At 41.7% G+C, this 72,089-nt stretch overlaps 1 protein-coding gene across 3 annotated transcripts; it reads left to right on the top strand.

Annotated features, from left to right (window-relative positions):
- The first annotated feature begins 13,076 nt into the window (after positions 1-13,076).
- Positions 13,077-70,353, top strand: pcdh10b (protocadherin 10b). 3 transcript variants are annotated; one of them, XM_062045345.1, is made up of 6 exons: positions 13,077-15,865; positions 22,740-22,798; positions 23,500-23,606; positions 52,745-52,876; positions 52,957-53,064; positions 69,145-70,353. In XM_062045345.1, the coding sequence occupies exons 1-5, from the start codon at positions 13,352-13,354 to the stop codon at positions 53,046-53,048; spliced, it is 2,904 nt and encodes a 967-aa protein (XP_061901329.1). In that variant the 5' UTR covers positions 13,077-13,351; the 3' UTR covers positions 53,049-53,064; positions 69,145-70,353. The 3 variants fall into 3 exon arrangements, with proteins under 3 accessions (XP_061901329.1, XP_061901330.1, XP_061901328.1); XM_062045346.1 differs by lacking the exon at positions 52,957-53,064 and having other exon boundaries at positions 52,745-52,902; XM_062045344.1 differs by having other exon boundaries at positions 52,745-53,064.
- Positions 70,354-72,089: the final 1,736 nt, after the last annotated feature.

Below are 72,089 nucleotides of genomic sequence, written 5' to 3'. Positions count from 1 at the left end.
TAATCCAAAGCGACATACATAAAAAATACATATAAAACAATCACTTTAAACATTATCATTTAAGGGAAGAATGTAATACAAAATATCAATGCAAAGTGTCAAGACAGAATAAATAGGTCCCTAAAATATATAGATATCTAAGGTATTCATACATTGTTTATGTAGGATATACGCATGTATATATAACCAAATCATATTGTTTCTTGAACTTGAAAATAGCTGACTGTTTTTTTCTCCCTTCTCTGGGATTATATTCCCAATTTTGATCTCGGACGTCTGGTCACTTATAGCATATAAGAATATTATATTACTGTTAAGCAAACTATGAATAATAAAACACGCCAAAACATGTGTCCTTTATCATAGCTACATGTATGACAAAAAAGCCCGTGAAAATCAGTGGTATTCAGTGAGGTAAGATGAATTAAATGCGCTGACAGTTCATTGCTCCTGCCAAATGAATTGCACTGAGTGGAGCGGATCACCACTCCAAGATGGCGGCCCCGCGTCTCGTCAGCGCCAGTAGGCAGTAGCGCTCGATGCTGCGTCTACTTATAAGATTTCTATGGTTATAACGTTACCAGTGAGTTTACAGCCTCACTGATTGAACTACACAGCAAATAAAAGTTACGTTACTTAGCCAATAAACGTTATCTTACATTGAAAACTTACCCTTCTTTGTGCATCTTCAAATGTTGAACGAAGTAGGAAGTTGTTGCGTCTCCGTCTGTAATATTCGAACTGCATGTTTTGCATACTGCAATTCGTTTTTTGTTGACCAACTCGTAGTTTTTATACCCTTATGAAACCAACTTTGGCATATTTTTTTTTTACTGGCGCGTTGTTTGACAATTCTTCTTCGTTGGTTTTCCTGCAATTTAATTGGATGAGTGCTGTGGGACGAAAACAACGTATAACTAATTTGATTGGCTGTTGTACTGAGAGCACACACGCTTGATAGGCAGCACATGCTGATAGATGGACAGACACTTACAAAATGAAAGATACGGAGCACTCCTGAATAACTTTTTAATCTTTGGGTTTTGGGAAAAGTAGCAAGTCATGTCAAGTCAAAAGGCTCAAGTCCAAGTGAAGTCACAAGTCATTGATGTTAAAGTCTAAGTCGAGTTGCAAGTCTCTTTACATTGTTAAGTTGAGTCTAAAGTCATCAAATTCATGACTCGAGTCTGACTCGAGTCCAAGTCATGTGACTCGAGTCCACACCTCTGCTATCAAGTTTGCATGTGTTTTAGTACACGCAAACCTTTAGTAAATCAGGCCATTAGTCACTAATGAGTAGATTATTGGTTTGGATTATTGTTTACTCGTACATAACCGTCTTGGTTATGTAGGAAAACTAGGGGTAAAGGTCCCTCGAAAACCAAATAAGAAAAGTGGGCCAAATTAAAACCGAGGTAACACTGTACTGTAATATATTTACATTGTTTTGTATATATTCTTAAGAAACTGTTTTATACGACTTTCAACACGCTCTTCTGTCAAAGTCCAAAACCTGTAATCCAAAATTCGAGCATTTAAAAAAACCAAAACACTCTGCTGTTCAATAAAATGCAGAAATAGTTGAATATTGAGGTCTTAACTGCAAAGAAAAAGATAACATGTAGCCTAATTTGAACATTTGAAACTTCAGGAGGGGGCAGAACAGTGGACAAGGGGTTAGTGCATGTGCCTCACAATAAGAAGGTCCTTATTTCAATTCCTGGGCTCAGGGTCTTTCTGTGTGGAGCTGCGGTCTGCACCGGAGCCGAACATCAGGACAGGTGTAACAACATTATTACCTGTCACTCTTTATAACTCATTGTGCAGATCTGAATGCTTATTATTTAAATGTTTACCTAAGTTTGAAGCAAAGGTGGTAATACTAATCGCCACGTTGCAAGGCATGTTTTAAAGCAGGGGTCACCAACCTTTTTGAAACCAAGGGCTACTTCTTGGGTACTGATTAATGCGAAGGGCTACCAGTTAGATACACACTTAAATAAATTGCCAAAAGTAGCCAATTTGCTCAATTTACCTTTAACTATGTTATTATTAATAATTAATGATATTTATCTTTGTGGAAACACTGATAATCTTAATGATTTCTCACAATAAATATATATAGAACCAGATAAATATCAATATGCAACACTTTATTTTTATATTTTCTCTAAGTGCACATTTTTCAAATTGAACATTTTCAAATGATCACTTCTAAGACAGTCTTGTGAAATCACAATATCCCATTTTAACTAGCTAGCCACTAACATTTTTTAACAAATCATGAATTACTTTGCACCATGTTTGTACAAATAATAACTCATGTAAAATACAAAAGTAAACTCTCAAATTTTTAAATCATGTCACACTTTGAACTGGACACCAAATCTGTTATCTGTTTCTTTGTCAGTTAGTGGGAAGCCTGCCATTGCATGCTGTTAACTAGTGTGTTGTACTCTGGTGTGTAACTTGACACTGCAACTCTGAGTGAGTCTTGCAGATGTGCATCAGTGAGGCGTGTTCTGTTTTTGTTCTTGATGAAGTTCATGTCAGAAAAGACTGATTCACAAAGATAAGATTTTTCCTCATTGTTTGCGGAACCTTCTTAATCTTTTGGACATATTTTCACAGCAATCTGGCCTTAAGCTTAATTATGATAAATGTAAAATGTTAAGGATCGGAAATCTAAAGGGAACGTCCTTTCGAATGGAATGCAAAGTGCCTGTTTTGTGGACAGATGGACCAGTTAACATACTTGGTGTTGTTGTCCCAGAAAATCTGGAAGATCTAGGCTCAGTAAATTATGATAATCGACTAAGAAAGCTGGACAAAATTATGCAATTATGGAAAGGGAAATCCCTAACCTTGTATGGTAAAATGTCTATTGCCAACTCGTTAATTATTCCTCAATTTATTTATTAGTTTTTGTCATTACCAGCTCCATCACAAAACTTTTTTAAGATTTATGAGCGGAGGGTTTTCGATTTTGTCTGGAACGGCAAACCAGAAAAGATTAAAAGAAAGGTTTTGTACAAAGAGTATGAATATGGGGGCCTGAAACTTCTCAACCTTGAAGCTATGTGTCTGTCTTTAAAAGCATCAATTGTTCCAAAGATGTATTTAAACATTGAGTGGTACACAAATGTCCTGTTGGACAAAAAACATGTACTGTATCAAAAGAAATTGTATCCTTTTTTACAAGTGATCCCCTCCCAGAGAGTCTGCTGGGAAACATGGCGGGGTTCATAAAGGAAACAATCCACTCATAGTGGTGTTTTCAATTTTATGTGCCAGAAAAAAGAGACGATATTTTGCAGCAGTTAATATGGATGAACTCTAATATTGCAATAGATCAAAAGCCTTTCTTTTGGAAAAATATGTTTGAAAGAGGAATCATTTTTGTCAATGATATTATCAATGACAATAGTAAAATTATGAAGTATGATGAATTTAGAGCTATGTATGGTGATGCTTGCTCAAGCTTTTCATTTGATCAACTAACTGGAGTAATTGGGAAAAGATGGAAACAAATAATTAATTATGGAACTACTAAATTATTAGTTTGTAAACCTCTAATAAGAAATTCTAGTTGGCAAAAAGGAACTAAAATAAATAGAAAAATATATAATTTGTATTTAATAAAGAAATCTTTGAAGGCTGCCTCATACAACACAAATGGAAAATGGGAGGGCTTTTTTGACTGCCCGTTGCCATGGGATGCTATATTCAAACTAATCTATAAAACCACTATCGATGTGCAAAATCGTTATTTTCAAATTAAAATGATTTATAACTTCCTACCCACAGGGAAAATGTTAAAATTATGGAATATGACAGAGTCAGATGATTGCCAATTTTGTTGTCAGGAGCCTGAATCCACCCTGCATTTGTTTTGGTATTGTCATATTGTGTCTTTGTTTTGGGTGGAAGTTGAAAAAATGTGTTTAAGGATTGGTTTGTTTATGAAGCTTAATGTGGTTTCTGTTATTTTAGGAGAGTTCATTGACAATCATGATTTAGTCAATGTAATTATAGTACTCGGTAAAATGTTTATTTTTAAGGCCAAAAACAGATATTCACTTAGTATTACTTTCTTTAAAACATTTATTCAGTATTTTCTAACTTTAGAAAGTTACATGGTTGAAAACGATAATGATGCCAAAAAACATTATTAAAAAGATGAGAAGTCCTCAAAGGCTTATTTTGAAAGAATAATTATGTTTATAGATTATATGATATCTGTTGTTGTGTTCCCTAATTTGAGTGACCTGGACATAATCTGGACTGTACATAAATGCTTATTTTGAAAATGTAATTTTGTTTATAAATTATATGCAATCTGTTGTGTTCCCTAATTTTTTTCTGTGTACATGAATGAAGGTGTGTGTTGCTGAGTCCGGCTTGGACATTATCTGGACTGGCACTGGTTTAAAAAACCCTTTAAACAAATCTAATTTCATTGACAACCTGGTCTATTGAAGATAAGGCCCTTTTTTAAAAAATAAAATAAAATAAGATAAATAAATAAAAAACATTTTCTTGGATAAAAAAGAAAGTAAAACAATATAAAAATAATTACATAAAAAATAGTAATTAATGAAAATGTTAGTGGACCAGCAGCCTATACAATCATGTGTGCTTCAGGGACTGTGTCCCTTGCAGATGTGTTGTCTATGTTGTGGGAACCAGAATATTGGTAGCAGAAAGAAATAACCCCTTTTGTGTGAGTGGGTGTGGATGAGTGTGCATAGGGGAGGTTGTTTGGGTTGATGCACTGATTGAAAGTGTATCTTGTGTTTTTCTATGTAGATTTAATTTAAAAAAATAAAATAAAATAAAAAAAATAAAATATATATATATATATATATATATATATTTTTTTTTTTAGAACAGGCCCGCGGGCGACTCATCTGGTGACCCCTGTTTTAAAGCAACACTGGCAGCACGGCGCCTCCCTGTTTAAAGTGTCACTTGTATCGTTGGTTTTGAAGCCCAAATACCTCCATATTGCGCTTCACACACCCTCTTTATTAAACAGTAGAATTGCAGTTTTTTGTAATTCTTCCTCTCCAAGATGTTATTGCTTGTATGCACTTTGTGTGTGCGTTTTGACACACTCAACATCACGTGCCTCGGCTCTGTAGTCACCGCCGCACAGCGGGAATCAGATGAAAGAACGGTACCGGTACTTTTCAAAGGTAGTATAGTACCAATTTCAATTAAGTATCAGTACCGGTATACCATACAACCTTAGTGTAGACATGCAGAAAATCTGTATGCATGAAGAAAAGGAAGTCATAGTATATCTGCTACCCTTGAAAATGAAAGCACCTGGAAGAGGTGAGAGTATATTTAGTTGCCTCTTGCAGACTGTGAAACAGGATCACTTGTAAGCTGTTTGACATAGACTTTAAGCATGTTGACTGGATGATGCAATGTTCCACTTTTAATAAAAGGATTGATATTTATGTTTGATTTGTGTATGTTTAATCATTAAAACATATGGTGGGTAAAAAAAGTATTTGATTCTTTCCAAGCAGCAACCATTGTGACACAGAGTGTTTGTGTGTACATGAAACCCACACATGAGTCATGCACCTATAAGAAAGCATTCCTAATCACAACTAATTATGTGTAAAAAAAAAAATACACATGTCACACATTCAAACTTCTACACCACCATGAACATGACCAAAGGACTGCCAAAGATTGTAGACCTGCTCAAGACTGGAATCAACTACAAGTCTGACAATGAACACCTGAATGATTCACAAGGAAAACTTGATGTGGTCACATAACAACAAAAAGGAGATGAACTACAAGAAACTACAAGTATATTAATTACGACAATTACAATAAATAACAAGACACTATTACAGGTATTAACACTACAAGAAACAACAAGTACACTACAACAAGTATTGCAAGTACTACAACTATAAGAACAACTGCAAGTACACTACTACAAGAACTTATTAACACATAAGCTTATGTACTATAATAAATGGTTAGTTTTTAATGGATATTGTCTATTAGCATAGAAGCTAATGTAGTGTAATAAATGGTTAGCATAGATTGATTGATTGATTGATTGATTTATTGAGACTTTTATTAGTAGGTTGCACAGTGAAGTACATATTCCGTACAATTAACCACCCGAATACGTTTTTCAACTTGTTTAAGACGGGGTCCACTTAAATTGATTCATGATACAGATATATACTAACAGATATATAGTATCATCATAATACAGTCATTACACAAGATAATCATCAGGGTATATACATTTAATTATTTACATTATTTACAATCTGGGGGTGGGTTTTGGAGGGGGGGGGTTAGGTTTGGTTGTTATCATCACTTCAGTCATCAACAATTGAGAACAGAGAAATGGACATTGAAACAGTGTAGGTCTGACTTGGTAGGATATGTACAGCAAGTAGTGGACATAGAGTGAGAGAGAGAGAGCGAGAGAGAGAGAGAGAGAGAGAGAGAGAGAGAGAGAGAGAGAGAGAGAGAGAGAGAAAGAGAGAGAGAGAGAGAGAGAAAGAGAGGGAGAGAGAGAGAGAGAGAGAGGGAGAGAGAGAGAGAGAGAGAGAGAGAGAGAGAGAGAGAGAGAGAGAGAGAGAGAGAGAGAGAGAGAGAGAGAGAGAGAGAGAAGGCATAAGAAAAAGTATCTACATTTGATTATTTACATTTGATTATTAACAATCCGGGGAGGGTGTTAGTTTAGGGTTGAAGTTGCCTGGAGGTGTACTTTTATTGCGGTTTTGAAGGAGGATAGAGATGCCCTTTCTTATACACCTGTTGGGAGCGCATTCCACATTGATGGAAGTCAGGGTAATGTAATAAACGATTTGTTTCAATATTGTTTGTGTGTATAATTACACATCCTTCATTTCCAAGCTGCTCTCAGTAAACGCTAACTGCTCTACTGACCTGATTGAGAAAATGTCGTCACAACGATTTTCCTCGAGTGACCGACTTATGTCAGCCTGCCAGACACTGTCAGTAATAAAAAATATTGATAGGATATACTTGTATATATAATTTAATAACTTGTATAATCAACTGTCAATAATACATGTGTGTGTATCACTAGCTACACAATCCAATATTTCAATAGCTGTAAGTAGCATGAAAAACACAAAATAATGGACACATACACTATATAAACGGTATTGCCAAAAGTATTTGGCCACCCATCCAAATGATCAGAATCAGGTGTCCTAATCACATGGCCCGGCCACAGGTGAATAAAATCAAGCACTTGGGCATGGGGACTGTTTCTACAAACATTTGTGAAAGAATGGGCAGCTTTCAGGAGCTCAGTGATTTCCAGCGTGGAAGTTTGAGGAACAACAGCAACTCAGCCACGAAGTGGTAGCCAACGTAAACTGACAGAGAGGGGTCAGCGGATGCTGAAGCGCATAGCGCAAAGAGGTCGCCGACTTTCTGCACAGCCAGTTGCTACAGAGCTCTAAACTTCATGTGACCTTCCAATTAGCCCACGTACAGTACGCAGAGACCTTCATGGAATGGGTTTCCATGACCGAGCAACTGCATCTAACTCATACATCACCAAGTCCAATGCAAAGCGTTGGATGCAGTGGTGTAAAGCATGTCGCCACTGGACTTTAGAGCAGTGGATACGTGTTCTCTGGAGTGATGAATCACGCTTTTCCATCTGGCAATCTGATGGACGAGTCTGGGTTTGTAGGTTGCCGGTACATTTCGGACTGCATTGTGCCGAGTGTGAAATTTGGTGGTGGAGGAATTATGGTGTGGGGTTGTTTATCAGGAGTTGGGCTTGGCCCCTTAGTTCCAGTGAAATTAACTTTGAATGCTCCAGGATACAAAAACATTTTGGACAATTCCATGCTCCCAACCTTGTGCGAACAGTTTGGAGCGGGCACCTTCCTCTTCCAACATGACTGTGCACCAGTGCACAAAGCAAGGTTCATAAAGACATGGATGACAGAGTCTGGTGTGGATGAGCTTGACTGGCCTGCACAGAGTCCTGACCTGAACCCGATAGAACACCTTTGGGATGAATTAGAACGGAGACTGAGAGCCAGGCCTTCTCGACCAACATCAGTGTGTGACCTCACCAATACGCTTTTGGAAGAATGGTGGAAAATTCCTATAAACACATTTCGAAACCTATTGGACAGCCTTCCCAGAAGAGTTGAAGCTGTAATAGCTGCAAAAGGTAGACCAACATCATATTGAACCCTATGGGTTAGGAATGGGATGGCACTTCAAGTTCGTATGTGAGTCAAGGCAGGTGGCCATTCCAGCATGAAAATATTAAACTAATTCAGAAAACTCAGTCGATTTATTTGTCGACATTCTCAAAAAATTATTTTTCGAACACTTTTTGATTTTAAGAATTCCTACTACTTTCACAATTTTTAACAAATTCTGGCATTAAAACGCAAAAAAAACACTTTTGCACATTCGAAATATTCCAAGTTTAGTCAGAATTTCTCATATTCTCTTTCTCAACCCAGTCAAACCATTCCAACATGAAATAGTTTTATTCATTCAGGAAAGGATTGTTATTTACTGACACATTCCCCAAAATCATTACTTTTCCACAATTTCATATTACCATACAAAAAAATCCCATTAAAAATAACATAATAAGTAAGTCAGTAAGTCGGACCCGTTTCCAGTGAGGGTTGGACTCCGTCAAGGCTGCCCTTTGTCACCGATTCTGTTCATAACTTTTATAGACAGCATTTCTAGGCGCAGTCAATGCGTTGAGGGTATCTGGTTTGGTGGCTGCAGAATTAGGTCTCTGCTATTTGCAGATGATGTGGTCCTGATGTCTTCATCTGGCCAAGATCTTCAGCTCTCACTGGATCGGTTCGCAGCCAAGTGTGAAGCGACTGGGATGAGAATCAGCACCTCCAAGTCAGAGTCCATGGTTCTCGCCCGGAAAAGGGTGGAGTGCCATCTCCGGGTTGGGGAGGAGATCTTGCCCCAAGTGGAGGAGTTCAAGTACCTCTGAGTCTTGTTCACGAGTGAGGGAAGAGTGGATCGTGAGATCGACAGGCGGATCAGTGCGGCGTCTTCAGTAATGCGGACACTGTATCGATCCGTTGTGGTGAAAAAGGAGCTGAGCCGGAAGGCAAAGCTCTCAATTCACCGGTCGATCTATGTTCCCATCCTCACCTATGGTCATGAGCTTTGGGTCGTGACCGAAAGGACAAGATCACGGGTACAAGCGGACGAAATTAGTTTCCTCCGCCGGGTGGCGGGGCTCTCCCTTAGAGATAGGGTGAGAAGCTCTGCCATCCGGGAGGAGCTCAAAGTAAAGCCGCTGCTCCTCCACATCGAGAGGAGCCAGATGAGGTGGTTCGGGCATCTGGTCAGGATGCCACCCGAACGCCTCCTTAAGGAGGTGTTTCGGGCACGTCCGACCGGCAGGAGGCTGGCCCGGGAACGCCTCGGGATCCCCCGGGAGGAGCTGGACGAAGTGGCTGGGGAGAGGGATGTCTGGGCTTCCCTGCTTAGGCTGCTGCCCCCGCGACCCGACCTCGGATAAGCGGAAGAAGATGGATGGATGGATGGATAAATAAATAATAATGAATAAATAAATCATACAAATACATACATTTAAAAGAAAAAAAGGAAATGTTTTTACATGTTTCACATTTCTCAATCATTCCGCCATGAAAACATTCATCTTATTCAAACTATTTTCAACTTGCAGTTTCCACTTTTACCGAAACTCTAAATTCTTCCAACCCAATTTTTTGTTACTACATTCACATTTTTAAGCCATTCCAACATGAAAACGTTCAACTCATTTAAAAAACATTCAGATTTTCTATTTTCCACGTAGAATTTTTTTTTCCAGAATGTCACATTTTCCGACACTAAAACTCCAATTAAATATTTATTTATTTTTTTCACATTTATGAAGCCATTTTAACAATCCCAACACTAAAACATTCAGAGTATGAATTTTCAAAATCCCAAAGATTCATGCTTTTCCCATAAATCCACATTTTCCATCCAGTATATGAGTTCATCCTTCACAGACGACCTTCTCCTTAGTTGTATGTCATGCAGTGTTGTACATGTCCACTAGGGGGAGTACTTGGTCTGACTGCAGACTGACTACAGCTGGCAGGGTCAACCAGTTAATATTTAGTTTTTCATTAGAGGGGAATTTAATTTTCGCATCCATTTTAAAAGTATCTATACTGTAGGTACTTTACATGCAATATAGGGTTGTACTGTAAAGCAAAAAGTAATAATTTATATTTTTTATTATTTAAAAAATATATATGTATATATTAACATATTTTATTGAATATACATAGCATATAAATGAATATTGTCTTTTTAAATTATTTTACTTTTTTTAATATGTTTTATTTATGTTATTTTATCTTATTGCATTGTGTTATTGATGACCACATTTGAATATTTTTTCAACAATGTATTATTAAATTGTGTTTAATAATGATTCATTATTTGTTGTATAATGTTGAGCTTTACTACGAAAACAGTTTGTTCAACTGCTTTTATAATGGAGTATTTGTATGCTATTAATGAATTAATATCATGGGAAATGGTTTATCGCGCTTTAATACCTTCAAGGTATTCAAAGCGCTTTGACACTATTTCCACATTCACCCATTCACACACACATTGACACAATGATGGCGGGAGCTGCCATGCAAGGCCCTAACCACGACCCATCAGGAGCAAGGGTGAAGTGTCTTGGCCAAGGACACAACGGATGAGACTCGGATGGCGGAAGCCGGGGCTCGAATCAGGAACCCTCAGGTTGCTGGCAACCGAGCCACAACGTCCCTATAACTTCCATCGATCCATCCATTTTCTACCGCTTGTCCCTCTCGGGGTCGCTTATTTTGTTTCTTTTTCATTTATTCTAATAATATATCCCTAGCTCATAATTTGAAATAGTCCAGAAATGTCCTGTCTATTTTATGTAGGGCTGCATGATGACTTAAATAAATGATAAGAGCAGTGCAATGTAGATATATTTACAAGTTATTCCTGTTTCAAGGACAATGATGTCAATATTTTGTATAACGCCACCCTATTATTGAGGCTTTAAAATGAGCTTTAAAATGTAAAAAAACACACTTTGGGAAATTAACTAGTTTACCTGACACACGTGAATTGCGATATTTTACATAAATTGATAACAAAATATAGAAACAGTTGAGCTGTAATATTTGACACACTATTAAAGCATTACAAGTGTTCAACATCTTTAAAATGAGCTTTAAAAGGTAAAAAACACACTTTTTAAAATCTTACCTGACGCACGCTGCCATTTTGTTGCTTGCGATAGTTTACATAAATTAGTAAGGAAATAAAGTACAAACAGTTGAATTGTTGCATTTGACACCCTGTTAATGCATTACAAGTGTTAAAAGGCTTTGTTTTAAAAGGTAAAACATATCCATCCATCCATTTTCTACCGCTTGTCCCTTTTGGGGTCACGGGAGTCTATCTCAGCTGCATTCAGGCGGTAGGCGGGGTACACCCTGGACAAGTCGCCACCTCATCGCAGGGCCAACACAGATAGACAGACAACATTCACACACTAGGGCCAATTTAGTGTTGCCAAATCAACCTATCCCCAGGTGCATGTCTTTGGAGGTGGGAGGGAGCCAATTACCCGGAGGGAACCCACGCAGTCACGGGGAGAACATGCAAACTCCACACAGAAAGATCCCGAGCCCTGGGATCGAACCCAGGACCTTCGTATTGTGAGGCATACGCACTAACCCCTTGTCCCACCATTCTGCTCCCTCGTGAAGTTTCAAATGTGAAAAACATATAACAAATAGGTAAAACATATACTTTTGGAAATTAGCTAGTTTAAGCTGCCATTTTGTTGAGAGTGATATTTTCTTTCTTTCTTTCTTTAGTTTATTTCGAACATGAACACACTTACAGTATAATACATCACACATCATTTCATATCATTTCACTTTACAACATGTCCGAAAAGGAGTAGGAAGAAGCAAAGCTTATTTAATCCTACCCCTTTCCCACTTCAGAGCGTTTACAAATATATACGTTCATTTACTGACTTCTTTTTGTAGCACAATTACATCCGTGAATGATTAATACAGCAGTTGATGTAATAGATAATTAAGTCAGTCATCATAAACATACTGATATGAACAATATCTTATTTTCAATAACGTTAAAGGTATTTCTCATAATTCTTCTTCTTTGTACTTTGTAAGCACTTTTAATTTGATCAACCTAGTACATTGTTTAACTTCTTTACTTAATCCATTCTATAATGTAATTCCACATACTGATATGCTAGAGGTTTTAAGTGTTGTACATGCATAAACATTTTTTAAATTAGATTTTCCTCTAAGGTTATATTACTCCTCTTTAGTAGAGAAGAATTGTTGTACATTTTTGGGTAGCAGGTTATAGTTTGCTTTGTACATAATTTTAGCTGTTTGCAATTTTACCAAATCATCGAACTTCAATATTTTTGACTCAACAAATAAAGGGTTTGTATGTTCCTTATATCCAACATTATGTATAAGTCTAATTGATCTTTTTTGTAACACGGTTAATGAATGAAGCGCACATTTGTAGTTATTTCCCCATATGTCTTACATAAATTGCTTAAGAAATATGCAAATAACAGCTGAATTGTAATATTTGACACCTTATCAAAGCATTGAAAGTGTTCAAAATCTTTTTAAAAAATTAGCTTTAAAGCTAAGAAAAAAAATAGGGGTTGTAAATAAACTAGCTTACCTGACACTGCCATTTTGGGGAAGTGATATCCTGGGATGGTCACATGACTGTCACATGACCAGCACTCCTTAGTGTTATACATCACAAAGTTGTACAGGACACATTTTGGCACATTTAACGCGTACTTGTTGGTTAATGTTTTGGTTTTAGTTCATAGTTAGGTTGTTATTCCACATATTGATACAAGTACTCGGGGAGAGGAAGGGGACGAAAGGGGCGGGACAAACTAGCTGACCAATCAGGGGAGCTATACGAATGCGTGTGTGTGTGTGTGTGCGTGTGTGTGTGTGTGTGTGTGTGATCAATGCAGAGAGGATAGAGAGTGCAGTTTAGAGAGCAGAATGCCAAGGAGGACACTTAGAGACATGTCTCATGCGTCGTTGTGGGACACAATTGGACTTTTGTGGACTGGATTATAATTAATATTTTTATTCTTAATGATTTCCCGCCATCTTTCAGGCTGTGATTCTTCCAAAGAAGGCAGGGGATGAAGGAAATTAACATTCATTCAACCTAAGGAGGATTTTAAAGCTGTGTTGTTGTTTTTTTGTTTCTCACCCGTCCTGCGATGATCGCGTTCTGGATAGTCTTGTGCGTCATGGAAGGGGTCCTGGCTCAGATCCGCTACTCCGTGCCGGAGGAGGCGGACCACGGCACCTTGGTGGGGAACATCGCCGAGGACTTGGGACTGGACCTGACCAAGCTGGCGTCTCGTCACTTCCAGGTCGTGCCCAGCTCCCGGACGTCGTACTTGGAAGTCAACCTGGAGAACGGAGTCCTGTTCGTGAACGAGAAGATCGACCGAGAGCAAATCTGCAAGCAGAGCGCCAGCTGCCAGCTCAACATGGAGGTGTTCCTGGAGAACCCGCTGGAGCTTTTCCGAGTGGAAATCGAGGTGGCAGACATTAACGACAACCCGCCAAGCTTCCCGGAAGCGGACATCACGGTGGAGATCTCCGAAAGCGCCACGCCAGGCACGCGCTTCCCGCTGGAGAGCGCCGTGGACCCCGACGTGGGCTCCAACTCTTTACGCGCGTACGACATGACCACCAACAACTACTTCCGCCTGGACGTGCACAGCCAGGCGGACGGGACCAAGTTCGCCGAGCTGGTGCTGGAGAAGCCGCTGGACCGGGAGCAGCAGGCGGCTCACAGGTACGTGCTGACGGCGGTGGACGGCGGCCAGCCTCCGCGCACCGGAACCGCGCTGCTGGTCGTTAAAGTTTTGGACTCAAACGACAACGTGCCCGTCTTCCAGCAGCCCGTTTACGGCGTGGAGCTAGCGGAAAACGCGCCCGCGGGCACGCTTGTCATCCAGCTGAACGCCACCGACCTGGACGAGGGTGCGAACGGAGACGTCGTCTACTCCTTCAGCAACCACATCTCCAACCGCGTCAAGGAACTGTTCAGCATCGACGCGCGCACGGGCCGCGTGGAAGTGCGCGGCGAGGTGGACTTTGAGGAGAGCGGCATCTATCAGATCTTTGTCCAAGCCAAGGACATGGGACCCAACGCCGTGCCCGCCCACTGCAAAGTCCTGGTCACCGTTACGGACTTGAACGACAACCCCCCAGAGATCACCTTCAGCACTGTCACTGAGTCCGTGAGTGAAAAAGCACCGCCTGGTACTGTAATTGCTTTGCTGAGTGTGACGGACCTGGACGCAGAAGAGAACGGACAGATTGGCGTGGAGATCCTAGGCGACGTCCCCTTTAAGTTGAAAGCATCATTTAAAAACTATTTCACCATCGTGACCGAAGGACTGCTGGACAGGGAGCAGGCTGAGTCATATTCGGTGACAGTGGTCGCCAGGGATAAAGGGTCACCCTCGCTGACCACAAGCAAGTCAATCAGAGTCCAAGTGTCAGACGATAACGACAACGCGCCCACGTTCTCGCAAAATATATATGATGTATACGTTACGGAGAACAATGTGCCAGGCGCTTACATTCACGCTGTGACGGCTTTGGACCCAGACGTAGGACAGAATGCTCTCATTAGTTATTCCATACTAGAGTGTGACATCCAGGGCATGTCTGTCAAAACCTATGTGTCCATCAACGAGGAGACCGGGTACCTCTACGCGCTCAGGTCCTTTGACTACGAACAATTGAAGGAGTTTATGTTCATGGTTCAGGCCCAAGACGCTGGCAGCCCAGAGCTGTCTACAAATGCCACGGTCAAAGTCATCATCGTGGACCAGAACGACAACGCGCCCCTCGTGTTGGCCCCAGTGGGGAAGAACGGCACCGCCGAGGAGCCTTTGCCCCGCTCCGCTGAGCCGGGGTACCTGGTTACGCGTGTCGTGGCGATGGATGGTGATGATGGCGAGAACGCCAGGCTCTCCTACAGCATCCGTAGAGGAAACGAGAACGGCATGTTCAGGATGGACTGGAGGACTGGGGAACTTCGCACAGCAAGGCGGGTGTCAGCTAAGCGAGACCCCCACAGGCTGTACGACCTGCTGGTTGAGGTCAGAGACCACGGTCAGCCTCCGTTGTCCTCCAGCACCGGCATACTTGTGGTGTTGGTGGACAGCGTGGCGGAGGGTCGAGGTGGCGGTGTCCGAGGAGGCGGCGCCAAGGCCAAAGAAAGCAGTCTGGACCTGACCCTCATCCTCATCATCGCCTTGGGCTCGGTCTCCTTCATCTTCCTGCTGGTCATGATCGTGCTGGCTGTGCGCTGTCAAAAGGACAAAAAACTCAACTTCTACACCTGCCTGACTAGTGACTGCTGCTTGGGCTGCCGTTCCTGCTGCTCGCGGCACGGCCGGGCACGCAAGAAGAAGCTTAGCAAATCTGACATCATGCTGGTGCAAAGTGCTGTGAATGTCAGCGGGGCGGGCACGGTCCAAGTCCCCGTGGAGGAGTCAGGCAGCTTTGGCTCCAGCCATCCAAACCAGAACTATTGTTACCAGGTATGTCTGACTCCTGAGTCCGCCAAAACAGACCTCATGTTCCTAAAGCCGTGTAGTCCGTCTAGGAGCACGGGCACCGAACACAACCCGTGTGGGGCCTTGGTGACCGGTTACACGGACCAGCAGCCTGACATTATATCCAATGGCAGCATATTATCAAACGAGGTAAGACACTTCTCCTGAGCACTTATATAAGTCCTAAATATAATACTGTACGTCCTGCATACGTCGCTTTGTGTGATGTGAACATTAGTAGTTATTTACCATATACTTGTACTTGTACATACATTGCACAAACACACACGTATTCATTGAGTAGAGTACTGTATGCAGCATTGTAGTATTTATTCACTTCGTTTGGTGAGAGGTTTCATATTATGTATACTCATCACAATGTTGGTACTTACACTAGGTCATGGTGTCCAAAGTGTGGTTAATGGGCCATTTGTGGCCCACAGCATGTTTTAGTCTGGCCTGCATCATATTCTAAAACTACAATTCAACATAAAGCATAAATAAAACAGCAGAGATTGAAAGAAGAGCATGATATAATGAGAAAAAGTAAATACTACTAACAGTAATACTACTAATAATATACACTAATAAATACTTTGTCGCCTACTTTTTTAAACAAAGCAAACTTTTTTCTTCTAATATAATTTACCTTTGAACATACAGGGTTTCCCCTACACGTAATAGAATGTGGCGCAGCCAGGACATTTTTATTGAAAATAAGGTTTATTGATTTTTTTTACTTGAAAACAATTTTAAAGTAATATATTATATTGTAGCCCCCAGAAGGAATCACACAAAGTCCGACGGTAGTTTTAACTTTTATCACCAATCTTATGTTAACAAACGGCAAAATTCCAACAAGTTTTACCTCCCGTGCAAACACTTTTGTCTCTGTGCTTCCCCGGACACACAACAACACTTCCTCACATAAAAAATTAACATTAGTTGGTCTTTACAGTACGATTTGATATATATAACCGATTATGTGTGCACTATTGACAAATGATGTACCGAAAACTCGACCACCGAAAATATACTTTGATCACCGAAAACCTACCGAAACCGGATGTAAACAAAAGGCACGCCGTTGTCTGGAGCGTTGTCAACATGTCTGCGATGTGGACGTAATTTTTATATATATTGCAGATATGCCCACAGACAGCCATCTACAAAATGTGCAAATATTAAGAGTAAGTTCAACTCGAGCAATAGTGTGAAGCAAGTGTGACGGCATGCTCGCTTCAGCTCTCTTCTTTCGTCAGCGACATTGTGGGACAGAAGTAGTCTCTAAACACGAGTACATTTTACACCAGAAGAAGATGCTAGATTTGAAGCTAGTTTTTAATAAAAAAGGTTGTTCAAATTGAAAAAATCTCAACAAAATACATTGGACAAACAATTTAAAAAATGGTGAAACGATAAAAAATACATATATATATTTTAATATTAATTATTAATAACACATTCGTTTTAAATTTATGTATACTTTTTTTAGCCTTTTGGAAGAAAATCTTATCACAGCAAATTACTCGTTGACGTCATGGTGACCACGCCCATAACCACGCCCCCACCGCCACTGGTGTCTTGGCAGTTTAGGGGAAACCCTGACATATCTAACTTTAGTTGACTTTGGCCTTTTTCTACAGCACATTTTTATTGGCCTCTTTACATCCTAAAAATAGAATAAATCAAGTAAAAACATATCAAAAAATGCCAAAAGAGAGACCAAAAAGGTGTAGTGTAACAACAAAAACTAATAATAACATACTTTTTCTCCTACAACACAAAACTGGTATGCTGGCTGTTTTATTTTAAATTATATAACTTTATATTTATTTACAGTACATTTATAGCCTGGGGTCTCATTTAGAATTTTTTAAACATTACAGCAAAAATATCACACACAAAAAAGCAAAAATTAGGTATGTTATTATAACTGTAGAAATGTTTACATTAATACGATAAATTATAGTAAGGTTCTTCACCTACAGGTTATTACCGTCTTCGTTAGGGTTGGGTATCGTTTGAATTCGAACGATTCCGATTCCGATTCCTGACAATTCTCGATTCCGATTCTTTTAAGAGGCAGGGTCAAAAAAAAGTTTTGGATATTTTAAATGAGCTAGCTAACCTACATACAGTCTTTCTGAATGAAATAGTCTGACATTCTCCATCAATTTTAATTCTATTAACTTTTTATGAACTTTACTATAAATTCCTCACAGGGCTGTTTTCAACCAGAATATAAATATCAAATCTATGAACTTGAATATAAATATTATAAATACATTTTCACAGGGGTACACTTTCCTCAAGAGAGCTTTATTTTTGAAAACCTCATGAAAACACATTTACACTTAAGTGTATGATGCTGCAGGAAACCTCATGAAAACACATTTACACACACAAGTGTATGATGCTGCAGGTACTTAAACATGTTACCGTGCTCCCACTGATGGGCTAACCTGGTGCAGAAAAGCAAATAAACAATAAGAAACAACTTGCAAAACCCAGTCCAGATTAGCAGCAGGTACAGTATAAAATCAGAGACAGTTTTTGTTTAGGAAAATGACCATATCCGCCTTCTCAGGCAGGATGCGTGAGCGTTCTGGACAGATAGTGTCTCCTGCTGTGGAAAATACACGTTCGCTGGGTGTGGAAGAAGCTTGAAGGCATAAATAGGAGAAAGCGAGATCTGACAGCAGGAGGAGGACGGTCGGCGCAGCGTGTCGAAGACGGGACATGCATATATTTGTACTTCATGAACTCGGAGGTGCTTCATCATGTTCGACGTGCACCCTCCTAAGCACGAAACAGTCCTGTCGCACGTGTTATATTTTGCCGATATTTCATTTTTTTTAGTAAAATAAAGCCACACTTTCGACCGCCGACGCCCGCTATCCATGCTTGACTGACTCGCTCGGCTACATAGGCTCGGCTATGCTAACAGTTCCGGCGGTGGGCGCTTCTTCGTTGGTGTTCAGCGGCTTCTTCTTCCGGTCGGCGGACTTATTCTTTTTTTCCGGCCGGCGGACTGGGTATCGAAACCAGGAATCGAAATTTAAACTTTTGAACGATTCCGGGAGAATCGGAAAGTTAGTCCCGGTTCCACTCGATACTCGATACCCAACCCTAGTCTTCGTTATCATGAACAACCTGTATATATCTATTATACTGAAATGTTGTCTGACTCAAAGGAGAGTATTCAAAAAGAAGACATAATGAAACGTTAAAGTACAGCCTTTATGTTCAGTGTGAACATCTTATTTGTTTAGACAGTAATGTGTTCACACAGGGTGAGATTGGGCTATGTTGTTTCTTAATGGGGAAAGACTAGAATGTCTCTTGTTTTCATGCTTGCTGTTAGGCGAGCTAACAAGCTAACGCCTGTCAATCCATAAGTTTATCCAAGTGTGGTTATCAATCACAGCTTTTCGATAATTACAACTTTATACGGTACTATAATACTCACCGTTGGGAGTTCAACTGCAGTTATCAACATTACCTTTTATCGTTACATCCCAAGTTGGGTCCTACACAGTTTTTATACTTTAAGTATTGTACTTATTACACACTGTCTATTTAATTGTAAAGTGCATCTCAGTTGTAGGTTTAATTGCCAAATTAGGAGGTGTTGAAATTGCCCCATAAAATCGCTAATGCTAATTAGCAGCATGTATACGGCAAATCCAATGTAAATTAGCTTTGAGATAACGCATTTGTATTTTCATGTATTTTATGTTGAAATGTCACAAGGAAGTTATTTTGCATTTCATGTACCAGTAAGTTATATTGACATACCTTATTTCTGCATGAGCATCTGAAAGCACCTGCTTTGAAGTAAAAATTGTTAAAAAAAACTCTCAAATGGAGACAACCTGTGATCTGTCTACTAAGCTAGGAAGAAGAGACGTTAGCAGGAACACAACAGACTGCTTGTATTGGACGTTTAAGATGCAAGCCGATCATTTTTTACTAATGTCAGACCAATATCAATATCAGATCAGGACACCTGTAATTAATAACATTAACATTTGTTGTCCCCCATAGGCCATAACACAAAGCTAAGACACAGGCTTTTTTCGAAGCATTGTATTACATTAGAGTGTTTTTAGCCAGTAACACAATACAAATATTAAAATGGTCCACACACCATTTCATTTTTATAAGAATGTGACCTTCGGTGGAAAAAGTTTGGACACTCCTGATATACATGGACTATCTCTGACAAGCGTTTTTGCAAAGATGTCAAGTGCTCCTGTCATATAAATGATCTAACCACCAGCAGCGCTTCATTGCTTGTGGTTTGATTTATGACTATATTAAGAGTTAAGATATGACACATCCTTTCCTTGACATTATAAAATAAATTAAAGCTGCAAGCAGCGTTGAACTTGTCCTCGTCCCTGTTGCACCGCAGGGTTCACGCAAGTCGGTCGGCACGCACGACGCTTGCAGTCACGTCCTTCCCGACGCCATGACCCACCACCAAAATTTCGGGACCCCCAAAACATAAATTTTTCCGCCATACCTGAATAAATATGGGGACTTTTCAATAGGGCCCGCAAGGGCCCTACATTGCACCTGCGGGGGCTTGCTCCGCTGCTCGGGCCCTAAAAAAAATAGAATAAAATAAAGTCACTTCAGACTATCATCCTCATTTGTAGCAATTAGGATCAAGATCTGAACTTGTGAAACCGAGTTATTAACATTTTGTATTTTGTGGCAAACCATTAGATCAAAATTTGACACCTTGCCACACCCGCATCTTATGGCGTAGCAGTGTTTCCCCTTAATATAATTGAATGTGGTGCGCCGCCACTGCATTTTCATTGCTACCACACCTTGAAAATATATATATATATATATATATATATATATTTTTTTTTTTTTTTTTACTTGAAAACAAATTAAATTAATATAACATATTCTAGCCCCCAGAAGAAATCACACAAAGTATTACGCTACTTAACTTTTATTACCAATGTTATGATTAAAAACCACAATTCCAACAGGTTTTACCTCCTGTGTAAACAGTTTTGTCTCCGTGCTTCCTCATTCTCCGCATATCACTTTTCAGGCACGGACCGTGTGTTTGCAAACATGAAAAAAGCTGACATCAAATCCAAACTACGCAAACATAAAACATTGCCATCAGCTGGTCGTTACAGTATGAATTGGTATACATAGCCTATTATTTAAGCACTATTGACAAGTGATGTACCGAAAATTCGACCACCGGATAAATACTTTGATTACTGAAAACCGCGCTTGCAAAACTGGTTGTAAACGAAAGGCACGCCATTGTCTGGAGTGTTGTCAGCATATCTGCAATGTTGACGTAATTTTTATTTATCGCATATATACCTGTTGACAGTGATCTGCACAATGTGCTAATATTAAGAGGACTGGCGGCTTTTAAGGAGAGAAAGTCTGACAAGAGTAACAGCGTGAAGCAAGTGTGACGTCATGCTCGCTGCAGCTCGCCTCTTTGTCAGGGACATCGAGGAACAGAAGTAGAGTTGCTAAACATAACTACATTTTGTAATAATACCTGAAAAAGATGCTAGATTTGTTGCTAGTTGTTTTTAATTAAACAAACTAACTACAAAGTACATAGGACAATAGTCAGCAACAATTGAAAATATGGCAAAACAATTAAAAAAAAAAAAATGTTAATACTAATTGAATACTAACCCCCACAGCCTCAGGTATCTTGGCAGTGTTGCGGAAAACCCTGCGCAGGCAATATTTTTTCGCAATTTATCATCACCTCTTTGTGTAGTATCTGTAATTTTACCCGTGACTCATTTGGCCAAAGTCCCAAAGAGGAGTTTGTAAAAGTACGACCCCTTTTTTTCACAGAAAAATGGCCAAAAACCATCAGATCAAAGTTTGGTGCCATGCCACGCCCACATCTTATGGAATAAGCAAAATTTGTTTCCACTTTAGCATCGCCTATATGTGTAGTACCTGTAATCCTAATTCCAACTCATTTGGTCAAAGTCCCTAGGAAAAGTTTGTTAATGTACGACCCCTTTTTTTCGCTGAAAAATTGAATACGAAAACCAAAATGGCCGACTTTGTTTTCGATTTCAGGTATGGGTTCCTTAGATTTTTATGTGCGTCCTGTCATGATAGACATCTCCTGCGGTTTTCGAGTCGATGCTTGAAACTAGCAGGAGGTGCTATTTTCTTCTAATTTTAAAGGTGGTGCTAGAGATATCGGGACCCGCAAAATATAAAATTGTTCACCATTGTTCACTACCTGCAAAATATAGGGCCCTTTCGTGCATGTTAAGTGCCTCAAATAGGCGTTCAAACATATAGAAGCAAAACACAGCAATTTCAATAGAGCCCTTGCGGTGCTCCGCATCGCCCCTGCGGGGATTGCTCCGCTACTCAGGCCCTAATAACAGAAATATCACCTTAGCTTTCTGAAAACCCCTGAATAATTTAGTTGAAACACCTGGCTCTAAGACAGGGGTGTCACACCTTTTTTCCACCGAGGTATGCATGCTGAAACATTTAAGTATGCGGTGGGGCACTTTGATACATTTTGTACTTTAAAGATGCTAAAACCAATGCAATGTACATCAGAATATGCTAACTTATTTGACAAAACATTGTTATCTGACAAAGCAAAGAGTTGTTCACATTATATGTAATATACCTCATAAATAATGAATTCATTTAGCATTAATTTTCAGAACATGATGAAGGCTAATTAAAAACTTGGCTGAAAATGGCAGCAATTTGGACATCACTGCCCATATGTCCATTTAAAAAAAATAGCAAAGATTTGTATGCATTTCGGCCTTTTACCCACACAAAACGTAAGTTTGTGTTGATAAGAATGAAGCTTCAGGAAAAGTTGACATTTCTCTTTGATATTCTCTTTGAAAACTTTCAGCAGTTATTAAGTGTGTTGAACATATGCTGCTTGCATGGTGCATTTCGGAGCGAACATGGAACATGATGCTTTTATCAAATGATGCACGCTGAACCTTGACCTCTTTTTCAGACAAAACACCAGCGAGCAGAGCTCAGCTACCTGGTTGACAGACCAAGACGAGTTAACAGGTAAACATGAAGCGCTATCTCCCGTATTCCAGCTATGACCAGTCAGCAACCTTTTTATTTACTGACACGTTTACGCTTAACCTTTTATAACCTTTCGCCCTCAATAAATCACAGCCAATAGTAGGAAATAAATAAAATATTTAATAGATATCGTTACACCATCCATCCAGTATTTTTGCCTGATTATAATTGTGATAAAAAATTAAGTCATTTATTGATCTTTAATATTTCAAGTATCATTTTTAACATTATGACCAATACTGCCCCTGTAACCACTTGGTATTGGATCAATACCCAATTTTATAGTATCGGCCAAAACTAATGTAAAGTACCCAAACAACAGAATAATAAGTGCTGATTATATTTTAACAGAAGTGTAGATAGAACCATGTTACAACAGAAAGTATTCGTAGTTAACAGTAGCTTAATTATATTTTTGGGAAAAAAATAATACACCCACAAATCATGCAATATTTTACCACATACGTCAGAAGCTAAATTAGGAGCCTTTGTAAATCGTTCTGAAATTATTCTAACATAATTTACATACCAAGGAATATATATTAATCAAATGAGGCTGCAATAAATATTGCGATATAGATTTTAGGCCATAATGTCCATCCCTAGTTGATAGCTGTGTTGTTGACATCCAAGAAGTTGTGGAATGAAATTATTCTTCTATTTCTTCTCTTTGGTTGAAGCTCGGCGTTCCAGGAGGCAGACCTGGTCAGCTCCAAAGACAGCGGTCATGGAGACAGCGAGCAGGGTGACAGTGATCACGATGCCACCAACCGAGGCATCTCTACTGGTAAAAAGCGATGTGTTTGCTTCAAAGATGTGTGTGTTGATGCTGGGCAGCATGTGGCTTCTATTGATAGTGTTGCTTGGAGGCTGCTTGTAATTAGACAAAATGGAAGCCAGCATCATGTGGTGCATTCACACAACAAACAGCTTTTGTCCCGAGTGTTGATGACTTGGAAACGTCGACATTGTTCCACCCTGCTTCAGGCACCGATGAAGGAAATGATGACGGTCCCTGTGGATTTCCTCCACATCTTCGCTCCTGCATGGAACATTGATTATGTTCTTAGGGGGTCATATTTCCTGTTCATTTAAACCAATGGTGTCTTAAAGGTCATTTTGCTTGGGGTTTTTTGGCCTTTGTCATATTATAAAAATAGAATTATTGACTTTTTAACTAGATTTATGATTAGATATGACACTTATTTGCTTTGTCAGACATGAAACATAGCTAATTTGTTATTGTTGTTGTTCCTGTTCAGTTAGCTTTGCATAGTGGTCCTCAAACTGCACTTCCTAACCAGAGTATATCACTGATTTATTACATTCAAAACACTTCTCATATGTACTGCTCTTTTTTCAAACAAATGGAAATACAAACACGTACAAAATAAATGAAATATAATTTGCGCATTGACACATAAAATAACGATTTAATTAAAGTTCCCTTTTTTATTACTTATATAATTATAATAGAGACTTGTAGGCAAGCACATAAGCCACCTAAAGGCAAGCACAAATTAGTTTATACTTTTTTAATGGATTTTTTTACATTCTGTCTTTCTTTGTTAAAATAAAGCAAGCATAACATTGTTTCCCCCAGCGTGCCAATATACTTGTGCTGGGGGACGTGGTCAATATGACTCCATCATATACAGTAATTTGCATCATCGGCAATGATGCATATATTTTCTTAAACTTACTTACTTTGGTCGAGCTCCCCCTCGAACCAAAGATGATTGCTCTCTCCATTTCACTCTGTCCACCATAGCTGCCTTGATGTATCCCATAGATATGCGCGGATAGGCAATTATTTCATCCGCAACAGCATCACAAAAGTTGTCATCCACCCGCCATCCACCCGAACCAACATTTTATCAAAACCACACCCGCCCGCCACCCGCCCGTTGTTATATATCTAATATAGACGATGCAAGGCATTAGTGAGGTTAGAAAGCTTTTGCCTGTTAAAGAAAGGAGACTGATCCAATGCAGCAGAGACATTCAATGCGTGCCACGCATTAATAACTCTTGGCCACGCATTAGTGGCTAACAGATATTAATGCGTGATAATATTATTTATCATTATTATAATATTATTGTCATTTCCATTAAGAAAGTGTTAACTATTGTTGCCAATGCCCTCAGATCAGGAGTGCGTTCACACTTTGTGTGCGCAGTTGCAGCAAACAGAACGATGCTTTTAAGAAGTTAAAAAAATGTTTTAGAAAGACTAGGCCTATATTTTCGTTAGGTAAAAAAAAAATTCTGAATTTATTTAAATGAATATTAACTTGTTAACGTTATAATGCTCAAATAAGGACGAGGGCGGGGTGCACAGTGAAACAGTGAACAATTTTGCGACAAAGATGAACCTTTATTGATTGATCTGCAGCCGTGACAAAATATCAGACAATCTCCATTGTCAACGACAGGCAAGAAAATAAAGATAAACACATAGCCTATGTTGTAGGCATAGGCATAGGCTCATACGTTTTTAAGTTGAAATAAAAAAATAAATAAAAAATGTGCCTCATAAGCCTTAGGCTGTCAATCACGCGCACAAACTTAAATTATACAATAACATATGTATGTCATCCCTATTTAAACAAAAATTAATTAAATAAATAATAATAATAAATGACCTGCAACTTATTGGCCAAGGCAAATAGCTGAAAGGGGGAAATCAAACCCATCAGACTGCACTTTATCATCAAACTTGAATTATAATGAAAATAGACGGTCGCGACAAACAAAGCAGGCTAAATAGCCTTACATTGTAGCCAATCGGAGATGCGCTTCACTTGAAAGCGAGGCCAAATAATTAACACACAGTAGTATATCTCAAATAGAAAAAAAACACAATAAACAACGCAATTGCCTTAATTCCTTTGCATTGTAGTGCGCCCACGTACCATGTTTGCTGCCGGCGTTGCCATCTTTTTCTTTTTTTCTTCTTCTTCTGTTGTGTTGTGTTGTGTTGTGCTGCAGTGCCTGATGAATAATTGACTGTTTGAAAGAGTGCTGCTCGTTTTTCGTATGTGGGTAACAACATTTAACTATGTATATATATTTCCGAATTGGTTCAACCGCCACCCGCCCGAATCTATTTAAAATCTATTTTTTTGGTCATGTCACCCGCCCGACCCGCGGTTTATCCGCGGACTCCGCGGTTGTGTCCGCAAACCGTGCATCTCTAGTATCCCAACACATTTTCTTTAATAAATGTTAAAAAAATATGTGCATACATTTAAAAACAAATCTATGGTATTAGTAATTAACATTAAAGGGAAACTGCACTTTTTTGGGAATTTTGCCTAGCGTTCACAATTATCATGAGAGACAAGAACAAGAACAGACAAGAACATGTCTTTTTTTGGAGGGGGGGGGGGGGGGTGTTAAAGATGCTAAAAAAACGCTTGGAAGATTTGGCTAATGGGAGTCACAGTTGTAGCATTTAAAGCCCTCTAAAACAGGGGTGTCAAACTCAAATACAGAGTGGGCCAAAATTTAAAACTGAACAAAGCCGCGGGCCAAGGTTGAACAAATTAACCTTTTTGATAGAGACCCAAACAAGTTTTGCATTAAATATTGAACAAGCAAGGCTTATATAACTTTATAGTGACATGGAAAATCGAGTTTCAAATAATAATAATAATAATTAAAAAATATCAATGGCATATCAAATCAAATAAAAAATAAAATTTGAATGCCTCTTTTCTATTTGCAGCCTTCTGAGGTAAATATCAACATTAACTGTTTCCACAGGCTAATACATTTGAAAATAAAATAACAATGAATAAACCAACCATTCAGGACTTTAAACTGCTCAGTTTGCAACACACTGATCTAATCTGATGTGCCCAAGCCAGATACCTGCCATCTTTTCTTGGATGCTAGTTCATTAATGTCGGGGCTCAGGCTTTGAGCTGAGGCAACCTTCATTATCGATCAAAGGTGTTCATCAGTCATTATGTTTCGTATTCCACAGTCTTGGGGGCGTGCCTTACAGGCACTGCATTTAACATCCTCTATGAGCTGTCGTCACGTCCGTTTTTCATCCATTCTAACAACGTGCCCGCCCAGTCACAAGATATGTGCGGCTTCTGAGCGCACACTAGAGATGCGCGGATAGGCAATTATTTCATCCGCAACCGCATCACAAAAGTCGTCATCCACCCGCCATCCACTCGAACTAACATTTGATCAAAACCACAACCGCCCGCCACCCACCCGTTGTTATATATCTAATATAGACGATGCAAGGCATTCCTGTTAAAGAAAGGAGACTGATCCAATGCAGCAGAGACATTCAATGCGTGCCTAAAAATACATAGTTAAATGTTGTTACCCACATACAAAAAATGAGCAGCACTCTTTGAAACAAGCAATTAGTCATCAGGCACTGCTGCAGCTGTCACGCCAAATTTCTTCCCCCTACAAAACCCCCCCCCCATTTACTTCCGTGGTCATTGACAGCGATCGATAGCACTTCGGCTTTCACTGCCCGTCGCTGGAAGGATACTTAGTCTTTGACAGCTGCTGGAATTTGAAGAAATCTATTTTTTTTTTTGTACAAGCGCGAAACAGGACAGTCGCGTGCAGGTTAAGGACCCCCGGCAACTTTGTGACTTTATTGGACGCAGCCCCGGAAGTAAATGGGGTGGAAGGCTTTTGTAGGGGGTGTCACGCCAAATTTCTTCCCCCTACAAAAACCTTCCCCCTCCATTTACTTCCGTGGTCATGTTTCCTCTTACGTCATTGACAGCGATCGATAGCACTTCGGCTTTGACTGCCCGTCGCTGGAAGGATACTTCGTCTTTGACAGCTGCTGGAATCTGAAGAAATCGATTAATGTTTTTTTTGTACAGGCGCGAAACAGGACAGTCGCGTGCCGGTTAAGGACCCCCGGCAACTTTGTGACTTTATTGGACGCAGCCCCGGAAGTAAATGGGGGGGGGGGGGGAATTTGGCGTGACAGCTGCAGCAGTGCCTGATGAATATTTGCCTGTTTCAAAGAGTGCCGCTCATTTTTCGTATGTGGGTAACAACATTTAACCATGTATTTTTTTTTCTGAATTGGTTCAACCGCCACCCGCCCGAATCTATTTAAAATATTTTTTTTTCGTCATGCATCCGCCCGACCCGCGGATTACCCGCGGAGTCTGCGGTTGTGTCCGCAAACCGCGCATCTCTAGTGCACACACACGTGAATGCAACGCATACTTCATCAACAGCGATGCAGTTTACACTGAGGGTGGACGTATAAGCAACTTTAACATTGTTAGAAATATACGACACACTGTGAACCCACACCAAACAAGAATGACAAACACATTTTGGGAGAACATCCACACCGTAACACAACATAAACACAACAAACCAAATACCCAGAACCATTTGCAGCACTAACTCTTCCGGGACGCTACAAAATACACCCTCTCCCCCCAAACCCCCCCCCCCCCCCCCCCCACACACACACACACACACCTTGTAGCGTCCTACAAGGTGTGTAGGACGCTACCTTTGATCACTCTGTTGCGGCTCAGCTGCATACTTGCCGACCCCCCCCCCCCCCCCCCGATTTTTTCGGGAGGTTTCCGGATTTCAGTGCCTCTCCCGGAAATATCCCGGGGCAAACATTCTCCGATTTTCACCCGGACAACAATATTGAGGGCGTGCCGTGATGGCACTGCCTTTAACATCCTCTACAACAGTGGTTCTCAAATGGGGGTACGCGTACCCCTGGGGGTACTTGAAGGTATGCCAAGGGGTACGTGAGATTTTTTTTATATATTCTAAAAATAGTAACAATTCAAAAATCCTTTATAAATATATTTATTGAATAATATTTAACAAAATATGAATGTAAGTTCATAAACAACATCAAATCAAGTAGGCTATTCCAATCATTACCATAAACCCAGAGTTTTCCCCATGCCATGATGGTTTGACCCTACTTGGCGGTGCCACACGGCACCAACTGTCAATCAACTATCGATGTAGAAAACAATGGAGGCTTGGTTAAAGCGTAGCAGTAATGCAGCTGAAAAGAAGGAGGAATATGTGCCAAAGAAGGCCAAACCAGAGCCGGCAAAATTCAGACAGTATTCCGAAGAATATGTGTTAATGGAATTTACGGTTTCGAGTTGTAACCCCCCCAAGGCATTGTGTTTTTTCTGTGGAGAAATGTTAGCTAACAGCGGCATGAAGCCCGCATATCTTCAGCGGCATCTCCGGACAAAACACGCTTGCCATGTCGGTAAGCCACCTGATTTTTTTAAGAGGAGACTAAATGCAACAATGCAATATTCAGTGTTGACAGCTAGATTTTTTGTGGACATGTTCCATAAATATTGATGTTAAAGATTTCTTTTTTTGTGAAGAAATGTTTAGAATTAAGTACATGAATCCAGATGGATCTCTATTACAATCCCCAAAGAGGGCACTTTAAAGGCCTACTGAAATGCATTTTTTTCATTTAAACGGGGATAGCAGATCCATTCTATGTGTCATACTTGATCATTTCGCGATATTGCCATATTTTTGCTGAAAGGATTTAGTAGAGAACAACGACGATAAAGTTCGCAACTTTTGGTCGCTGATAAAAAAAGCCTTGCCTATACCGGAAGTAGCGTGACGTCACAGGAGGAAGGACTCCTCACATTTTCCCATTGTTTACAATGCAGCGAGAGAGATTCGGACAGAGAAAGCGACGATTACCCCATTAATTTGAGCGAGGATGAAAGATTCGTGGATGAGGAAAGTGAGTGTGAAGGACTAGAGAGGCAGTGCAGGACGTATCTTTTTTCGCTCTGACCGTAACTTAGGTACAAGGGTTCATTGGATTCCACACTTTCTCCTTTTTCTATTGTGGATCATGGATTTGTATTTTAAACCACCTCGGATACTATATCCTCTTGAAAATGAGAGTCGAGAATGCTAAAATGGACATTCACAGTGACTTTTATTTCCACGACAATACATCGGCGAAGCTCTTTAGCTACTGAGCTAACGTGATAGCATCGGGCTCAAATGCAGATAGAAACAAAATAAATAAACCCCTGACTGGAAGGATATACAGAAGATCAACAATACTATTAAACCATGGGCATGTAAATACACGGTTAATAATTTCCAGCTTGGCGAAGCTTAACAATGCTGTTGCTAACAAGGCCATTGAAGCTAACTTAGCTACGGGACGGCGGCGGCGGGGGTTGTAGCTTTCGACGACACCCCGGCCGCCATCAGAGTCGGCAAGAAACATATATTTCCCCAAAGTTACATACGTGACATGCACATAGCGACACGCACGTACGGGCAAGCGATCAAATGTTTGGAAGCCAAAGCTGTACTCACGGTAGCACGTCTGCTATCCATCTCAAAGTCCTCCTGTTTGTGTTGCTGTAGTCCGCCGCTAATACACCGATCGCACCTACAGCTTTCTTCTTTGCAGTCTTCATTGTTCATTAAACAAATTGCAAAAGATTCACCAACACAGATGTCCAGAATACCGTGGAATTTTGGGATGAAAACAGAGCTTTTTTGTATTGGATTCAATGGGTCCGAATACTTCCGTATCAACCATTGACGTCACGCACATACGTCATCATACATAGACGTTTTCAACCGGAAGTGTGGCGGGAAATTTAAAATTGCACTTTATAAGTTAACCCGGCCGTATTGGCATGTGTTGCAATGTTAAGATTTCATCATTGATATATAAACTATCAGACTGCATGGTCGGTAGTAGTGGGTTTCAGTAGGCCTTTAAGTTGATGATTTCTTCCATGTGTAGAAACTGATAACATAGTGCTGTATTTTACTTCTTTATCTTTTTTTTTCAACCAAAAATGCTTTGCTGTGATTAGGGGGTACTTGAATTAAAAAAATGTTCACAGGGGGTACATCACTGAAAAAGGTTGAGGACCACTGCTCTACAACATTTCGTCGCGTGCGCTTTTACACCATGCTATCTGCGTGCCAGCCCAGTCACATAAGTGACTGCAACGCATACTTGGTCAACAGCCATACAGGTTACACTGAGGGTTGTGATATAAACAACTTTAACACTCTTACTAATATGCGCCACACTGTGAATGCCGCTTGACAGCATCACACTTGGAGACTTGGAGACTCCCGAATTTCAGAGCAACTATTCTCTCGAATGTCTGCTGATTTTCACCCAAACAACAATAATAAGGGCGTGCTATGATGGCACTGCCTTTAGCGCCCTCTACAACCTGCACAAACAGCTTGCCAGCCCAGTCACATGTTGTATGCGGCTTCCGCAGACACACATAAGTGACTGCAAGGCATACTTGTTCAACAGCCATACAGGTCACACTGAGGGTGCCCGTTTAAACAACTTTAACACTTTTACTAATATGCGCCACATTGTGAACCCACACCAAACAAGAATGACAAACACATTTCGGGAGAACATCCGCACCGTAACACAACATAAACACAACAGAAAAAATACCCAGAATCCCATGCATCCCTAACTCTTCCGGGCTACACTATAATCCCCCGCTACCACCAAACCCCGCCCTCCCCCAACCCCACCCACCTCAACCAACGCACGGAAGGAGGGGGGTGTATAATGTAGCCCGGAAGAGTTAGGGATGCATGGGATTCTGGGTATTTGTTCTGTTGTGTTTATGTTGTGTTACGGTGCGGATGTTCTCCCGAAATGTGTTTGTCATTCTTGTTTGGTGTGGGTTCACAATGTGGCGCATATTAGTAAGAGTGTTAAAGTTGTTTAAACGGGCACCCTCAGTGTGACCTGTATGGCTGTTGAACAAGTATGCCTTGCAGTCACTTATGTGTGTCTGCGGAAGCCGCATACAACATGTGACTGGGCTGGCAAGCTGTTTGTGCAGGTTGTAGAGGGCGCTAAAGGCAGTGCCATCATAGCACGCCCTTATTATTGTTGTTTGGGTGAAAATCAGCAGACATTCGAGAGAATAGTTGCTCTGAAATTCGGGAGTCTCCAAGTCTCCAAGTGTGATGCTGTCAAGCGGCATTCATATAAAACTTGCGGGCCGCACTAACATTACATTTTCATATTAAGGTGCGGGCCGCGTGTCTGAGACCCCTGGTTTATACATATCACAAAGCAAAAAAAAAATGTGTATGCAGTGTTATTTCATTTTAAATTTCAAAAGAGTTTTGTGGCTTCCATTGTTTTCTTTATTTTGTGAAACAGGTCAAAATGGCTCTTTGAGTGGTAAAGGTTGCCGACCCCTGTCCTAGGCAGATACAGCCCGCCAGCGTCCAAAATCTGGCCTTTTAAAAAAATAAAACATTTATTTAATTAAAAAAAAAATGTTCATCCGTCCTTTTTCACCCATCCATCAATCCATTCTCCACCGCTTGTTACTGGACCTCCATCGATTACGTGACGTCATTACGCTTGCACCGCAAAGTCAGTCAAGAGCGCGGCAAGTGCGTGCTCTTTCAGTCAATTAAAATTAAAATAGCGAAATCGTTGGACTCCGAGTGTAGAGTTTTTAAATATTAGTGGACATTTGACTTTTTTTTGTTCAGTGTAAGGAAAAAGCAGTTTATATTTTATATATATACAGTATATATTTATATAAATATATATATATATATATACATATATATATATATATATATATGTGTGTGTATATATACAGTATATCTATATATAGCCCGGCACCTGGCCAAATTTTTTTAACCCAATACGGCCCCTGGGTCAAAAAGTTTGGGGACCCCTGATCTACAGTATATCTCCTTCCAACTGCTTCTCCGTCAAACACACCATCAGCAGCTTCTCTACATTTTCATGGATAAATGTCTGTCGTTAAGATATTATTTTAACGTCTTTGGCTGGCGTTATCGACTCATTCGGCTTGAGTATGCTGTAGACTAGTAGTGCTACGATCCAACTGCTTTAAGTTAGTTATCTTCACGCTCTGTCGTGTTTTTGATGATTTCTTCCTTTAATTCAACGTGTATTATCCCTTTTTCTTCTCAGCACTTGGGAAAACTAAGTTATGTTGATTTCTCGCTTTAAGTGAGACCGCATGTTTTGCTCGGATCTTATTGGGTTCACTGTGACATTTGCCACGCCAACTTGTGGTGGGGAGGCTCGTAACCCTAATTTTTGCCCTCACCTAAAGCCTTACAATTATCCAAGAGACAGAACTTGGAAGCTGAGGCACCTTTTTCCTGAAGTACCACTAATAATTGTATTAAAATTTATTATTGTGATACTTATTTTGAACCCCCATTAGCACATATTATATAGATAATATCCTTGGGATATATTTGACTAAAAAAGCCATGATACCTGTGACGGAGCGTGTTCAGGGGCGTGGTTCTGGGCGTCATCGAGTAATTTGCAAAATTTGCTACGAAGATATTTGTTTCTTTAAAAGGGCTAAAACATATATATATATATATATATATATATATATATATATATATATATATATATATATATATATATATATATATATATATATATATATATATATATATATATAAACAAATCTGTTATTATTCATTAGCATTAACATTTATTTTTTATCGTTGCCATATTTTCAGTTGTTGCTGCTTATTGTACAATGTACTTTGTTGAGATTTGTCTGGTAGGTTTAATTAGGTTTTTTTAATTAAAAACAACTAGGAACAAATCTAGCATTATCTTTTGGTGGTATTATAAAATGTAGTCATGTTTAGAGACTCTACTTCTGTCCCTGACGAAAGAGGTGAGCTGCAGCGTGCATGACATACACTTGCTTTGCGCTGCTGCTCCAGTTGGACTTTCTCTTCTTTGTCCTCTTAATATTTGCACATTTTGTAGAGGGCTGTCCACGGGTAAATCTGCGATATATTACCATTACGTCCACATTGCAAACATGCTGACAACGCTCCAGACAATTGCGTGCGTTTATGTTTACATCCGGTTGTGACATTGCGTTTTTTGGTAAACAAAGTTAATAGGCTAGATGTCAATTCATACTGTAACGACCAGCTGGTGTTAATGTTTTATGTTTGTGTGGTTTGGATTTGATGTCAGTTTTTCCCATGTTTGCAAACACACCGTCCGTGCCTGAAAGGTGATTGGCGGAGAATGAGGAAGTGTTGATGTATGTCCGGGGAAGCACAGAGACGAAAGTGTTTGCACAGGAGGTAAAACCTGTTGGAATTGTGCGGTTTGTTATCATAAGATTGCTAATACAAGTTAAAAATAGCGTTGGACTGTGTTTGATTTTTTTTCTGGACGTTACAATACATTATTTTACCTTAATTTTTGTTCAAGTAAAAAACAAAACAAACTTATTTTCAAGGTGAGGCGATAATAAAAATGCCGGGGTGGCGCGCCACATTCAATTACATTAAAGGGAAACCCTGCAAGGTGGACACGGTGATGTATGAAAGTAAATAATTTGATGTGAGTGTAGATTTGAAAAAATAAATATATTTACTTGTGAATAAAAATAAATAATAATGTTTGTGCAGTCACTTTTAGTAGTAGATAAATTATAATTGTATAAATGCAAGCTTTCAAACACTGCTAACTTTGTTACATTATTATGTTATGAAATTATTCATGTCGTGCTGCTTTCTGACTGATTTCCCCTTTTACACATTTAAGTGCTTTGAATTATCTTTTGTTTTTATCAAATTGGTTTGGTGTTGGACAGTCCTGTCACTTCTGTTCCTCGTGCAACTTGAAGGTAAATGTTCAAAACATGCTGCATGCATCTGATCCAAATGAGGAGCATAGAGCTGAAGCCATGTTGATTTCACTGTTGCGTGTTTGTAAATATGTGGCAAAGGTAATGAGGAGGCTGCTCACTGTGTGAGCTCCGCCACTCGCTGCTGTCGACGACTTCACTGCATGTGACAAGCCTTTTAATGAGGCTGCATTCGCAACGCAACCATGCCAAGTGAATCTAATAGGTGGAAAACAGTGCCTTTATCCGCTAAGTTAATGTGCTTGTTGGAGCTTTGGAGGACATATTGTTTTAAAGCAAAGGATGGCAATTAGCTCTTTTTTAGGGTGAATATATATATATACACCTAGTGTGTGTGTGTGACTATCAGTGGTACTTTAATTTTAACTTTATAAATATATATGCAGTATATGTGTGTGTGTATATATATATATATATATATATATATATATATATATATATATATATATATATATATATATATATATACTCCCCTTCGGTTAAGACTGCTTACGTCATAGAGCTCACAGTCCCATGAGAGAACTCTGTGGAGGAGGCCTATGAACGTAAGAAGCTGCGCTACTCAGAGCTAGCAGAAGAAGCGAGGCAGCGTGGCTGGAACACCAAAGTCTATCCAGTTGAAGTGGGATGCAGAGGATTTGTGGCGTTGTCTACCATCAGACTGCTGAGGGAACTCGGCAGCCACGGTCAGGCCCTGCGGAGGACCATCAGAGCAGTCTCAGAGGCAGTCGAAAGAAGCAGCCAGTGGATTTGGTTCAAGCGGAAGGACCCCAGTTGGGCCCCAAAAACAGCAGTATAACAGGGTGAATTTCAGGAACAGTTGAGCACGGGACACAAGCTGAGGACTGATCATCCTTCGGCGGGCCACCTTTGTGGAGGGTGTATAGTGTTTGAAGGCCGAAACACCCAATGATGCAAGGGCACACTACTGAAGATGTGTCGCTTGTCCAATTGTCCTGGAATTTAACCCTGACCAAGTCTCATATCCCATACAACTCACAAGAACACCCCACCCCCCACACCCCCACGTTTTCTGTCTACCACTCTCAACAACAAGGACATCTCGAGTGAGTACTCTCCACATTTGGCACAAGGGACTGTTCAACATCTCGTCCTGTGTTTTTTGATTCTGATCGTCTGGACACGTCCAGTGACGGCTGTGAAAGGACAGCTGACAACATGGGAAAGTCCATGTGACAGCTTGGAGAGACAGCTGGCAGGAGGGAACAGACCCCACTGGGGCTGTCATGGGCTAGCTCCCCATGATGGCAGTCCCCAACGCTGATTCAGCTAATTGGAGACACCCGCAAAATGCTACGAAAAGTAAACAAAGGAAAATACCCCTAGAGCCTGCGAGAGCGGGGGCGCAAGATGGCTCATTGGCTGACAACACGGTTACTGACCTAGGAACGGAAATCACTATGAACAAGGAGAGCACAACACACGAGACAGCAACAACAGCAGTGGGACACAAGCTTCAGGTGTGCATCTGTGGTTGGAACAAAGTAACATCAACGATGGGCTTAAAGATCCATCAAGGGAGGAAAAGGTGCCTGAGAGAGCAGAGACAAGGGCCTCGCATTGATCAATACTTGTTACGAAGTAATCAGTCAAGTCAGTCGAGTGAAGCACAGCAACGGGACACAAACCAAAGTTCGCAGAGCATCAGCACCCCTGTATCTGAAGAAGGTAATACGAGCACAGACATGCTGGTGGAGGAGCCCACACAACCACAAAGACCTCCAATGGAGAGAAAGATCAAAGGGCACAAACCTGGCGTAAAGTGGCCCAAATCTGTTGACAAGAAAGAATGGGAGACAATCAACAGGGACCTAACAGAAATCCTGGAGCAACAAACAGGCACAGCAGAGGGAAAGATCGAAAGGATGGGCGACATAATTTACAACTACGGAGAAGAACGTTTTGGAGTGAGCAAAGGGAGAAGTGGAAAGAATCTACCACCACCAGCTAAATCCAGGAGGCAGCAGGAGATCGACAGGCTTATCAGAGAGAGGAGGCAGATAAGAAAGCTATGGAAAAAAGCAGACGACGCTGAGAGGGAAGGTCTCATGCTACTCCAAGCAGACATCAAGAGCCGGCTAGCAACCTTGCGGAGAGCGGAAAACTTGAGGAAGCTTCGCAAGAAGAAAGAACACACAAGAACTCGTTTCTATAAAGACCCCTTCAAGTTTGTCAAAGACCTCTTCACAAAGGAAAAAAGCGGAACTCTGAAAACATCAAAGCAGGAACTGGAGCAACACCTGGAAAAGATTCACCACGACTCAAAAAGGCAGGAGCATATAGTCATCCCACCTGACATCCCGCCAATTCAACCACCTGTATTCAACCTGGACACCAGCCCTCCGAAATGGAAAGAAGTAGAGAACACAGTCCGACGAGCAAGAGCAGCATAGGCTCCGGGACCTAACGGAGTACCATATCAGCTCTACAAGAACGCACCGGATGTACTATGCTTTCTGTGGAAACTCATGAGGGTAGTGTGGCAGAAGCAAGGAATACCCAAGGCTTGGCGAAGGGCTGGTGGTGTGCTAATACCTAAAGAAAAGGATGCATCGGAAATCAGCCAGTTCAGACCAATCTGTCTTCTCAATGTTGAGGGGAAAATCTTTTTCAGCGTGGTGTCTCAGAGGCTGTCCACATACCTGGTAAAGAACAAATACATTGATACATCTGTACAGAATGCTGGAATTCCAGGATTCTCTGGCTGCCTAGAACATACAAGCATGATCTGGCATCAGATCCAAGCAGCCAAGAAGGATAAGAGAGATCTTCATGTAACCTTCCTCGACCTGGCCAATGCATTTGGCTCAGTTCCCCATGAACTTCTCTGGGAATCTTTTAGCTTCTTCCTTGTACCAGAACCCATCACCACACTGGTCAAGAACTACTTCCAAGACCTGCAGCTGTGCTTCACAACAGCCAACTTTACTACAACATGGCAGCGCTTGGAAGTAGGCATCATGGCAGGCTGCACAGTTTCACCCCTGATTTTCACAATGGCCATGGAAGTCATCATGAGGGCCTCAAGGTGGGTGGTGGGTGGTGAACGAACCAGGGCTGGGCTCCGTCTTCCACCTATCAGGGCTTACATAGACGACATGACAACACTAACCACTACTGCAGCATGCACTAAGCGTCTACTTGGAAAGCTGCAGGAGAACATCGAGTGGGCCCGAATGAAATTCAAGCCTAGTAAATCTCGAAGCATCTCCATAATCAAGGGGGTGCTGAGAGATACAAGGTTCTACATCGGCAAAGTCCCTATTCCAACGGTGTCTGAGCAGCCTGTCAAAATCCTGGGCAGATGGTACAATGCAAGCCTCAAGGACAAACAACAAATAGAACTAAGGCAAGAGATCGCGAAGAGCCTGGATAACATAGACAAGACTCTACTGCCAGGGAAACTGAAGCTTTGGTGCCTACAATTTGGACTCCTCCCCCAGACAATGTGGCCACTCACTGTGTATGAAGTTCCAGTAACCACTGTGGAGAAGATGGAGCGAACCATCACTTCATATGCAAAAAAGTGGCTTGGCATTCCACAATGTCTAAGTAACATCGGCCTCTACGGCAAAGGGATCCTGGAGCTACCTCTCACTAGTCTAACTGAGGAATACAAGTGTTCTAAAGTTAGACTCCAGATGACACTGAAGGACTCCAGAGACAAGACCATTAGCACTGTTGCACCGCCCCTAGTAACTGGGCAGAAGTGGACACCATCCGATGCGGTGCAGCAAGCTACAGCAGCCCTGAGGCACAGAGACATCGTGGGAAAGGTCCAACAGGGAAGAGGAGGCTTTGGCCTGACTGCAAGAGAACCATCCTGGAAAAATGTTACAACATCAGAGCGGAGGACGCTGGTGGTGGAGGAGGTGCGTCGCCAGGAGGAGGTCTTAAGGAGTGCGAAAACTGTCTCTCTCGCCAAACAGGGGCAATGGATGCAGTGGGAAGGAGTGGAGAGGAGAAAGATAAGCTGGAAGGAGCTATGGCAGATGGAAGCAAGTAAAATCAGCTTTATCATCAGAGCAACGTATGATGTGCTCCCATCACCAAAGCATCTCCATCAGTGGTATGGCGAGGACCCAATCTGTGCCCTCTGCCCAACTCCAGCAACCCTCAGACACATCATGACAGGATGTAAGACGAGCCTCACGCAGGGGAGATATACCTGGCGACACAACCAGGTCCTCAAGAGCTTGGCATCAGCCCTGGAGAGCATGTGTGGTGCCGTCAACTCCTTGCCACCAAGAGTATCCAATCCCATGAAGACAACAATGTTTGTCCGAGAGGGCGGGAAAACACCCAAACAGCTTTCCACCAAACCAGAAGCAGGACACCTATACAGGGCCCGCGACTGGAAGATGCTGGCAGACATCGGCAAACAACTGGTTTTCCCACCTGAGATTGCTTCTACCAACCTCAGGCCAGACTTGGTGCTCTGGTCCCCTTCGGTGAAGACTGCTTACGTCATAGAGCTCACAGTCCCATGGGAGAACTCTGTGGAGGAGGCCTATGAACGTAAGAAGCTGCGCTACTCAGAGCTAGCAGAAGAAGCGAGGCAGCGTGGCTGGAACACCAAAGTCTATCCAGTTGAAGTGGGATGCAGAGGATTTGTGGCGTCGTCTACCATCAGACTGCTGAGGGAACTCGGCAGCCACGGTCAGGCCCTGCGGAGGACCATCAGAGCAGTCTCAGAGGCAGCCGAAAGAAGCAGCCAGTGGATTTGGCTCAAGCGGAAGGACCCCAGTTGGGCCCCAAAAACAGCAGTATAACAGGGTGAATTTCAGGAACAGTTGAGCACGGGACACAAGCTGAGGACTGATCATCATTCGGCGGGCCACCTTTGTGGAGGGTGTATAGTGTTTGAAGGCCGAAACACCCAATGATGCAAGGGCACACTACTGTAGATGTGTCGCTTGTCCAATTGTCCTGGAATTTAACCCTGACCAAGTCTCATATCCCATACAACTCACAAGAACACCCCACCCCCCACACCCCCACGTTTTCAGTCCACCACTCTCAACAACAAGGACATCTCGAGTGAGTACTCTCGTCCTGTGTTTTTTGATTCTTTAAATATATATATATATATATATATATATATATATATATATATATATATATATATATATATATATATATATATATATATATATATATATATATATATATATATATATGTCTTAATTAGATTATCCCAAAAAAAAAATAGTGCTCGATACCGTGGTAGTGCATAATATGTATGTGGGGGAAAAAATCACAAGAAACAGGCCTGTAGAGATTAAATAGTCTTGTGATTTTTTCCCACACATACATATATATATATATATATATATATATATATATATATATATATATATATATATATATATATATATATATATATATATATATATATATATATATATATATATATATATATATATATATATATATATATATATATGTCTATATTAGGGCTGTCAAAGTTAACACGATAATAACTATACATTTAAATAACAGCACACATTTTTAACGGGCAATTAACGCACACGCATACTTTTTGACCCTCGGGCCTCGGGGAAACTTGGCTGCAGTTCTCTTGTTACTGATGAGCCACAAGCGAGCAGAAATGGACAAAGAAAATATGAAATATCAGGTTCAAAGCCATGCCAAGTTGTTCTACCGTCAAGAAAGAACTATTTCTCACAGAGACAACATCACTGCAGCAAATGCCTGCTGTGAGCGTCGTTCAGAGGTGGGTGGTGCTTCACTTCTGTGTTTAGATTACAGTTAAGGTGCAGTGATAACATAAAATGCAGATTGTTACTGTGACTGCTTTCTACATTTTGTGTTATTAATGCATGGATCTGATATCTAAAAATAATGGAGTATCTCTTCCTCTGAATGCAAGTGCTCCTAAAGCAGGAATACAAATTCTGTATTCCTACAAAATCTGGCAAGACACCAACATTTGTCCTTTTTTGTGTTTAGCTGTTTAAAAGAGCATAATGTTTAAAACACATTTCATTAAAGCAAATTATTTGTCCAGTCATGGTGTTAAAACTTGAAAATGATCTGTCTAGGGTACACTTATCAATGAGGAAAATGATATGTATCTGCGATCAATCACAATACATTTTTAATTAACTATGAAAAATGTGATTATCGCGATTAAATATTTTAATTGTTTGACAGCCCTAATATATATATATATATATATATATATATATATATATATATATATATATATATATATATATATATATATATATATATATATATATACGCAGCAGCAGGACATTCATATTCTTCCCTGCCCTTAAATTAAATTATATTAGAAACTCAAACAGCACATGTTCAGGTCTTCAAGATACATTGTCTTAAATACACACTTACATGAACGTATACATCTTACCTTTCTGTTGTGTTCACCCTCATAAATATGTTCTCCTCATACAAATGCATTCGGAAAGTATTAACAACGACAATTCACTTTTTCCACATTTTGTTATGTTGCAGCCTTATTCCAGAATGGAATAATTGCATTTTTCTCCTCAAAATTCTACACACAATACCTCAACATGACAACGTGAAAAAGGTTATTTTTTGGGGAAATTTTAGCAAATTTATTGAAAATATAACTTTTTTTTTTAATAAGATACCACAAGCTTGGCACACCTATCTTTGGGCAGTGTCACTCGTTCCTTTTTGCCTGTTCCTCTTTGCAACACCTCTCGAGCTTCATCTGGTTAGATGGTAAGCATTGGTGTACAGCCATTTTCAGATCTCTCCAGCGATGTTCAATCTGGTCTCTGGCTGGGCCACTCAAGGACAATTACAGAGTTGTCTTAAATTGATTCAGTTTTAGTCTCCAAAATTACACAACATTTTAGTCAGCTAAAATTACAGTCAACTTCGTTGACTAAAATATAAGATATAACAGCTAAGGCCTCTTTCAAGTTTATTTGAAAGCACCTTTATTTAGACTACCTGCACAGCATTTGTTTTACACAGTGGTCTGCAACCTTTATTATTAAGAGAGACATGTTCTGCCTCTTTCATTCAAGAAAAATAGTATAGCTGCTAAACGTAACACAGCTTATAAACTTTTAAAAGTTTTCATCTTTTTACTTTTTTATTCTACAGGAAAACCAATCTGTAGATTGTTTTAATTAAACAATCTACAGATTGATTCCCCTGGTCCGCACCAGTTCTAAGTCAGCTGCTAGGCTGACTTATTGTTGCTGTTGTTTAGTTTTGAAGATACACATGCTTAAGTGAATATCAGACAAAGTAACACAACTGTGTATGGTTTTTAGATTTGAAAAAAAAAAACAGGAAAAGAAAATTATTGTTATTATGATGATGTGTGACAAGAAAACGCGGGAGCTCTCTTTTTTTTTTTAATGTAATGAAGAATTACTTCTTCATGATCTTTTTTGGTAATTATTCAGTTAGCTCACCCAAAAGGTTGCACACTTGAGAAGCTGAACTGAAGACACAGGCTTCCAGTCTTTTTTACTTGCGCCTCAGGACTTGACCGGTGTGCCTTCACGGCCTCACAGACAGTCAGAAATTTTAGAACTCTTTCAAATTTGCAGGAGACAGATAGAATGTGTCATCATGCAACATGCATTACCACAATGTAACAATATTATTAAAAGCTTTATCTATCGTGTGCCAAATGTATATTAGTTATATCTTGTATCGTTGATATTGTGCAACCCTAATTGCAATATATTGCAGGGTTAAAAAAAATAAAATAGTAATGTCAGTATTTTCCAGTATTGTGCAGCCCTAACATCAACGTGTAAGAGAATCAAGCAGTCAGAGAGTCATGAATATGTCATAAATAATTTGATAAAACAAAATAATAATGGCAGCGTTTGAAAGCTAACACTTATACAACCATCATTCTTCCACCACTAAAAATATAGCTCTTATGCACTAGTAAATAGACCAGTATGTACTTTTTCATATCTACCCTAACATCAAAGTATTTACTTTCACACCAACGCCAACATGTAGACACAAATATATGATAAGTTTCGAAAATGTGTTCTCCTCACAGGCCTGTCAAGTGCAGGGTTTAAGAGGTTGTTTGAATTCAGTGACTTTTAAAGCCGGTAACATTTATGTTTAATGTAAGAAAGCAGCTGCTGCTGTTTCCTCGAGTGTTGGAGCATCCTGAACGTCAGCCCTTCTGTTGAACAAAAGACTCTTACACGCTCGTCACAACAATAACGTGAATAAACACACACACTCTATTTGTTAGTCTGTTGCAAACCTTGTGATCAAACACTTGGAGGAACAATCATCTGTTCACTTGCTCTGACAATGCTGTTTACAAAATCTATTTCATCTTTCAGTATTAACCTCTAAAAAGCAGCTGGTCCTTCTATTTCAAGTCGTGTTAAAAAGTTTTGTGTTACAACTTTTCATACAATGCAGTCCTACGTATATTTAATATTGTAAAAAGGTAGTTTTGGTTTTGTTGTGATCACTTGGATGAATAGCATGTGTAATTTGATACAAATGTCTTATAGCAGTTACCATAGCATTACAAAAGCAACCACGTGTACTTACTGAAGGATTTGCAAGGTGATGAATTTTAAAAGCTTTTACACATACTTTATTAAACGCAAATCATATTTAGTTAAGCATTTAGGGGAATGTGGGGAAGAGCATCGAGATACTTTGTTGCAGAGAAATCAGCTTAGTGACTTTAAACAGATTATATTCTTTGTTTGATGAGGATAATTGATAACCTCGCTAAGCAGGCAGCAATTCCACTTTCGCAAAACAAAGACTTTGTGAGCACAGCGAGTTTACCATAGGACAGCCGTCAAGTTACAGTTATGGACTGTGCCACAATATGGCAGTATGCAAATTTATCTTCATGTTCAAGTGATATTAAAATGTTGACATATATTATATTACATATATTGTATTACATAATACTGAAGTATTTAAAAATACAAATTTTAAAACATCCATTTTTTTACCCACTACTTTTAAAAAGACAATAAATACAAACAACAGATATACCAGAAATTCTAGACTATAAGCTGCTTGTTTTTCCTACTCTTTGAACCATGCGGCTTATAGAACGTTGAAAAGGTGTGTTTTTGGCACCATGTTTTGGAGGACTTGCTCACTGCAGGTGCTGCGGGTTGAACGTCTACAGTATTTATTTTTGTTTAGTGCTTTCAACCAGAAGTACAAGTGCTGTTCCGTCTTCTCCTCGTCCATAGCGTTCTACTCGTACGGATTCTTCATTCATCACTCCAAGCAACGTTTGTAAGTTTTACAATATTCATACAACAATTTCATACTTACTAAACTGTCTCATGTGTCTGTGTTAGTATTATTAACTTACAATGGCATTCTTTTTGTATTGTTTCGGTTTCGTAAAATCACCAAAACATCACCGTGGAGTTATTGAGTCTGTTTAGCTGATTGGAGAGTGAGCTTCTGCAGCTAGTGGGTCTATGGCAATGACTTCTGTTTTGTTTGATCAGCCGTTTTACTGCTTTTAAGGTATGTAAATAAAATATATATAAAATATTTATGTGTAAATAACTAATTTCACAATGTATATAGCTGTGGCTTATAGTCCGGAACAGCTAATAAACTGAATATATTTTTTTTGTGGGTGCGGCTTATATACCGGTACTCTCTCGAGTCCGGAAAATACGGTAATTCAAAACAAGTTGTTATTTTTTGTATTTAATTTTTTTATCAAATAAATTGGAGTTTGAAAGAAGGCAAACAATGTCATACATTGTATTTTACTTTTAGTGAAAGCCATTTTTTTAATAAACTTGTTCTTTTTAGAGATTATATACATTTCACTTTGCATAGAATACTTTTCTAAAAACTAAATAAAGAGGTTCCATTGGAAGGCAATACTTCTGTCTTAAATATAATACTTCTTAAAACAAAAATGTAGCTTCGCACATTGTATGCAAATAAATGATAAACTCTGATTATGAGATAAATAAAGTGCAAACTTAAATTGTCTCTCTTAAATAAAACATTTATGTAAATACAATTGTAGCATGGCACATTTTATGCAAATAAATAATACAATTCAATATTGAGATACATAAAGTGTAAACTTAAATATTCTGTCTTAAACAAAACATGTCTGTAAATACAAATGTAGCATGGCACATTGTATGCAAATAAATAATACACTCCCTTATTAAGATTAATAAAATTCCAACTTAAATATAAAATTGTTATTAAAACATGTTTGTAAATAAAAATATATAGCATTGCACATTGTATGCAAATAAATAGTAAACTCCAATATTTAGATTCATAAAGTCTAAACTCAAATCTTCTGTCTTGAACAAAACATGTTTGTAAATAAACATGTAGCATTGCACATTATGGTTAGAGTGTCCCCCCTGAGATTGGTAGGTGAGTTCAAACCCAGGCCGAGTCATACCAAAGGCTATAAAAATGGGACCCATTACCTCCCTGCTTGGCACTCAGCATCAAGGGTTGGAATTGGGGGTTAAGTCACCAAAATTATTCTCGAGCGCAGCCACCGCTGCTGCTCACTGCTCACCTCACCTCCCAGTAGGTGGAACAAGGGGATGGGTCAAATGCAGAGGGTAATTTCACCACACGTGGTGTGTGTGTGTGACTATCAGTGATACTTTAACTTTAACTTTAAATAAATGAAGCTCTCGTGATTGTGCCACTTTCTTATCATACATGACACTTGCAGTAAATGATTCCACCACAGTAAACTGGTTTTTAGCTAGTTTGTTTGTTGTTACTTTCTTTTTTGCCTCATAATAAGTTGCATTGCACACCTCCACACTGTTCCTTTCTTTGGAACAAAGTTCTCGATTTTGTTTGCATCAGCTGTGGCTATGTTGCTATCGATAAAATCAGTTTATCGGCAAGGGCTAATCTAAATGTATTTGTCATTGAATTTATTACATTAAATAATGTTGACATATTTAAATATATGTATTTTTGCATTTATTATATTACATTATATCAAAGTATTGTATTAAGTACTGTATGTATATTGTGGGGCGGTATAGCTCGGTTGGTAGAGTGGCCGTGCCAGCAACTTGAGGGTTCCAGGTTCGATCCCCGCTTCTGCCAACCGAGTCACTGCCGTTGTGTCCTTGGGCAAGACACTTTACCCACCTGCTCCCAGTGCCACCCACACTGGTTTAAAAATGTAACTTAGGTATTGGGTTTCACAATGTAAAGCGCTTTGAGTCACCAGAGAAAAGCGCTATATAAATATAATTCACTTCACTATGTCAGGTGTTTTACTACTTTTTAATAAGATCCTTTTGATTCTGAATGAATGTTAATGAGAAAAGGCTGTTTACATGGTTTTTAAGTGTTCACAATATAAACTATATTATATACAGTATGTATTAATATTGTGTGCTTAGAAATGACTGTTTTATAAGAAAATAACTGAATAGATGAATAATATAAGACCTTTCAAACCACAAGCAATTTAAAACTTAAAATTGGGGGTGTGTGCATGTGTGCATGTGTGTATGTGTGTGTGTGTGTGTGTGTGTGTGTTTATGTGTGTGTATGTAAGTGTGCTCAGAGAATAAATTAAACATTTCATGCCCCATTTTGAGTTTAACACGCTATCTTTTTTAGTAATGAATTCTGCTTCGTGTTCATTCTTTTAATTTTGCTGCTCACAATGCACTGCTGCGCACACGTTCACGTGCACTGACGTTGTAGGCCAGCAACCAGTGTGTTGCTTCCGTGTTCAGCCCTCCAACAGCAGCGTGAGTTGTTTCCTCCCACATGGAAATGTAATGTGATGTTGTATTTGTGGCATGTTGGTTAATATTTAATCAGGAAGTCTTCTTGTTAGAAGCCTGGGCACTTTTCCAAGCTGTTAGTGACGGCAAGCCAAATTAATCCGCTTTGTAACAAAGCAAATTCCCCTTATGCTGACACACACTCACACACACACACACACATACACACACACACACACGCACACACACACACACACAGACACTGGGCTACCAGTGGTCTGCGCATAATCAGACTGTATTCAGGGATTAGTTGCAGATCGCTTGAACTGGACAGTACAGATTTTAGCCTTAAACAGGACTCAGACACAAATACACAACAAGCGGATTTAGAAGAAAAAATGCCTACGAAGGATCTAGAAGCCAAAACATATGGAGCAATAAAAACATATTTTGTCTAAAGGAAGTCCAGTCGTAAAAAATCTATATTTTATGTACAATTATACAACCCTGAGAGGGACAAGCGGTAGAAAATACATGGATAGATGGATACATATGAAAATAGTTTTTTGTTTTTTTTCATTTAGAATATACAGTGCATCTGGAAAATGTTCACAGCGCTTCAACTTTTCCACATTTTGTTATGTTGAAGCCTTATTCCAAAATGGAATAAATTCATTTTTGTCCTCAAATTTACAGACAAGACCCCATAATGGTAATGTGAAAATGTTTATTTTAAACATTTTGCAAATGTATTAAAACTAAATAATAACATGTTCATAAGTATGCACAGCCTTTGCTCAGTACTTTATTTATGCAACAATTACGGTCTGAAGTCTTTTTGAATAAGATGCCACAAGCTTGGCACACCTATCTTTGGGCAGTTTTGCATGTTCCTCTTTGCAGAACCTCTCAAGCTTCATCAGGTTGGATGGGAAGTCTTGATTTTCATCCAGGGTGTCTCTGTACATTGCTGTATTCATCTTAGTCTAGTCAGGGAGGTGACCAAGAACCCGATGGTCACTCTGTCAGAGCTACAGCATTCCTCTGTGGAGAGAGGAGAACATTCCAGCTAGACAACCATCTTTGCAGCAATCCACCAATCAGGCCTGTATGGTATAGAGACCAGACGGAAGCGATTCTCTCGTAAAAAAAAATTGCCAAAATCCACCTGAAAGACTCTTAGACCATGAAAAATAAAATGTTCTGGTCTCATGAGACAAAGATTGAACTTTTTGGAGTGTATGCCAGGCGTCATGTTTGGAGGAAACCAGGCCAACACCACCCCTATAGTGAAGCATGGTGGTGGAAGCATCATGCTGTGGGGATGTTTTTCAGTAGCAAGAACTGGAAGACTAGTCAGGATAGAGGGAAAGATGAATGCAGCAATGTACAGAGACATCCCGGATGAAAACCAACGCTTCCGATCCAGCCTGATGGAGCTTGAGAGGTGCTGCAAAGAGGAATGGGCAAAACTTAGACTTAGACTTAGACTTAGACTTAGACTTCCTTTTTATTGTCATTCAAATTTGAACTTTACAGTACAGATAAGAACAATTTTTTTTTACATAAGCTCATAGTAGTGCAGGATAAAAAAAACAATAAGGTGCATATTGTTGTGCTCGTAGCGTGAGAGATAAACAACTTGACGTATAGTTGACACACAAAAACGTGTGCGTCGTTTATTTATCAAAGCACAAGCAAGAATGAACGCTTTCATCACAAACACTCAAATATCGCGGGAACAACAAACCCCCACCTTTGTGAGAATCTACTGACGGCCACTTAAAGGGGCCGCGCCGAATTACTCGCTCTTAACTGCACACAAAGAACAACATTGTCATGTACACAATAGAACAGTACGGTGGATGATGATGACAAAGTCAAATAACAGGTGTGGTGAATTATGTCCTTAAATCAACCGCTACACACGTCCCCCCAGAATTCGCCATCACAAAGGAAAACAAACTGTCAATGGACAGGGGCACGGACGGGCCGACCAGACCGGGTGCGCCGGACTGGTACAAACGCCGGGGAGTCAGTAGGGGGGACCGGAAGGGTACCTGTACTGTCTAAGGTCCCCGGGGGCCTGCGTAGAAGGATGCATAACATTATCATGGGGCCTAGGTAGAGCGGGCGGACAACCCCGGCGCGGGGGTACGGCCGTGGTAACCGGCTGACTAAGATCCAAGTGGGCCGCTTTCAGCAGGTCCACCGTGATCTTTTCAGACCGACCCCCGATGTCCAACAGAAAATGCTTATCTACGCTCTCTAGGACGCGAAATGGCCCATCGTAAGGAGGCTGCAAGGGACCGCGGTGGGCGTCGTGGCGGACAAAAACAAACGCTGCTCCCCTCAAGGAAGCGGGAACATGAGACGGCGTAAGGCCGTGTTGAGAAGTGGGGATGGGGGCAAAACTTTTGGCAGCATCGAGGAGAGCAGCTCGCTGCTTACTGGCGGACCAAGGTGCCGTCGTGCTAGGAATAAAGTCACCTGGCACCCGCAGGGGCTGGCCATACACCAACTCTGCCGAGGAAGATTGCAAGTCTTCCTTGGGGGCAGTCCGAAGCCCCAGCATCACCCAAGGTAGCCTGTATACCCAAGCGCTGTCCTTCAGGGATGCCCTAAGCGCTGCCTTCATGGACCTGTGAAATCGCTCACACATACCATTGGCCTGCGGGTTATACGCCGTCGTGTGGTGGAGTTTCACTCCCAAGCTCTCGGCCACAGCGGCCCAGAGCTCAGAAGTGAACTGAGAGCCCCGGTCGGATGATATGTCCGATGGGGTACCGAAACGGGCAACCCACGTATCAATGAACGTGTGCGCCACCTCCGCGGAGGTGGCGACGTCAGAGGTACTGCCTCCGGCCAGCGGGTGGTCCTGTCTACTATCGTGAGGAGGTATGTGCAGCCGCGTGAGGATGGGAGAGGCCCAGCCGCTGGGAAGGTTTCCTCCCAGGGTGGGAAAGGCCGTGGATGGAGTCGAACACGCGCCGCCTCCAAATGGCGGGCACAAGGGGCCGTGGCTGACCGGTAGCGACGTCACAAAAGAGCGTAACCCTGTGTTCTCAAATGGGACCTCAGACAACCGTAACCCTGTGGCTGCAGCCTTCAAAGCTTGGATGTCCGGGTCGTCGGCCAGGTCAACTGCCATTTGTGCAAAATCAAGCCCCACATGGACAGCGCTCGCGACGGCTCGGGAAAGGCAATCAGCAACGACATTGCTCTTACCAGCAAGGTGCTGGATGTCCGTCGTGAACTCTGAGACGTAGGAGAGGTGCCTCTGTTGCCGAGCCGACCACGGTTCAGCCGTCTTGGCCATCGCGAAAGTGAGGGGTTTGTGGTCCACAAAAGCTGTGAAAGGCCGGCCTTCAAGCAACGAACGGAAATGGCGTATGGCCAGATAGAGGCCAAGGACCTCACGGTCAAATGTGCTATATTTCCGCTCGCAGGGGCGCAACTGCCTGCTAAAGAAAGCCAAAGGTTGCCAAGTGCCACCCGCCCACTGCTCATGCACTGCACCTACAACATAATCTGACGCGTCCGTGGTGATTGCAATAGGAGCATCGGGTAATGGGTGTGCCAGCAGGGTAGCGTTAGCGAGAGCAGACTTGACCCCCAAAAAAGCACTGTGCCGCGCGTCAGACCAGTCTACCATGTGCTTGGGAGCAGCTCCTTTAAGAGTATCGTACAGCGGGCGCATGAGGTCAGCTGCCCGGGAAATGAAACGATGGTAAAAATTTACCATGCCAAGAAACTCCTGAAGAGCCTTAACCGTGAGTGGGCGGGGGAAGTTTGCGACGGCAGCAACCTTCGCTGGGAGGGGAACTGCCCCGCACTCCGTGACACGATGTCCGAGGAAGTCGATAACAGAAAACCCGAACTGGCACTTAGCTGGGTTAACAATGAGCCTGTGTTGGCTAAGGCGCTGAAAAAGGGACCTGAGGTGGGTCACATGCTCGGCCTGAGAGGTGCTCGCGACCAGGATATCGTCCAAATAGACAAACAGAAACGGAAAATCACGTAAAACAGAGTCCATCAACCGCTGGAAAGTCTGTGCGGCACTCTTAAGGCCAAAAGGCATACGTAAAAATTCAAACAGTCCAAATGGGGTGATGACCGCTGTCTTCGGGATATCAGAGGGGTGGACTGGCACCTGATGATAGCCCCGGACGAGATCTACCTTAGAAAACACAGTTTTCCCAGCGAGGTTGGCGGAAAAATCTTGTATGTGGGGGACCGGATAACGGTCTGGGGTAGTCGCGTCGTTGAGTCTGCGGTAATCACCGCATGGCCGCCAACCACCTCCGGGCTTCTCCACCATGTGGAGGGGCGACGCCCACGGGCTGTCTGAGCGGCAAATGATCCCGAGGCGTTCCATGGTCTAGAATTCAGCTCTAGCAATGGAGCGCTTAGCAGGGTCCAGGCGCCGGGCTCGTGCGTGCACAGGGGGGCCCGTGGTGGCAATGTGGTGTTCCACACCATGCTTGGCGGTAGATGACGAGAATGTGGGCTGCGCCAGGGTGGGGAACTCAGCGAGGAGGCGCAGAAAAACGTCTGCGGTGGGTAGCATGCTGGAAAGCCTGATGGAGTTTGTCGCGCTGAGACTGCACTTGTACGAGCAGAACGTAATCGCATCCACCAAACGCCTGTTTTTTGCATCCACAAGGAGGCCGAAAGCACAGAGAAAATTTGCACCGATGAGCGGCACCGTCACTTTAGCAGTCACAAAGTTCCAACTGAAACGCTGTCCACCAAAACACAGTTCCACGTACCGTATTCCATAAGTGCGGATAGGGCTGCCATTGGCCGCTTCAATGGGGGGGCCATGTGACTCACAGCATGTCCAACCTTGATGCTGGCAGGACGCTCCTCTGCGCGCCGGTGTCACACAGGAACCGTCGTCCAGAGAGGGAGTCCTGGATGAAGAGCAGCCTGCCAGTACTGCCGACGCTCATGGCCACTGCTGTGCGCCGGCCCCGGCGTTTCCCGGCGGCGGTCCACGAAAACTGCACGGGGGACGGCACCGCCTAGCTTTGGTCCCGAACTTTGCGTGGAAAAAACATAGTCCAGAATCCGGTTTCCGCCTGGTGGGCGCAGCAGCAGCAGCAGCGAGAGTGGAAGAATCTGCCATGGGTCTTTCTGTCTCAGCCGGAAAGAATGCAGCCACATAGGCCGGTTGGGAAGCTAAAAAAAACTTATCAGCTTCAGCAGCTAGTTCGCGGCAGTCCAAAATGGCGGTGTTGGCTAAAGCAGCCCGCACCTGAGAAGGCAGGAGTCTCAGGAAATACTGCACGAAGAAGAATCCAGGTCTGTGCTCACCTAAGAGTCCCAGCATGTTGTTCATTAGTTCAGAGGGCTTGCAATCGCCAAGCCCCTGCAACAAAAAAAGGCGGTTAGCTCGCTCCGCGTCGGAAAGATGAAATGTCTGTAAGAGGTGAGCCTTCAACGTGAGGTACTTGTTCCTCTCCGGTGGGTGCGTAATGGCGTTAACCACTTTGGTCACCGTCGCGCTGCCGAGGGAGGACACGACATAATAAAACTTAGTGTCGTCCTCGGTGATACCACGCAGGGCAAACTGTGCCTCCGCCTGGGCAAACCATGCGGTCGCGGAAGTTTCCCAGAACTCGGGCAGCTTTAGAGAAACCGCATTCGCCGTCCTGGTCGATAAAAATCACTGAATCCGTTCAGTGAAGCGTCGGGGTCACCAGTGTTGTGCTCGTAGCGTGAGAGATAAAACAACTTGACGTATAGTTGACACACAAAAACGTGTGCGTCGTTTATTTATCAAAGCACAAGCAAGAATGAACGCTTTCATCACAAACACTCAAATATAGCGGGAACAACAAACCCCCACCTTTGTGAGAATCTACTGACGGCCACTTAAAGGGGCCGTGCCGAATTACTCGCTCTTAACTGCACACAAAGAACATTGTCATGTACACAATAGAACAGTACGGTGAATGATGATGACAAAGTCAAATAACAGGTGTGGTGAATTATGTCCTTAAATCAACCGCTACAATATATAAATAAATAAATAGGTTACTGTACAGATACATATATTGTACTTTTTCACATGCATCCATGTTTATGGATGTATTTTATATTGTCTTTTTTATTCCAGCGAGTTAATTCCTTTTGGGGGGAGTTGAGGGGATAATTTAATTATAATGCATTTAAGAGTCTTACGGCCTGAGGGAAGAAGCTGTTACAGAACCTGGAGGTTCTGCTTCGGAGGCTGCGGAACCTCTGCCCCCAATCACCAGACCGGGCAAACCGAGCAAGGGACATCAATTCCCAGCTCACCAACCACAAGCAAACATTGTACATGTTCAGTGCGGGTCGTTAGCATGGTTAAAGTTCACAAGTACAGAGAGCAATTAACATGTTAGTAACAAGTTGTTGTGCTGACTTTGTTCCAGGCGCTGATCTGTTCTCCAACTGCACAGAAGAGTGTAAAGCGCTCGGTCACTCTGATCGCTGCTGGATGCCGAGCTTCATGCCCACTGATGGGCGGCAGGGCCCAGACTACCGCAGCAACCTCCATGTGCCGGGTATGGACTCGGTCCCGGACACAGAGGTACTTCAAAGCTCTGAACAAACCACCAATAAGTCCTTCTTCACTTTTGGAAAGGAGACACAACACCAACATCTTCATCATCATCACCACCATCATCATCTTCACGGCACCAAAGACAAGAAAGACTCGAAAGTCTTTCTGCCTAAATCGTCATCTTGTTTAGTGAGTATCCTGTTTTCTCATCTGCTGATCCTATTAGGCTCTAAAGAAAATTATTTAAATTCAATTTTCTCTGTGGATTGGCTGCCGGAAGGAAGCGTGAAATTAATTTCAACATTTGACCCTCTCTTCGCGTCTTGTCAGAGTGGAGTGTCTGTCATGCACTAAATGACCAAACACTGCATGGATGTGGTTGAAAAACACCTTATTAGTGGGAGCCTGTTGGCCTCCCAGTCAGGAGGTTGAGGGTTCAAATCGCTGTGTTTTCTATGTTACAAAAGGAGGGCCACAGCTGTGCGTAAGGTTCCATTTTGCGAAAAGACGCACATGTAAAATGTTTATTAATGAATGACAGAGCCCTTCATATGAAATTTTACCACAAACATATTCCCAGGCCCTTCCTGCTCAGTCACTGATAATTATGAATAATTGAATATGATATCAAATTCTGGAATTTTGCCCAATATTCACAATCCTTTTTGTGAGACAAAAACATATGTCTTTCTCTTTTCTGTGGGTTTAAAATTGGGAAAAACAGCTTGTACGAAGTAGCTAACAATGCAGGTAATGGGGATTAATCAATTACGCCTATTAAGCCCTCTAAAAATATATCCAAAAACCACCAACAACGCTCCATTTACATGCCGTGACCTGCATATTAACCAAGCTATAGCGACATTGTTATTGTAAAAGCTAAAACAGAGGAAGTACTTTTCTGGCGTAGTGACACATTGCCTTGCTCACCCTGCTCCTTCGACCACTAGTTACTGGCTAGCTTGAGCTGCTAATAATGCATATAATTGGTAATAACTTGCCATAAAACAAAAAAGAAGAAGAAGCTTCAGCTCCTGCTTTATTGCCATTGATTTAGTACAAGTTAATGCTAGATTATAAAGCATGCATGTCACATATATTGTAAAGGATTGTGGCTCCAAGCCGAGAAGTTGGTCAAGTTTGAAAATCCACTTGACGCTCTCAACTTGGCTCTCAACAAATATAATGCAGCCTAGAACCATTGCAACATCACAAGGATTATTCTGAATTTAGCAGCTCAAGAAGAGCACAAGTGCTGAAAGATACAACATCCCATGAGCGGACATTATAAGTAACTGTTTTATGTTCTTATTTGAGACATTTATGTTAAAAGGGAACTGCACTTTTTGGGGGGGATTTTGCCTATCGTTCACAATCATTATGAGAGACAAGAACACACTTGTCTTTTTTTAGGATCTAAAAATGATAAAAAACGCTTGAAAGATGTGGCTAATGGGAGTCACCGTTGTAGCCTTCAAAGCCCTCTAAAACAACTTCAAAACCTCCCATCAAGGTTTTATAAAAACACTGTAAGTATATACATAATGTAGGAACAGACATGGTCATAACAAAATTTAATTTTATGCATTACCATAACCTTCTTCCTCAGTGCATTTATTTCTGTTTCCATAGCAGCGAAATTCCGAAAAGTCATGTGACTTAGGCATTTCATTTTAGCTTATGATGGCTGACTTGTATTGTCAAATGTTTGCATGCAAGCAAGGTTGCTATGTTGTGAAGAATGAATTAAAGACAGCAATTCTCAGCAGGCAGAAAGTTTTATTATAAGAGAAGTGAAGTGAAGTGAATTATATTTATATAGCACTTTTCTCTAGTGACTCAAAGCACTTTTACATAGTGAAACCCAATATCTAAGTTACATTTAAACCAGTGTGGGTGGCACTGGGAGCATGTGGGTAAAGTGTCTTGCCCAAGGACACAACGGCAGTGACTAGGATGGCGGAAGCGGGGATTGAACCTGGAACCCTCAAGTTGCTGGCACGGCCACGCTACCAACCGAGCTATTCCGCCCCAGTTTATTTCTAATGGTGTAGAAATGCCACATTGTCAATCATTAGACATGTGTTGCAGTCAGGATAAAAAAAGAATAGAAAGTTGGAATGAAAAGTGTGCAAATAATATATTTATAGTTTAATTTGAAGGCCAGAGAGAAGAGTCTTTGATTAGGTGATAACACCTGATTATAATTCTGTCAAGCAGCGCCTGAAGAGTCCTTTGTCATCAGCAGACACAGCGAGATGAGACTATCAGCTGTCAAAGTCCTGCTGCTGGTTGAAGAGCACAGCATGCTGGGAAAGACAGCAGGAAAAATGTTTCCTCTTGCCTTTTAATTAACGGTTTGGCAGCGTTCCACACCTTTCACTCTTCACTCTATATCAAACTGTCTTGGAGAAGAAAGCACTCCTTCTCGAAAGTACTTCTCTTTTTGTTTGCTGGGTGATTTCCTGTGCAGCGTTGGGGGCGTGGCTTACAAAAATCAACACAAACACACCATCGCTCTTCCACTGTTACATTTTGCAACGTTCATAATAGAAAGACCCCGGAATGATCCACAAAGTCTAAATAAATATGTAATATATAAAATATAGCCTCACGTGATATACATATTAACACAGAAATGACATGCAAATGATAAAGATGTTTAGTATAATGAATAAAAAATGTTTACACATAATCTAGAGGAAAATGTCCTGAAATGACTTGTTTAGAAAATAAAAGCTCTGTTTATTGCTCGAGGAAACATTGCCGCTGATGATCATTCTTGTGTGCCTGAGTGCTTTAGTATAATATAATAATGTTTTTAATACAATTATTTATATGATTGTGACTAAAGCAGGAAGCAGACTATATGGATTAGGTTCAATCTCAAATCAAACTGATACACAATTGTGTTACTGTTAAACAAGCATGTATGCTAGTTTATTGTTCATGCAATAATAATAATAATCTAAATGTACTCTAATAAGCACACAAGGGTGTTCTTTTCTTGTATTTTAGTCAGGTCATTTAAAAAAGATAACATCGTAGACTACAAGGAGCTAGCAGCTACACAACAGCTAAGTGCACAAGAAATGGTAAATGGGTTATACTCGTATAGCGCTTTTCTACCTTCAAGGTACTAAAAACCGTTTGACACTATTTCCACATTCACACACACATTCACACACTGATGGTGGGAGCTGCCATGCAAGACCCTAACCACAACCCATCAGGAGCAAGGGCTAAATGTCTTGCTTAAGGACACAACGGACGTGACTTGGGTGGTGGAAGCCGGGGATCGAACCAGGAACCCTCAGATTGCTGCTCTCCCAACAGCACTCAATAGCACACAAGCTAACATCTTTAATTTAACAATAATGTCTAAGACACAACATTTCTCAATATAAACAAGTATTAAATAATTACAGTTATTATTTACACATACGTCTCCAAGGCAGAAACGTATTAGAAAGCATCCAGTAACAAACGTGACCGCATCATTCAACTTACTGCAACTAATGAGCATGACTTAATGAATTACTGTGGCCATTGCATGTCGTCAAACACCAATTAACACTACACTTCTAAAGCATACATCTGTCATGTTAGTGTTTTCATACCTACCAAATGTTCTCTGTTTGACTCATTTCACTTGCTAAAACCTTTTCTAACATTCCAAACGACAAAATAATTAAAAAAAATGTACTATGATTCGTGCTAATAATGGATTAATATCGGTATTGGCCAAATCTCAAGGCTTCAATGTTGGTATCATATTGGAAGTGAAAAAGTGTCAGGACACCCATGGGTGAAAATTTAATTAATGTAACGACCTACTTGTGTTGTCATTTTGATGCTCAGAATTCAGGTGTTTGTGATTGGTGGATAACCAGAAAGTGTTGTTCATGACTCAAATGTCTCTTGTGTTGAGAGTAAAGATGTGTACCTTCCACATTTGAACTGATTCGGTACCATTTCATGTTAATCGATACTGTTACTCAACAGGTAGATACCAATTGTTGGTACTTTTAATAAATGGTAATGGTAATAAATGTAATTTTGTTTGATAATAGAATAATTGTTTATGTAAAATTTAACAGTGCGCTGATACTGCAACTGTACTGTCCAGTTGTTATATTTTGTTTCCCTACACTTCTGAATATCATTTGCAGGTATGCATTAATTTCAGTTTGTCCTATGTATGTTGCCATAATCAGAAAGTAGTCTTTGCCAGTCTTGTTTTTTGTTGAGTCCTAGCAAGTGTTTACACTGTAAGTATTGTACTAATTACCAGGGCTGGTTCTAGGCAAGCATATATGATGGGGCAGTCAGAAATGTGAAGGTGGCATCATGTATACACGTTGCTCCATCATCCCAGCACTATTTTTCTGTGCTAATACAGTAAAGTTTGAATGCTAGCTACAGTAAGAGCCTAATTTATTAAGATCCAAATACCACACACTAAACAGCGTGTGCAATCTATAAAATAGTATGTACTATTAGTGGCTGTGTTGCGTGTGATTTACTAAGACTGTGTGTACAATTAAAAAGTGGTGCAGACTGCTTTATTTAAATGAGGATTTTCTGTGTACTATATGGGCATCAATTTAGGTGTCCCACCTGTAGAGGCCACAATTAGGTGTCAATCTCTCAGGAGGGGAAACTACAAAATTAAAGTAAAATAAATGTAAAAAAAAAAAAAAGTATCATTCATCCACATTTTATCAACCATCACGTTTATCTTAACTTGATGGCCTAATTCTTAGACTGAATTTAACCTATAGGACTTCACACACAATAGTCAATACTTCCCAAACTGAAAAGTACAGCAGTATTTTAAATAATACAAAAACATTCTTCTCAAACTAGTTTATTCTCAGGTCAGCTGCAACATGCCTCAAACTGTATTCTCCACTAATTTACACAGAGAAACTTAACAACACTGCCTACACTCTTCACTTTTTTTTTCCAAGTTGCGTTATACCCTACCAACTGACAAACAGTTTCTTCTGTTCTTTAAGATCATATTTATTTCATTGTGTGCTCTGACCATAAAGCATGTAGACACTTCCAGCGTGAGGAAGTTTTAATCGACGCAAATATTGGTAGCCTACATATTCGTTTTAATCGTTAAACAAGAATTGCAACTGACTGTTTTCGACAGATCACCTGAAGCAGCAAATACACGATGTAATGTACATTAGCCCTCTTTAATAACGAGTAATTGCACTTGGTCCTACTTTTTTAATGTCCTGCTCTTCCTTGAATTTTATTATTACTTTGAATTCTTCCTCCCCATCGGTCTTCTTTCGCACAGCTTTATTTTTCTCTCTGCTGCTTGATGAGCTACTCAGAAACCTCTTCCTGTGACATCGTTTTTAATCAAAGTCACTGCTTTCCTCACAAGGACTCAAATCCCTTTTTGACCTTGTCATTAGTAATTGATCATTTACCCTCCGACCATCTCAACTCGATTTTCAACTCTTTTGCGGCCTCACGTGTTTTGACGCTGCCGGCGAGACGTTCAACTTGAACTTCCCCATCTCAGAAGGAAAAGCATCTAATTGGCCCACCTTCTCTGCTAATTCCCACCCTCTGTCTATTGTACGCTATTAAAAAACTGTGATTGGATATCTTCTGAACTTGTCCCACCTATTTAAATAACAAAATTAAATATGATTGGCTTTTGTTTCGAACAACTAATAGTTTCGTTTTTTATTTCGTCAACACTCAATGTCAATCAATCAATGTTTATTTATATAGCCCTAAATCACAAGTGTCTCAAAGGGCTGCACAAGTCACAACGACATCCTCGGTACAGAGTCCACATACGACACTGGTTTACTGAGAGGAGGGGGGTGATGAGCGGACCATCACACAGGCGATGGACAGAAAAGAGGAAAGATGATGTCATATGAGTGTTGTCACGTGTCCCTTTTCAGCGGATTTCTCCGCCACTGCAGATAATTTTGTCAACTTGTAATATATATGTTATTGGGTATATTAAAATGTACTCTCTCAACCTCAAACATTTTGATCTGAGGCGGCAAGACATTTATTTGAGGCGAAGAGACGGCGCCGCTTATTGCACACCAGCTGTTTGATTGTAACGTGCATTTCAGTTGTAGTGTAACGACGTTGTTGCATGGTTATGCGCAGGATGCAGCAGGAAACTTCGGAGGCAAGGTGCAAATGAGAAAATGATTTATTGTCTATGAAACATGCAAAAACTACAAAAAGACTAGCATGCTGATCGCACGAGAAGCTAAGCTAAGGAAATAGCTAGCGTGGAAGCTTACTATAAAAACAGTCAAACAAAAACAAAGCTTAGCTCTGGAATCGTAGGAATAGATGTCGTAACTGTTGCGTGCAAACAAATAAGACAGCCAGACAGTGTGTGGCGAAAGACAAGAATATGTAGCTCTCTGATTAGTGCCCAGGAGCAGGTGAGCGCCCCGAACACTAATCAGAGGCATGTGAAACTAATCAGCACCCATGGAATCCAAAACCCAAACCCAAAGGGTGCTGAAAACAGAACTGAGGTAGTCAAACTAACAGAACAAAACATGATCCAGACAACGGATCATAATATGTAGTTGCCTTTAACAAATTTGAAAGTGTTGAAATCGCCATGTAAAATTGCTAATGATAATCAGTAGCACGTATATGGCATATCCAATATAAATTAGCATTGAGCTATCACATTTTGTATAGTTGAGTCTTACTTTGAAGTGCTTTCTTTTAGGCATGATTGCTTTGATGGCATGGAAAAATACAACATTATTTAGAAGCAGTCCACTACAAATACACCTTTCTGCTCGCCAAGTGTTTAAGTCTGCAACCATTCATGATTTTACGTGAAATGATACTCAGTAGTGATGAAAGTATATCCCGCGTTTTTTGGTTGAACAGCTCCAAGGATCAGACCATTTAAGATGGTTAACATGATTTATCTACCGAGGGTCACATGCAGATGGAACATTGCAAACACGGACACTGTCCAGCTCTGCCAGGATGAGCACTGTTAAGTGTGTGTAATTGTATTTTATGCTGTACCAACTCGTAAGATGATCTTATCTAAGTTGTCATGACGACCGCCATGGTAGAGACTTGTTTTGGGACAGAAAGTCTGAGAAAGTTGCTGTCTCTGAGCAGAGAACACTGAGTCACATCACCTCTCATACCTCCCAGATATCTTGGTGATAATACATATTCATTTTTAAATATGACGAAAACCTCAACTGCTGCGTCTCAGGATCGTGCAGCCAAAACAAGTCTCGGCCAAAGGCTTTGTCACATTTCACTCACTGTGACTTTAAAACAATGATACATGATCATACTTACCAGTGATTAATTATCCTATTATGTGTGAGAAAACTGATTCATTACAAGTTGTGTCTTATTCCTCGAACGTGTTAGCCAATCAGCATCATTTTTACCAATCAAATTTGTCTCTGAGCGTCAACTGTCTAATAATAACTTGTTTGTTTATTGTATAGATGACTAAGGAACAACAAAGTCTAACAATATACTGTAACATATTCCCGCTTACCTCTGACCTACTTCTTGTTCCTGTCTACAGCGCTAAGCCTTGTGGGTAATGTAGTACATAAACATGTACTTCCTAGTACTTCCATGTGTGACATGTTTATATTTATTTAACGTTTATTAACCCAGGGTAAGATAATTAAGAACATATTTCCTTTTGCAATGCTGAACTAGCAAAGAGGCAGCATTTACATGTTAGAGATGTTAATGTGTGACGATAATCTCTCATCATCTCTCATTTACCAACAATTTGCGCTGTAGATTGCTTTCAACAGTTTACAAATGCTCCTAACTTGCAGGAGTAAATGTGTTGAATGTTTAAGATGGACAGACACCTCTCAAGCGTAAAACAAACAGAGCAAGTCCACACATTTTATGGCAGCACAGAAATATGCTGAAATATTCTGTATTTTGTAATGTAATGTCCAAATGTACACATTTAGCTGTAAATGGCACTATAAGTGTACATAATAAACCACATGAAGTTAGTACATAATTTTAGGGAAATTGAAGTGGGACACATTTTATGGCGGCACAGAAATATTCTGAAATATTCTGTATCTTCCTAACTTTTTTGGTCATTAATAAAATGAGTCCAAATTCACAAGTGTCGTACAATAACAAGTCTGTACATATAATCCACATGATGTTAGTACATAGCTTTAGGACACTTTTGGGACACATTTTCTGGCTTAAAATACATGTTTTTGTTTGTTTGTATTTTTCAACATGGAATTAAGTCTACCCTGTAGTGTTTGGTGTTATTTTTTAATCTATTGGAAGATGAAATAAATAATAAACCATTACAGGATGTTATTAATGTAATTTACATAAAATAGGTAGGCTGATCAACCGCTTTGCAGCATGACACGTAAACAATAGAGAAGTGTGTGCAGCGATGTGAATGCAAGTACAACACGTCATGTACAGATGATCAAAAGCATTTATTCGGGTTGGAATGTCACATGTTACACCTGCAACATTTCTGACAATCAAAACATGATCGGAAGAATCCACATTTTGTATCATTGACATCGCCAGTAACACGGAAGTGCTACCGCTGTTTGAGCAAGGCACAGAGCTTCGCCCCAATGCGCGCTCCCGCAGCAGGGGATACAAAATATTTCAGGGATACAGAATTTGGCACGACACCGGCAAATATAAACTAAACAAAACACCGGCGGAAAGCGATAATCGCTAAAAAAAAAACAAGCTAACTGGAGTTTTGAGCCGCTGAAGGCAGGGTCGCTAAAAAAAAAGTTTTAAAAAAATCTGCGTCCCGGGGACTTCCGGAAATGCGCGTCCTTTTTTATTTCAATGCGTAAAAAGACAGCACGGTGGTACAGGGGTTAGTGCATGTGCCTCACAATACGAAGGTCGTGAGTTCAATCCCGGGCTCGGGATCTTTCTGTGTGGAGTTTGCATGTTCTCCCCGTGACTGCGTGGGTTCCCTCCGGGTACTCCGGCTTCCTCCCACCTCCAAAGACATGCACCTGGGGATAGGTTGATTGGCAACACTAAATTGGCCCTAGTGTGTGAATGTGAGTGTGAATGTTGTCTATCTATCTGTGTTGGCCCTGCGATGAGGTGGCGACTTGTCCAAGGTGTACCCCGCCTTCCGCCCGAATGCAGCTGAGATAGGCTCCAGCACCCCCCGAGACCCCAAAAAGGGACAAGCGGTAGAAAATGGATGGATGGATGGCGTAAAAAGACACAAAAAGTGTGTTAACGCCAACACTGTTGTCAGGACTGGGTCTATGGCGTGGTTTGTTCTCCCAGAAGGCAATGAAAAATTGGCGCGTGCAAGACGTGAATTTAAATACATTTTTAATTCTAACTCAAAAAAAGTACAAACAAAAGGCGCTCACAGCGGAGGTAAAAAAACTTGACTAGACAAAACAAAAGGCGCGCACAATGGCGGAGAACTATGAACATTAAACAAACAAAAACTTACGTGACAAGAGATGAAACAAGAACTAACGTGACAAGGAACTGTGGACATGGCATGAATGGGTGATGTAGCCAGGACGAACAACAGAAACAGTAAAGCCTATATAGTGACATGAAAAGTGAAAACAGGTGCGTGACTAACTGTGAACAGGTGCATGACATGACTGTGAAAACGTGAGACAGGTGTGTGTGAGTCCAAACGTGGAACAGGTGAAACTAATGGTTGCTATGGTGACAAACAAAACCAGGAAGTGAAACCAGGAACTAAGGAAGTGTCCAAAAAACAAAACAGCACATGGCCAAACAAAAACATGAACACAGACATGACAGAACCCCCCCCTTACGGACAGATCCCAGATGTCCAAAAACAAAAAACAGGATCAAGAGTCATGGGAGGGGGGGAGGGGGACATGGCGGTGGGTCGCCAGACCAGGTGTCCCCGAATCCACCGGGGCAGAATCAGGTGGCGGCGGCGGGTAGACCGCCGCTGAACCTGACGAGGTGGGCGACCTGGGAATGGCCACATTCGTGGCAGACGAGGAGGTCGGCGCACCTGGCGTGGCGGACGCCCATGGAAAGGCCACATCCTTGGCCGACGAGGAGGTGGGCGCGTTGTCGTGGCAGGCGGCGAAGCTTGGCGTGGTGCGTCAGGCGGCGAAGCTTGGCGTGGTGCGTCAGGCGGCGAAGCTTGGCGTGGTGCGTCAGGCGGCGAAGCTTGGCGTGGTGCGTCAGGCGGCGAAGCTTGGCGTGGTGCGTCAGGCGGCGAAGCTTGGCGTGGTGCGTCAGGCGGCGAAGCTTGGCGTGGTGCGTCAGGCGGCGAAGCTTGGCGTGGCGGGTCTTGACGAGGGTCTTGGTCTTGGCATGGGTCTTGGTCTTGGTCTTGGCGAGGGTCTGGGTCTTGGTCTTGGACTTGGTCTTGGCGTGGTTGGTCTTGGTCTTGGACTTGGCGTGGTTGGTCTTGGTCTTGGACTCGGCGTGGTTGGTCTTGGTCTTGGCGTAGTTGGTCTTGGACTTGGTCTTGGTGTGGCTGTGCTTGGACTTGGTCTTGGTTTGGGTCACTTGGCGGGTCTTGGTCACTTGGCGGGTCTTGGTCACTTGGCGGGTCTTGGTCTTGGTCACTTGGCGGTTCTTGGTCACTTGGCGGTTCTTGGTCACTTGGCGGTTCTTGGTCACTTGGCGGTTCTTGGTCACTTGGCGGTTCTTGGTCTTGGTCACTTGGCGGGTCTTGGTCACTTGGCGGTTCTTGGTCTTGGTCACTTGGCGGGTCTTGGTCTTGGCTTTGGTCTTGGCGTGGGGCAGCCACGGGCGGCACTTGGCGGCGTGGGGCAGCCACGGGCGGCACTTGGCGGCGTGGGGCAGCCACGGGCGGCACTTGGCGGCGTGGGGCAGCCACGGGCGGCACTTGGCGGCGTGGGGCAGCCACGGGCGGCACTTGGCGGCGTGGGGCAGCCACGGGCGGCACTTGGCGGCGTGGTGAAGCCACGGGCGGCACTTGGCGGCGTGGGGCAGCCACGGGCGGCACTTGGCGGCGTGGGGCAGCCACGGGCGGCACTTGGCGGCGTGGGGCAGCCACGGGCGGCACTTGGCGGCGTGGGGCTGCGACGGGCGGCACTTGGCGGCGTGGGGCTGCGACTGGCGGCACTTGGCGGCGTGGGGCTGCGACTGGCGGCGCTTGGCGGCGTGGGGCTGCGACTGGCGGCGCTTGGCGTGGAGCAGGTACTGGCGGCGCTTGGCGTGGAGCAGGTACTGGCGGCGCTTGGCGTGGAGCAGGTACTGGTGGCGCTTGGCGTGGAGCAGGTACTGGCGGCGCTTGGCGTGGAGCAGGTACTGGTGGCGCTTGGCGTGGAGCAGGTACTGGTGGCGCTTGGCGTGGAGCAGGTACTGGTGGCGCTTGGCGTGGAGCAGGTACTGGTGGCGCTTGGCGTGGAGCTGGGCGTGGAGCAGGTGGATCTTGGCATGGTCGAAAAACTGGTGGTGGTGGTCGTGCTGGTGGCTGTGGCTTGGCAGGTCGAAAAACAGGTGGTTGTGGTCGTGCTGGAGGCTGTGGCTTGGCGTGACGAAAGACTGGTGGTGGGGGTCGTGCTGGTGGCTGTGGCTTGGCAGGTCGAAAGACAGGTGGTGGTGGTCGTGCTGGAGGCTGTGGCTTGGCGTGACGATGCTGACCCACCCCACCTGAACAATTCCCAGCCCTAGCCCCCCCCTCAAGGAGCGGATCCCAGACGCGCTCCCCGCGGTCTGGAACCGTCTTTTGGGGTGGGCGGAGGGGGTTCAGGAGGAGGGCAGAATCCTCCCCTCTAAATTGTCCAAAAGGTCTTTCGTTCCCCCCCACCTGGGCTTTTGTGGGTGAAAAAAAAATTTCTGACTTGGGCGTGGCATGAGTCCTGGGGGGCGGGGCATGAAAATTGGGTGACTGTGATTGACAGGATCTGATTTCTAAAAACATGTCTTGGTAATATTTAATCATGGATTTAGAGTCTTTGGTTGGATGTGGCTGACAAGAAAAAGAGTTCAGGGGAAAAAAATCCATGACGTCACCCACTGGCAGCGGCGTGACGTCGTCCTGGGGAAGCCGGGCTGGCTGCAGCTCGTTTCCGCCCGGAGGGGGAGGAGCTTGCGGGAACGATGCGTCCTTTCCAATGCTTGTGGAAGCCCTCCCTGACGTCCTTCGTTGGGAGCGGCGCTTCCGGGACTGCGGTGACGCAGCGCCATCCTCGGACCAAAGGGAGCTGATCGGCACCAGTTTGCCGGTCGGACCCCACATGAGATCCCTGCGCTCCATGGGGGAATGGCGGAGTGTCTCGGCTTCCATGGCGCGCAGGACCTCCCACGTTACGTCGTCAAAATTGTCCCATTTTTTTGCGGGAGAGCTCTCGAGCTGGCTACATACTGTCAGGACTGGGTCTATGGCGTGGTTTGTTCTCCCAGAAGGCAATGAAAAATTGGCGCGTGCAAGACGTGAATTTAAATACATTTTTAATTCTAACTCAAAAAAAGTACAAACAAAAGGCGCTCACAGCGGAGGTAAAAAAACTTGACTAGACAAAACAAAAGGCGCGCACAATGGCGGAGAACTATGAACATTAAACAAACAAAAACTTACGTGACAAGAGATGAAACAAGAACTAACGTGACAAGGAACTGTGGACATGGCATGAATGGGTGATGTAGCCAGGACGAACAACAGAAACAGTAAAGCCTATATAGTGACATGAAAAGTGAAAACAGGTGCGTGACTAACTGTGAACAGGTGCATGACATGACTGTGAAAACGTGAGACAGGTGTGTGTGAGTCCAAACGTGGAACAGGTGAAACTAATGGTTGCTATGGTGACAAACAAAACCAGGAAGTGAAACCAGGAACTAAGGAAGTGTCCAAAAAACAAAACAGCACATGGCCAAACAAAAACATGAACACAGACATGACAACTGTATAGTTATAATTGATTATTACTATGATCAGTTATAATTCATTAAAACAGTGCAGTAATTTGAAATGAGTGCTGAGTATGTGCTTTTACCACTTTTTAGTGTCGAATTCTTCGTCTGTCTGGTATAAAATGAGTAAAAACATTAATACAGTATTTGTTCTCCAATTTTGGTTGAAATCATGTACTTTTTTGGGTTACAGGGAAAAACATTCATAACAAGTTCATAAAATCACAACTTAATTCAATATTGTTGAAAAAATTAATCCTCAAAACATCACAACTTTTGCCCCAACTTAATGAAAAAGCTGCTGAGAATCCCGGCATTTAAGGCTACACTAAACCGGCTAAGGTTATCCAGGGTAAACCCCACCTAACCTTGTCCACACACACACAATGGTCTTTTAAGACTATCCCCCCCCTCCGTCCGCCGGCGCAATATAAACAATGTGATAAAGAACATTTTACAATCAATCAATCTAGGGATGTAGATATCTGGTCAGGACACTTCTCACTCTTTTGCCTTCACCTTCATTGTCCATTTGTTTTTGGTGACTTTATATACTCTGGACCTAGACGTTGAGTCCGCGACATACAGTCTGCTTTGCCAGTCCAAAACCATTCGCCTTTTTCCGTAGTCTTCCCTTGTCGGCCAGGTAATACAAAGCACACGCTACCTTTTTTTATCACATCCACGGGAGCCCGCATTCTCGTTGTCTCTCCTTCGACACATGGACAAAGTTTTCCGGTAAGTAGAATCACAGCTGACCCGGACATTCGAAAGTTCTCTTGCCGTCTAAGAAGTGCTGTATCCCAAATAGCTGCAATCGCTTTCTCTTAAGGTATTCATGTGTGATTTCCACAAACGTCTGTACAGACGGAAAAAGAAACTCGGGCATGTCTGGATGACTCGCCTCCATCTTTCTAGTTTTTAGCTCCGAGTTACGAAACCAGCTGTTATGAAGCTGGCTGTGGCGCGTGCTTTCTGACATCACTTTCTGTGTGGGGCGCGGTCTTTCTGGCGTCACTTCCTTTCCGAACTCAGTTTGTAAACGATCCATGTGTCCATACAAAGCTAAGAGCAGGAGAATACACGGCGCACTTACTCGTGTAAAAAATTATCCAAGGAGGGGGACCTTAAACGATGGTTTAGTGTGGCTGATAGGGGGCTTAAGCTAAATAATTATTGGTTTAAGGAGTTATCCGGTTTAATGTAGACAGGGCCTAAGGCCACAACATTGGCAAAAAGTTGCACCAGTAGCTTAATGGAAATGTGTCATGAAGGCAACATACACCTATTTGCAAAAAACTCTGCAAAAATCGTTTTAATGATGATTGTGGAGTAGAATTTCAATTAAAAAAAAAAGAAAAGTCATTATTTGAGAATAAGTTAGAATTAGTCGCAAGTACTTTGCACTGTGCTTTAGCTCAGTGAAGAACTCATTTCCCACGAACACCACCACTCACTTTCTGCTCTCTATCTGGATCACTGAAGCCTTTATGCAAATGAGCGTGGGGGTGGGCGGCATTCTAAAGCAGTGCTGGCTGAGTGTGGAGGGGGCGGACGAGGAGAGAAGAGGAGCGGTGGAAGGGATAAAAACCCACCATACTTCTAATCTGATCAAGTCAGCGATACACTCACTCTTTTGTTTGGGGTTAGTGGGGGGTAAGCAGCTGATGTGAACCAGACTCAAATGATTACCAGCATGAAACCAGACTACATGGAGGCGGGGAGGAGGTGGGGAAACGAGATGAGACTAAGGCCATGTCTACACTAAGTCGATTAACCCCTTAAACAAATAATAATTTAGCCTAAGCCCCGTTTCAGCCACACTAAACCAGCTTTTAAGGTCCCCCTCCTCACACAAATTTTTACACGGGTAAGTCAGCCGTGTATTTCTTGAATCTCCGGCTCCTAGCTTTGTATGGACTCATTGATCGTTTACAAACTGAGTTCGGAGAGGAAGTGACGCCAGAAAGACCTCGCCCACACAGGAAGTGACATCAGAAAGAACGCGCCACAGCCAGCTTCATAATAAAGCGGTTTCATAACTCGGTTGTAACCACCGGAAATATTAAGGCGAGTCATCCAGACATGCCCGTGTTTCTCATTCTTCTACATGTACAGACGCTTGTGTAAATCACACATGAATACCTTAAGAGAAAGCGATTGCAGCTATTTGGGATACAACACTTCTCGGACGGCAAGAAAACTTTCCAATGTCCGGCCGGGTCAGCTGCGTTCCCACTTAGCGAAAAACTTTGTCCATTTGTCGAAGGAGAGACAACGAAAATGCGAGCTCCCGTGGATGTGATAAAAAAGGTAGCGTGTGCTTTGTATTACCTGGCCTCTCGAGGAAAACGGCGAATGCATTTGGACTGGCAAAGCAGACTGTATCAGTTATTGTCTGCCATGTATGTTGCGGACTCAGCGTCTAGGTCCAGAGTATATAAAGTCACCAAAAACAAATGGACAATGAAGGTGAAGGCAAAAGAGTGAGGAGTGTCCTGACCAGATATCTAGGTGCCTAGTTTGATTGATGTAAAATGTTCTTTATCACATTGTTTACATGTCTAATAAAGATTTGATTAATTTATGATGGCTCAGGTGTGATTCACTACTATAGGGCCCCACAGCACACTGGATTCCAGTTAATTGAAATACCACAACACTGGATATTGTTCAGATAAGTTACATTTAAAACTTGCACACAAAGCAACACTGGAGGTGACTATGGCGTGCGCATTTTCCGCGAATGCGTACTAGGGGGGTGGTGGTCTTAAACGGTGGCATTGTTGTGTGTGGACACGGATAAGGTTAGGTGTGATTTACCCTGGATAACCCGGCTTAGTGTAAACGGGGCCTAAATGTGGCTTCTCTTTTGTTTTGTTGCTGTCCCTAATGAATTGACCATACAGTATTTACGATTAACCCCCCATTCCAATCTCATAGCTTAAATTTAAACTTTAGATTGTTGACATAACATGACATGTGATGCGTGTGTACGTGTTGATCATTGATACGCTGCATAGCTGACTGTTGCAATCGCTCCTCCATGGTAACTTTTCACCAATTTTTACAATAGAAGGACTTCAACTGGGGGGGTCATCAATGGGAGAGGAAACACTGTTTATTATCCATGGACCCTTTCAAAATAATGGACCCCATTGAGTAGCGCGAGACAATAACTCAGCGCTGTTTTTATTCTTCCTTTTCTTGCTTTTAGACCAACTTGACAGCCTGTGTCTTCTCACACACACACACACACACACACACACACACACACACACACACACACACTCACACACAAGCAAAGCTTGACATGTTTATCTCTGCTTCTTCTAGCGAGGAAAAGGCTTTGCGAGCTCTTTTCGTGTGGACGTGACGGACACGGCGTGACTTTGCACAATCGCACCTCCCAACATTGACGACTGGAATTGGATTTGAAGATGAAAAAAAAGAAGACTGTCGACTTAATGAACTTCAATCTGCTGAAATTCCTGGGAGGAATGTCTTCAGGGGGACACGGTGTCATGGCGAGGAGACGTGGAGGAGGGGAAGAATGCCTTACTTGGAGCTCCTGGGAGGACTGGAGTGTCTCAGCAGGACTGAGCAAGTCCACACAAACAATGTGCGGACGTCCATGCGGCAGACAAACGAGTGTCTGTCACCTCTTTGCAATGTTTAGTGTGCGTGTTTACACTCTGGTACGTCTTTACGCTTACAAGGACACCACGCAGCCCTTTAGGACTCTGTCCTCACGCCAAACTGTACAGTCGATTCTTTTCTAGCGCTCCTTTGGTGCATTTTTAATTTTTTTTTTCATTCTTTTATTCCGCTTCCAACTCGCAGGAAAACATTACAGCAGATTTTTCTTCATGTATTTTTTAACCTATTAAAAAGCGTTCAAAGTTAAACCTAATAATGAGCTTCAATGTTATTAGCTTGTTTACTTGACATGCGGCCATATTGGGAGAGGCACATGACTGTCACATGACAAGCACTTAATGTTTTCTTTGTATGTCACAAAGTTGCGTAGAAAAGATTGGTGCTTTTAAGTTTTGCTAACTTTGCTTATTATGGGTTCAACGTGTTTTTTCTATTTCTTGGGTTGGTTTTTGCACCATCACATTTGTGGGTTTGAATAGTTTGTATCACACGTAAAAAAAAAAAAAAAAGGTGTTTATTCCAGTACTCTTGAAAAAGATGAATATCAAAGTCTATATATCGATTATCTGTATCTACTTGTGATGGAACTTTTTTTTTTTTTCTAAATTGCGATTGAGAGTTTTATCTGTTTGATGGGGGCTGGTTGCTTTCGCGACCAAGACACTAAACAATGTCGGCAGATATAAAAAAAAAAGTTTCATAATTCTTTTCCACGTTTAGATATGATCAAAAGTGTATGCAGTTCAATTCATGGTAATTCTGTGTGATTGTAATCAACATATTCATCATTATTTGATAAACAAACAGAATAAATCGATACATTTTCTCACATCACAACCACATAAACAACAAATGTTAAAAACAATAAAGTGAAAATTGATTTATTTCAAATGTGTTTTTGATTGACTTTTCTCACATTTTAGTAATTGTCAGCGTATGTATTAAAACAATCTGCAGTTTCTCTTGTCTCGTTATAAAAATGTTTTAATTGTCTGTGTTTTACACACACACTACACCTGTATCAATCAATCAATCAAAGTTTACTTATATATCAATCAATCAATCAATGTTTATTTATATAGCCCTAAACCACAAGTGTCTCAAAGGGCTGCACAAGCCACAACAACATCCTAGGCTCAGATCCCACATCAGGGCAAGAAAAAAGTCAACCCAATGGGCTACAATGAGAAACCTTGGAGGAGACCGCAGATGTGGGGACCCTCCCTGGGCGACCGGTGCAATGGACGTCGAGTAGATCTAGCATAATGGTGTGAGAGTCCAGTCCATAGTGGATCTAACATAATAGTGTGAGAGTCCAGTCCATAGTGGATCTAACATAATAGTGTGAGAGTCCAGTCCATAGTGGATCTAACATAATAGTGTGAGAGTCCAGTCCATAGTGGATCTAACATAATAGTGTAAGAGTCCAGTCCATAGTGGATCTAACATAATAGTGTGAGAGTCCAGTCCATAGTGGATCTAACATAATAGTGTGAGAGTACAGTCCATAGTGGGGCCAGCAGGAGATCATCTTGAGTGGAGACAGGTCAGCAGCGCAGAGATGTCCCCAACTGATGCACAGATTAGTGGTCCACCCTGGGTCCCGACTCTGGACAGCTAGCGTCTCATCTGTGGTCACCGAATCTGTGCCCCAGAGTGGGGCAGAGCAGAAAAGAAACGGCAGATCAACTGGTCTAAAAGGTATCACTATGTTTACTGTATATACAGTATACACACACAGTATCACACACACTACGACTGTGCTGCTATGTCTGGCTGCTGTATATATACAGGTAAAAAATAAAATTCATTTCATTTATAGGGCTCTGAAGGATACCCTAAAAAACAAGAAACAGGCACCAACATTGAAAAGATAAAAAACTGTAAACAGAGTATGTCAGTTTAAGAGTTGCAGTGGGAGTTAACATATAGATAAGGATTGTTTTGGTGAGGGCGAGCAAACATATTCCAATGGTTTGTCAGTTCTAATTGTCCATGCGAGCTCATAATTTTACTACGAGCCAGCTCCAGCTCGTAGTACCCAAGACCAGACTTAAAACCAGGGGAGACAAGGCATTCTCTGTGATTGGCCCTAAGCTCTGGAACACTCTGCCCCTCCATGTTCGAACTGCTCCCACAATGGAGTGTTTTAAGTCTCGTCCTTAGACCCACTTTTATTCTCTGGCTTTTAACACTACGTGAGTTGTGTGGTCCTCTGTTGTCCTGTGTTTTTAAAATGGTGATTTCTATTTACGGTTTTAATTGGATTTACCCTTTAAAATCGTTTTTAATCATATTTATTTTATATTGTCTTTATATTGGTTTTATATGTGTTTATTTTTTGTTTTTATTCAGTCATTGGTGGGGCTAACGATAATATTTGAATATTGTTTTTAATATTGTTGTGCAGCACTTTGGAAACATGTTGTTTAAATGTGCTATTTAAATAAAGTGGATTGGATTGGATTGGATAATTTTGCCTTGCAGAGTGGAAAGCTTCTCCGATTCCAAAGTCTGAGCACTCACAGCCCTGCCCAGCCCATCCATCGCTGCAGGCCACCTTTGGGCTCCTTGAACGGCTGCCATCGTCTCCCAAAATTTGTAGCTGGACCAGATCAACG

This window comes from Entelurus aequoreus, linkage group LG04 (genome assembly GCF_033978785.1).
Source record: "Entelurus aequoreus isolate RoL-2023_Sb linkage group LG04, RoL_Eaeq_v1.1, whole genome shotgun sequence".
Taxonomy (NCBI): Eukaryota; Metazoa; Chordata; class Actinopteri; order Syngnathiformes; family Syngnathidae; genus Entelurus; species Entelurus aequoreus.
This window is presented reverse-complemented; position numbering and strand designations above follow the sequence as displayed.

Excerpts from the sequence above, each read along its gene's own strand:
- pcdh10b (XM_062045344.1), top strand. The coding sequence starts at position 13,352 with ATGATCGCGTTCTGGATAGTCTTGTGCGTCATGGAAGGGGTCCTGGCT. Across the intron at positions 15,866-22,739 it reads GCAGCATATTATCAAACGAG|ACAAAACACCAGCGAGCAGA; the intron begins GTAAGACACTTC and ends CCTCTTTTTCAG. Across the intron at positions 23,607-52,744 it reads CAACCGAGGCATCTCTACTG|GCGCTGATCTGTTCTCCAAC; the intron begins GTAAAAAGCGAT and ends ACTTTGTTCCAG.